General features: G+C 36.9%; 8 protein-coding genes across 14 annotated transcripts; 2 read left to right on the top strand and 6 right to left on the bottom strand.

The window, feature by feature from the left end:
- Positions 1-11198: 11198 nt before the first annotated feature.
- OTP51 (endonuclease) lies at positions 11199-15181 on the bottom strand. The gene is made up of 2 exons (XM_086662878.1): positions 14235-15181; positions 11199-13461 (listed from the first exon to the last, which is right to left on the bottom strand). Exons 1-2 carry the CDS (start codon positions 14958-14960, stop codon positions 11569-11571), a joined length of 2619 nt encoding a protein of 872 aa, XP_086519004.1. The 5' UTR covers positions 14961-15181; the 3' UTR covers positions 11199-11568.
- A 2626-nt stretch (positions 15182-17807) lies between these two features.
- On the top strand, positions 17808-33209 carry ATRX (P-loop containing nucleoside triphosphate hydrolases superfamily protein). Of its 5 annotated transcripts, none has more exons than XM_086662870.1 (26): positions 17808-18447; positions 19659-19820; positions 20071-20133; positions 20213-20308; positions 20410-20502; positions 21478-21668; positions 21759-22008; positions 22693-22806; positions 23379-23462; positions 23743-24375; positions 24771-25060; positions 26129-26219; positions 26322-26537; positions 26988-27107; positions 27293-27459; positions 27673-27814; positions 28386-28535; positions 28647-28702; positions 28811-29117; positions 29233-29365; positions 29903-29964; positions 30149-30375; positions 31261-31464; positions 31547-31625; positions 31751-31986; positions 32412-33209. In XM_086662870.1, exons 2-26 carry the CDS (start codon positions 19674-19676, stop codon positions 32887-32889), a joined length of 4629 nt encoding a protein of 1542 aa, XP_086518996.1. In that variant the 5' UTR covers positions 17808-18447; positions 19659-19673; the 3' UTR covers positions 32890-33209. The 5 variants fall into 5 exon arrangements, with proteins under 5 accessions (XP_086518996.1, XP_086518993.1, XP_086518995.1 ...); XM_086662867.1 differs by having other exon boundaries at positions 23740-24375; XM_086662869.1 differs by having other exon boundaries at positions 18014-18443; positions 23740-24375.
- Positions 33210-34329: 1120 nt separating this feature from the next.
- LOC147555351 (cytochrome oxidase complex assembly protein) lies at positions 34330-36978 on the bottom strand. The gene is made up of 4 exons (XM_086662866.1): positions 36749-36978; positions 36157-36294; positions 35104-35291; positions 34330-34819 (listed from the first exon to the last, which is right to left on the bottom strand). The coding sequence occupies exons 1-4, from the start codon at positions 36811-36813 to the stop codon at positions 34623-34625; spliced, it is 588 nt and encodes a 195-aa protein (XP_086518992.1). The 5' UTR covers positions 36814-36978; the 3' UTR covers positions 34330-34622.
- A 1891-nt stretch (positions 36979-38869) lies between these two features.
- LOC147555350 (hypothetical protein At1g04090-like) lies at positions 38870-41661 on the bottom strand. 2 transcript variants are annotated; one of them, XM_086662864.1, is made up of 2 exons: positions 41129-41661; positions 38870-40747 (listed from the first exon to the last, which is right to left on the bottom strand). In XM_086662864.1, exons 1-2 carry the CDS (start codon positions 41229-41231, stop codon positions 39159-39161), a joined length of 1692 nt encoding a protein of 563 aa, XP_086518990.1. In that variant the 5' UTR covers positions 41232-41661; the 3' UTR covers positions 38870-39158. The 2 variants fall into 2 exon arrangements, with proteins under 2 accessions (XP_086518990.1, XP_086518991.1); XM_086662865.1 differs by having other exon boundaries at positions 38870-40729; positions 41129-41531.
- A 2841-nt stretch (positions 41662-44502) lies between these two features.
- On the bottom strand, positions 44503-47301 carry LOC147555349 (uncharacterized). Its single transcript, XM_086662859.1, has 3 exons — positions 46180-47301; positions 44978-45150; positions 44503-44882 (listed from the first exon to the last, which is right to left on the bottom strand). Exons 1-3 carry the CDS (start codon positions 47002-47004, stop codon positions 44741-44743), a joined length of 1140 nt encoding a protein of 379 aa, XP_086518985.1. The 5' UTR covers positions 47005-47301; the 3' UTR covers positions 44503-44740.
- A 910-nt stretch (positions 47302-48211) lies between these two features.
- On the top strand, positions 48212-49881 carry LOC147555348 (chlorophyll a-b binding protein CP26, chloroplastic-like). The gene is made up of 6 exons (XM_086662860.1): positions 48212-48583; positions 48692-48776; positions 48859-48909; positions 48994-49114; positions 49227-49361; positions 49454-49881. The coding sequence occupies exons 1-6, from the start codon at positions 48367-48369 to the stop codon at positions 49712-49714; spliced, it is 870 nt and encodes a 289-aa protein (XP_086518986.1). The 5' UTR covers positions 48212-48366; the 3' UTR covers positions 49715-49881.
- LOC147555347 (uncharacterized) lies at positions 49441-52162 on the bottom strand. Its single transcript, XM_086662861.1, has 6 exons — positions 52112-52162; positions 51832-51966; positions 51199-51294; positions 51009-51104; positions 50684-50782; positions 49441-49926 (listed from the first exon to the last, which is right to left on the bottom strand). Coding segments are annotated over exons 1-6 (459 nt in total). The 5' UTR covers positions 52113-52162; the 3' UTR covers positions 49441-49894.
- Positions 52163-56765: 4603 nt separating this feature from the next.
- LOC147555346 (plasmodesmata-located protein 3-like) lies at positions 56766-58652 on the bottom strand. 2 transcript variants are annotated; one of them, XM_086662858.1, is made up of 3 exons: positions 57631-58652; positions 57137-57256; positions 56766-57026 (listed from the first exon to the last, which is right to left on the bottom strand). In XM_086662858.1, the coding sequence occupies exons 1-3, from the start codon at positions 58391-58393 to the stop codon at positions 57019-57021; spliced, it is 891 nt and encodes a 296-aa protein (XP_086518984.1). In that variant the 5' UTR covers positions 58394-58652; the 3' UTR covers positions 56766-57018. The 2 variants fall into 2 exon arrangements, with proteins under 2 accessions (XP_086518984.1, XP_086518983.1); XM_086662857.1 differs by lacking the exon at positions 56766-57026 and having other exon boundaries at positions 57069-57256; positions 57631-58461.
- Between the last annotated feature and the right edge of the window lie 957 nt (positions 58653-59609).

Raw genomic sequence — 59609 nt, 5'->3', positions numbered from 1 at the left:
TGAGAAAACAAAAGAGGGCCTTTAATAAACCACTCTTCTTTGTTCTCAATCCAAATCTTCCAGTGAGGGACCCCACTTCTACAAACTCCCAGTCTCCCACCCTTGGGCGGTTGGGCCAAGGAAACTTTTAAAAGCGCCCCTTTATTTCATACTCCCCTAAAATTTGTCTTAAAGTAGACACCTTTAACAATTCCCTACAATTGTTATTGGCGGTTTTTCGTTTGAATCTTTCATTTTCTCCCTACAATTCCTCAAACCGACTCCATAATCTATCCCTGGTCTTCCATTTCTATACATCTTCTCAGTTAATATTCACTTTAAACTTCATGATTCGACAGAAATAAGTTCCAAATCGACAACTCTCCATCAAAAGTTAGATCCAGTAAAAGAGAATCGATTTTTGCATCAGTGTTAAACGAAGATGAAGATGAACTTTAGAATATTGTGGTAAATCTCTCTAATTGAGAATTGAGATTGTACTCCTAGAGAGAGAAAATAGATCTATCAAAAGAGGCACATATTGTGTATGAAAAATAACGAAGATCTGTGTTTCAAGTATAAAATCACGAGAAGAGAATCGATATCATAATCTCTGTGTCGGATGGCATTCATTCTAGTATCGTCATATTACTACTTATGTAGTATAATTTTATTATTGTTGATCTTATATGATCCTTAATTCGTGACCTTTAGGGTCCTTGATTCGTAACCTTTAGGGTTTTGTTACTTTATTGTTGCTATCTTGTAATTCTTAGAATCTCTTTTCTTTTCTATTGAACTCCAAATTTCGGTGGAGTTTGGGGTTAGATTTAAAATAGGATCAAGGAATTCAAGAGATATTTTGAAGTCTGATTCCAAAGATTTGGTATTTTCTTCCTCGGACGGCATATACAACATCCCTCGAAGATAACGGTATGAAACCAAGCGTTAAGAGAATCTAGGCCTTCAATTACCATTCAATTCACCAGAAGAGCAAGCACCACTGACGCGTTTTGACTTAGCGCATTCAACATAAGTCCAAAATATCGGCAACATGTGTTTTTGCCCCTTTCAAGTTCAATTATTATGTAATCCTTGATGTAATGTTACTAATTGTGGACATTGTTCTTTGATGAATGAAAGGTTTATTCAAAAAAAAAAAAAAAAAAATTCCCTTAACCCAACCCTTAGCTTCTTGTTGCAAGAGGACTGAATCTTTAAGCATATTTCAAGGAAAAACAAAAGGTGAAAGGATATCTCTCTCCGTCCACGGCGTTGTCCATCTTTTTCTTTTTTTTCTTCGGTCATTGACAAAAATGGGAGTTAGAGAAGGGGAATGGGTTTTTGTAAACCAAACAGGACATCTTTTTTCCACGAAACATCAAGATTCGAACCGCAATGTCCTGCATTGGAGATAAACACAAGTTACCATCCACCTATTCGAGTTTCACAGACAGGAAGAAACTTAATAGATATATTTTACTGCATTACTTAATAGATTGAGTTTCAGAGAAAATGACTCTAACTTGTCAAAATAGATTCTGGAGCATCCCCTAAAAACACAAAAGACACCCATTTACACGTAGGCCAAGTAAACCTACACTTTCATTCGTTAATATTTAGTGTGATGTCTCAAACTTAGTAGTTAACGATACTGTCTCTCTCTCCCCGACGGTGTTGTTCATGTTCTTCTCGAGTCATTGAGGAACGAAAATGGGGTTGCAAAAGTGGGTGCTTTGGTGGGTTTTTCCATCTTCCTCATTGCTAAACCAAATAGGAAATTCTTATTTCCTCATTGGAGAAACACATTAGCTACCATCCAACCATCGCGAGTTTCACACATAGGTTAATAGATTGCTTTTTACTACATTGCCAACTATTTTTTTTCGCGGCTATGAGAAATTGGATAAGAGGATGTAGGGAATGACAATGAAAAAAGGTTTTCATTTTCTAGCTTGTCAAAATAGAGATTTCCAAACTTCCCTTAGAATACTGTTTGAGAGAGATTTTCAGAAGATATTCCAAATATCTTGGATATCTTAAGATTTAGTAATTTTAGTAATATAATATTTTTGTTAGTAGAAAATTATTATTTTTACCAGTTTTATATTTTTAGGGAACTTTATAAGTATTAGATTCTGGTATTTTGTTTATTTAGAAATTCTTAATTAGAGTTTGATTTGGTTTAAGAAACTAGTATTTTATTTATTTAGAAGTAAAGAGATCTAGTAGTTGTTTAATTCATCAAGTTTGATCAACAAAATTAAGTATTTAGTTTAATCTTTATTAGTTTCGGTTCTACAAGTCTTAAGACGGTGGTGATCTAAATACTATTTATAAGTTTTAGACGAAAATCTAATTCTTTTTCGGAATTTTCCACTGCGTCAAACACACCATACAGCCACATAGTTATTTCTTTGTTTTCATCTTTAATGGTTCCCCACAATCTCAAGAACAATTTCCTGAGTTTTTTCCCCATCTTCCCTCTATTCATCATCACATTCACCTCCATGGCAAAAACACCACAATCTCAAGAACAATTTCGATGCATTGTTGTTAACGATGGGGGTTTCAAATACTGGACAAACCTTGTCAATCAAAATCTCTCATTCTCTTCTGAAAATATTACCATCCCTACTAATAATTCTCTCTTCAATATTTCCCAACTTGAATTATCAGATGCGACTTATGGGTCGATCCCACAAATACTCTGTTTTCCTAAACTCGAAACCTTCGAAGATGATTCAATATCGAATCTCTTGCCTACTACCAACAGAACTTTTGTCAGTAATGAATCAATATCGAATTCCACAATCGAATATACTATGATCACTCGTCCTCGTTTGTACATGGACTTGGCTGTCTTCTTCATGTTTAATGTAATGGTGGTAATTAATGTGTATTTCTCGATTCGCTTGATTTGGGAGTTCTTGGTTTTTCTGTGGAAACACTTGTGGTAGAATGAGTTAGTTCATCACAAGAATCCAGAATTGGGTATTCATTGTTTGAATCGATCACGAAATAAAACAGAAGCCTAATCGATATGAATCTTCTCTGTTCTCATATATTATAATCTTGAAACTATATTTTTGTGTTCTGTAACTTCTGCTTTGGAGATGAAGATAGCAGACAGAAGATGAACTGTTAATGTCTTTTGGTTATAATTGTTGATTCTGTGTAGTAGTCAATCTTGTTCATTTCTGTTGTTGATTGTAAGGGAAAGAGGTAAGTGAATTTCTGTCTATTTTTTAAGACATGGTTTAGTTGGGCTATAGGCCCGTTCTTTCTAAGAGTTTGAATTCGGCCGTTGTCGTGCTCATCACATCTTTGATGTATCAATGTCATTATAATGACTATTGTTGATTGTAGTCAATTTCCAAAAAAAAAAAAAACTTAAGACTCAATCTTAAAGTATACTTCAAGGAAAAACAAAGGTGATGGGGGGAGAGAAAAGAGAAAGGATCTTTCTCTCTCTCTCTTTCTCTCTACTACGGTCGATGGCGTTGTCCATCTTTTTCTTTCTTTTCTCCGGTCATTGACAAAAATGGGAGTCAGAGAAGGGGGAATGGGTTTTTGTAAACCAAATAGGACATCCTTTTTTACACGAAACATCAAGATTCGAACCCCAATGTCCTGCATTGTAGAAAAACACAAGTTACCATCCACCCATTCGAGTTTCACAAACAGGAAACACTTTAATTGATTTTACTACATTACTAACAATTTTTCCTCCCCTATGAGAAATTGGCTAAGAGGGGATGGAAAACATGAAAATGAGAAAATGACTTCATTTTCTAACTAGTCAAAATAGATTCCGGAGCATCCCCGAAAACAAACAGGACACCCATTTACACCTACGCCTAAGTAAACCTTACACTTTCATTCGTTAATATTTAGTGTAATGTCCCAAACTTTAGCAGTTAACGATATTATCTCCATTTTTCGCACCTCACAAGTAGTATCAGAGCCGAGGACGACTCTTCATTGAGGGTGTGAGTATTGTGATAGTTCACATCGCTCATGAGATTGTCTAGAGCTTGGGCTATGTTGTACGTAAAAACTTAGTAAGTCGCGAGGCCTTTTGGGGAGTCGTGGAGCCTTCGCCAATAACAAAATCTCGTACTTGTGTGAGGTGGTGCGTAAAGCGGGGTCAATATCGATAACTGTCATGGCTTGGAGAGTCACACTTAGCCATCGTAAAGAAGGTGATGCAAACTTCTAGGAAGTTTGGGGGTGTGCATGACCTTCATTATATGAGTTAGTTAGTTGTTTCAGTTAGTTATTTTAGTTGTAAAGTTGTTACTGGCTCTATATATACTCTTCTCCTCTGTTTCCTTCTCTCTCTCTACTCTCACACACACTCTCATCTCCCTCATTCCACAAGAAAGAAAAGATTTCAAGAAATAAAGAAGATTTCTCTCTCTTCTTCTTCTCTGGTTCTCTGTTTTCATCTTTAATGTCTTCCCACAATTTCCTGGTTTTTTCCCTCATCTTCCCTCTCTTCATCATCACATTCTCCTCCATGGCAAAAACACCACAATCTCAAGAACAATTTCAATGCATTGTTGTTAACAATAAGGGTTTCAAAAACTGGGTCAATCAAACTACACCATTCTCTTATGCAACTCTTTCGATGCCAGCTAATGATTCTCACTTCAATATACTCTGTTTCCCCATACATGAAACCTTCCCAGTTGATTCAGGAATCTCAACTAATCTCTTGCGTGCCGAAAGAACTCTTCTCAGTAATAAATCAATATCGAATTCCACAATCGAAGATACTGCAATCCTAGGGTTCTTCTTAATTACTCTGTTTATGGTGGTGGTGTTATTGATTTTCTTGATTCAAATGATGATGGTCAAGATTATAAGGTTCCTGGTTATCCTCACTGAATCATTTCATGAATATGAGTTCTTCATAGGAATCCAGAATTGGGTATTCATTGTTTAAATCGATCACGAAATAAAACAGAACCCTAGTCGATATGATTTTTCTCTGTTCTCATATATTAGTAGTACATTTTGTTCTGTTTTGGAGATGAAGATGATAGAGAAGATGAAATGTTGATGTCTTTTGGTTATAATTTTTTTTTGAACTAGGATACAATGTAATGGATTTGAGTCTTGTTATTCAGACTTAGTGATTAATAAAATGTGTCGATAAATTGCTCTCGTGTGCTTGGTTTTTTCCTTGTTATCATGTCTTTTAGAGAGAATTTTTGGGCAACGAAATTTCGGTGAAATTTTGGGGAAAAAGGTGTGTATAACATCGCAGTGTGCATGGCAAGTCTGCATTTTGGGTGTGGGGTGTATAACATGCAATTTTAGGGGTGGTGCGTATAATATGCCGTATGAATAACAAAAAACTATGACATATATGACAAATTGGAATCAACTTCGAAAATAAAGTTCATCTAGAGACAGGAAGAGAGTTGACTCAATATGAAAGATTAAATGTGAACACTTAGTCGCAGAGAGAGGCAGGAAGAAGGAGAGAGAAAAACATGAAGAGATAGAAATTCAAAGAGGTATACAGGGAAAACGAAAGCGATATATTGACTCACTATATCTCCCTCTCTATTTCGCCTCTAGCTAACAGTTGGTTGGAATATTTTGTGTCGGACTTGTTCATCTTCTTTGTGTTGCCATATTCACTAAATGACTTAAGAACTAGGGTGCAACAATATATACTCGAGGGTGACTCTATTTCCTCTGTCGGATTTCTAACGGATGGTTCCAGGATAATCCCATGGCGCTTAACTAACGGTGTGTTAGCACTATGTGGTAGACTCTAAGACTCATGTGTTGCCACGCGACCATACCCCCAAATTTGAAATTTAAGGACCCAAGATCTCGCAGCTTCCGATTGAGTCCATGTTTCTAGCTCCCTTGTGGCTGAGATCCAATTTCAGTTAACTTTTATAATTTCAACCCATCCTGCAACGGAATTGTTATATTTTATAACAGACCCATCGTGATGTTTTGATATTTGAAATGAATTGAACTTCAAAAAAAAAAGGTGACGGGGGGTGGGGGGAGGTGGGGGGGGGGAGAGAAAAGATTTCTCTCTCTCTCTCTCCGATGGTGTTGTCCATGTTCTTCTTGGGTCATTGAAAAAATGGGAGTTGCAGAAGGAAAATGGGTTTGCAAAAGTGAGTACTTTGGTGGGTTGTCCCATCTTATTTCCGCTAAACATCAAGATTCGAACCCCCACTCTCGTGCATTGCAGAAACACACAAGCTACATCCAACCATGGCGATTTCACAGATAGGTTAATAGATTGATTTTACTACATTGCTAACTATTTTTCTTCGCCTACGAGAATTTGGATAAGAGGACAGAGGGAATGACAATGAATAAAGATTTTCATTTTCTAGCTTGTCAAAATACATCCCCAAACTTCCCTTTAGAACACATCGGACACCCATTTACAACGTAGGTCAAGTAAACCAACGCCCTCACTCGTTAAAACTTAGACGTCGTAAAGAAGGTAACGCAAAGTTCCAGCACTCATGAGGGTGTACATGACCTTCATTATATAAGTTAGTTAAGTGGTTAGTTATTTCAGTTAGTTAGGTGGTTAGTTATTTCAGTTAGTTAAGTGGTTAGTTATTTCAGTTTGTGAAGTTGTTACTGGCTCTATATATACTCATCTCCTCTGTTTCTATCTTGACTCTCACTCACACTGAAAAATCCTCTCAAAAGAAAGAAAAGATTTCAAGAAGATTTCTCTCTCTTCTTCTCTGGTTCTTTTTTTTCATCTTTAATGGCTCCCCACAATCTCAAGAACAATTTCCTGGTTTTTTTCCTCATCTTCCCTCTATTCATCATCACATTCACCTCCATGGCAAAAAAACCACAATCTCGAGAACAAATTCAATGCATTGATGTTAACAATATGGGTTTCAATTACTGGACAAATCTTATCGATCGAAGTTCCCCATTCTCTTCTGAAACTATTCCCATCCCTACTAATGATTCTCTTTCCCAACTTCAATTATCAGATGCGACTTATGGGTCGATCCCACAAATAATCTGTTTTTATCATCTCGAAACCTTCCAAAATAATTCAAGAATCTCAACTAATGAATCGATATTATCGAATTCCAACAACACAAATCTTGTAAAGAATGAATCAATATTATCGAATTCCAACAACACAAATCTTGTCAGTAATGAGTCGATATTATTGAATTCCAACAACACAACTCTTGTCAGTAATGAATCAATATTATCAAATTCCACGATCGAAGATACTGTAATCACTCCTCCTCTATCGAACATGGAGTTGGTGGTTTACTATTTGTTCAATCTATCGATAATATTTAATGCGTATATCGCGATTCTCTTGATTTGCAAGTTCTTGATTTTTCTATGGAATCACTTCAGTTAGAATGAGTTGAGTTCATTATAAGAATCCAAAACTGGGTATTCATTGTTTAAATCGATCATAAGATAAACCAGAAGCCTACTCGATATCATTCTTCTCTGTTCTCATATACATATATGAATCTTGAAACTATATTAGTTCTGTTTTGAAGATGAAGATAAGAGAGAACATAAACTGTTAATGTCTTTTGGTTATAATTGGTAGTTTTGTTGATCCTGTGAAGTGTAAATCTTGCTCATTTTTTTGTTGATTGTAATGAATTTGAGTCCTGTTATTGAGTGGTTAATGAAATGTGTCAATAAATTGCTCTCCTGTGCTTTGCCTGCCTATTTCCTTGTTATTGTGTCTTCATATAGAGAGAGGGAGAGAGAGAGAGAATAGTTGATGGTGGTGGTTTGGACAGTAGAGATGGTGGTGTGAGTGAGAGAGGGAGAGAGGGAATTTCTGGCAACGATTTCCCGGTGAAGTTTTGGGGAAGAAGGTGAGGAGTGTATAAACATCTCAGTTTGCATAGTAATTCTACCTTTTAGTGTGGTGTGTCTAACATGCGGTTTGAATAACAAAAAAAGATCGCAGGGTATATGACGAAACCCTACAACTCGATGCGACCCATTGTGATCCCACTGCAACCCTAACGCAATCCGACCACAAGAAGTTGAAGAGAAAGTTTGGATCACGAGACCTCGACCAAATTTCTCCTTTTCCCACCCCTCTATAGTATCTTCGGATATTTTTGTATAGTTGGGAAGCATTGTTGTTTTTACATACGGAGAATATGCTATATTACACGGGTGGCCCAGGATGCAAAGCCCCTTAAGTCATTTGTTTACAGGGGTAACTACTAAATCAAGGGATGTGTATCCCTTCTTGATGTAGTCGGTCGGGCTGCATAGGTTTGTATAATATGTGGTACGAAATATGAATAGAAAAAAACCATATGCGGTATGAATAACAAAAAGACACGGTGCATATGACAACCCTACGTACAACTCGATGTTACTCATCGCGGCCCCACTGCATCCTTAACAAGATCTCCACAAAGAGCTCAAGAGGAAAGAAAGCGATGGATCTCCTTTTTACCAAAGAAAGTTTGGATCGCTAAACTTTGAACAAACCCCTTATCCAGGGCTTCTGTGACCTGCCCTTACATAGTATCTTTGGACTTTTCGTATAGTTAAAAAGTCGTTGTTGTTGACATATAACGAAAATTTGCTACATTACTCAAGTGGGACCGGATGTGATGTCCCTTTGGTCATTTGTTTATGAAAAAAAATGATAGAAGAGACCTACCATAGACTTAAACAGGAATTATCTATCCATCAAGAATGAAAATGTGCATCTAGAGGGAGAGTGAGAGTTGACTCGAAAATGAAAACACACAAGTTACCATCCAGCCATGACGAGTTTCACAGATAAGAATACTTAATATATTGATTTTACTACATTATTAACGATTTTTCATCGCCTATGAGAAATTAGGTAAGAAGGAATGGAGGGAATGACAATGAGAAAAGGTTTTCGTTTTCTAGCTTGTCAAAATAGAACCCAAACATCTCCACAGAACAAACCGAACGCCCGATTACAATGTAGGTCAAGTAAACCAACCCTCTCACTCGTTTATACGTAGGCGTCATAAAGAAGGTGATGCAAACTTCTAGCAAGTTTTGGGGGTGTACATGACCTTCATTACATAAGTTAGTTACTTAGTTAGTTAGTTATTTCAGTTATGAAATTGTTACTGGCTCTATATATACGTGGGAGATTTTATAGGGACCCCTCATTTTTGTTAATAGGCCTCCCCTCAGTGATAATTTAGCAAGTAAAATGGTTCATGGGAGGCCTTTTAACAAAATTGTGGAGGCCTTATAAAACTTCCCTATATACTTTTCCCCTCTGTTCACTTCTTCTCCCTCTCTCTCTCTCTCTCTCTCTCTCTACTCTCTCACACACTCTCATCTCCCACAATTTCAAGAACAATTTCCTGGTTTTTCAAGAAGATTTCTCTCTCTTCTCCTCTGGTTCTTTGTTTTCATCTTTAATGGCTTCCGACAATCTCAAGAACAATTTCCTGGTTTTTCTCCTCATCTTCCCTCTCTTCATCACCACATTCACCTCCATGGCAAAAACACTACAATCTCAAGAACAATTTCAATGCATTGTGACTAATGGAAAGATCCCACAAATACTCTGTTTCCCTAAACCCCAAACCTTCCAAGATGATTCAAGAATCTCAACTAATCTCTTCCCTACCAAAAACAAAACTCAAGAACAATTTCCATGCATTGTTATCAACAATTGGGGTTTCAAATCCTTGAAAAAATTTGTCTATCAAAATTCCATATTCTCTTCTTCAACTTTTTCCATCCCAACTAATGATTCTCTCTTCAATATATCCCAACTTCATTCATCAGACGGAATTTACGGAACGACGATCCCACAAATACTCTGTTTTCCTCCACCCGACGACACCTTCCAAGTCTATTCAAGAAACTCAAAGAATATCAACCCTTCTTGTCAGTAATAAATCAATATTGTATTCAGAGATCAAAGATTTAATAATGAGAAGTCTACATCGTCCTGGTTTCTTCATGGATGTCGGGTTCTTCTTTATTGGTTTGTTTATGGTGGTGTCAATATTGGTGTCGGTATTGAGATTCTTGATTCTTTCTTTTCGTAATTTCATGGTTTTTCTGTGGAATCACTTGTGGTAGAATAGAAGCCTAATCGATATGATTCTTATCTGTTCTCATATATATGAATCTTGAAAGTATATTAGTAGTACATTTTGTTCTGTTTTGGAGATGAAGATAATAGAGAAGATGAAGATAAGAGAGAAGATGAACTGTTAATGTCTTTGGTTATAAAATTGTAGTTCTGTTTCTGTTGATTCTGTGAAGAGTAAATCTTTGTTCAGTTTTTGTTGATACAATCTAATGAATTTGAGTCCTGTTATTCAGATTCAGTGATTAATAAAATGTGTCAATAAATTGCCCTCCTGTGTTGCTTATTTCCTTGTTATAGTGTAAGTGGGTGGTGGTGGTTTGGCCAGTAGTGGTGGTGTTGTGAGTGAAAGAGGGAGGGAGGGAATTTCCGGCAATGATATTCCGGCGAGATTTGGGGAAGAAAGTGAGGTGTGTACAGTATAACACGTCGGTTTGCATGGTAATTCTACATTTTGGTGTGGTGTGTCTAACATGCCAAAACGCGCGTATATGATTAACCCTACAACTCGATGCGACCCATTGCAATCCCACTAAAACCACAACAAGGAGCAGAAGAGAAAAAGATGATAGATCTTTTTTTACCAAAGTAAATTTGGATCATGAGACCTCAATCAAATTTCTCCTCCCCTTTCTTAGGGTTTTGGTGATCAACTCCTCTATAGTACATTCGGATTTTTGGTATACTTAGCTTCATAACCTCACTGCAAACCTAATGCATTCCCCCTGAAACCCCCTCAAGGAGTTGACTCGAAGATTATAACCGTTTATTTCGTGTAAATTTGAAGTAGACTTTGACTTGTTAGCCTTGACTTGTAGCCTTCAAATGAACTTTAGAGGAAAGGGCCATTTATACGCGATAATTTGTCAAATTATGAAGAAAAAAAACGTACAACAATTGAAGAGCAAATTGGATTATAAATTAGAAGTCTGGTGCCTATGTTGTAAAATAATATCTAATAAAAAGGTGCTACTGCAACCAAAAGTTATTAAATTGGACACCCCTTTATGGACATATTCAATCAAAATATGGTTTTCGATAGATTGAAAAACCAGAACTTTTGCGGAAGCAGGTAAACTATGTCATATTGTAGATGTGAATGAACAAATTTTGGAACTTAATAAACAAAATTGAATATCATAATGTATTTATACTAGAAACAGCATCATACAACTGACTCATTCCGTCATTCGACAAATCTCAGGTCATATAGATACAATTCATCACCAGCGGCTAATTTAACACAGATAACAACTATGTTTGCATCATCTATGATATGATAATCTTTTGAGGTTCAGTCGACATGAAGTTTGTAGATAACTAGTCTAGTTCAGTATGTTAAATCACTTAACTAGGACTACTAGTATTAGATTTGTCAACACTAAGGTCTTTTCGGGTTTATTTTATTCGAGCGAGAGCAACGAATACAAACAGACTAAACAGTACAAAGTATACACACCCGTTTTAGCATCAAATGCTCAGGTACTGTCGTTCCGTGTTGTTTCATCATTGCTGTAGTCTGAAAACTTCTCTTCAGAATCTGTTTCACTGTCAAAGTTTATATGTTGGTTTTCTGCAACTTCAAAGGATTGAGCATCTGGTCTTAGAAGATCTTTCAAGTCATCTAGAACGAAAGGCTCAATTAATTTCCAAAACCACAACGAGTTGCTTCCAAGGAAACCAATCCAAGAAACCCTCCCTTTTCTCTTAACTGAGCAGTTCAAAGATTTTGAATTTAATGACTTGCAAATCCTCTCGACGTCTGCCTCATTTCCGCCTTTTAACTTGAGCAGAATATTTCCAGAGGCTGTTCTATATCCTCCATACATGTACCAATATGCAAGTACACGTGGTGATAACCATCGATGGACCAGCTTTGGAACTAAAGGACGTCCCTTTGGCCAGAATTGATCTGCGTAGAAACCAAAATAAGAGTGCGAAATCGTCGAGAATTTACAGGGTACATCTTCATTTTCATCACTTCTTCTACTCGGATTATTTAACCATTCATGGTATTCATCATGGAAATATCTCTTCAGAACAAAATGAACACTTGAGGTTTGGTCGAACTCGAAGTGGATTCTGTGGTTCTTCCTTTCCTCATCGGATTCTATAATCAAACCACCCAATAACAGACCAACCAAGACCTCTCTTTGTTCTTTAGTTAGCTTCAGGCTTATTGGCTTCTTCACAACTTTCCTTTTCAAGCTCAAAATATACTCGAGTTTGTCCATCAAGGGAGGTTCGATGTCATACTTCTTCTGGCACATCAAATCGTACAACTTCTCTGCTTCTATGTGATCTCCAGACGAGAGGAACCCACCTAACATGGTGTTGCATGATCGGGTATTAATACCAATAGTCGCATTGCTTTGCATTTCACTGAAAACCTCAGAAGCCTTAACAATATTACCAGTTTTCACCAGAGATTCCAAGTAAATAGTATAAATAGTTCGATTCGGGTGGCATTTTTCGAGGCATTGAGAGAAAGTTGCTTCCAACTTCTCGTGCAAGTCCAATTTGAAGTACATGTTCATAAGATTGACAAAAGCCGGCATAAGGGGTTTCATACCACTCACTATGAACTCATTCACAATGGTTTCAACAATTTCAACTTCCTCTGCTTTAGACATAACCTCGATAATTTTATTATACGCCACAAAGCTTGTTGACCCAATCTGCTCCTGCATCTGCCTGAATATTTCCAGTGATTTCATAGGTTGTCCAACCCTGGAATAGACTTCCATTCGGCAAACAAAAGCTTGATATGGAGGACTACTGTCGGAACCAAGGAGTTCAAGCCAAGTTCTTTCTGTCTGTTCTACATCTCCTTCCTTAGAATAAGCCCTTAACAATGACAAAATCACCTCCTTTCCCTCGTTGAATCCCGCTTGTTGCATTTGTGCTCTCAGTGTCGTAATTCTCTCTCTATCAATTTCATCTTGGTAGCTATGTAACCAAATCAAGCCAACATAAATATCCTTTTGGATTTCGAGCCCAAATGTCTCCAGGTTATGGAAAATGAACTCTGCTTGTTTGAGGTGATGCTTCGAGGCGCCTCCTGGTTTACTTACAAGAGCTCTGAAGAGAGAATTGTGTAAGCTAAGACGAGGCTGGTACCCGCCTAACTGAATCATACGGTTATAAATTCCACAAGCCTCTTCCAAGCAACCTTGAACGGATGAGCTCAGATAAGCAACAGTCAAGATATGAAAAGTTGACTCACTTGGCACTTGACCATGATCAATTATGTCGTTGAATATCTCACGACATCTTGAAAATTTTCTCTCCTTCCCCATGTAATCTGCTAGTTTGGTAGCAAGATCAAAATCAAATTGAAACCATCGTTGCTGGGTCATCCATTTGTACACCTGAAAATGGAACAAAGATTAGTCTGCAATCGCGAAAAACTGTAGGTGAAACATTCCAATGTTGCGGTAACTTTCATAAAGAATGAGATAATTGACAAGAGTATCAATAAGTTTTCACTTGATCACTGGCAGCAATTTGCCTATAACTTATGTGGCAACAATTATTACAATTTCAAGTTACAAATGGATTATCTTTTTTTTTCTGAAGTTACAGGATTACGTGAATACAATAACCATTCCATACATTAAATTGCTTGGATACATCATAAGGATGCAATATGCTCATAACTGCCATGAAACTATCCTAAAGACACTCATAAACCCTAAAAGGCCATTGAAACTACCCTAACGGTCATCCTAGACTAATCTACTTTTATTTATACCTTTACGAAGACGTATCAATAAATGATGGATCCACCAAGTATCCATCTTGTCACCTCCAGGTTTTCAAAGTGGGTGCACTACAAATGGACTATTTTGAACCCTATAATGTACTGGTAATCAAATGTCCTTATCGTTTCAAGTCTGCACTTCCATCACGATTACCTACCCAATCTCAATCTTTAAAAAATACAAAACTCCCAATTCTTCCCAATGTTCTTACTCCCCATTTCTTCTAATTTACTACCTCAATATTGCTATATTACTATATATACATCTATATAGCAAGAACCGACGAAAAAACGATAAGATTAAGTCGAATAAAAAGCAACAATTTTCAGGAAAAACACAAACTTAAGCTACCCAATAATCTTAAACCAAATTCAACATACCCGAAAAGCAGTTTCATTTTCTCGAATCCTCATTGTATGAACAGCAATATACATAGCGTCTTCTTGGGTAAGCCATTTCCTTTGAGCATTAAGAAGTCTAATCAAAGTACCTGGTTTATGTGCAGGCAATTCCTTACATAACCATGCTAACTTTGATCTTCTCCATTGTTCAGGAAGCTCTTCCAACTCTTTTACTTCAATCTTAGGTGAAGAAGGTGAGTTCTTCAAATCATTATCAACTTCAAACACAAAATCTTCATTCCCATTCTGCCCATAAAAATCCCACCTTTCTTCAACCCTTTCCTCCCCTTCTTCCTCCTCCGCCTTGGGAACTAACTGCTCAACTGAAGGAGTCAAAGCAGCTGCCGACGAATAAGAAGAAGAAGATGAACAGGGAGTATGGGCAGAATGAAAACGAGATGATTTAGGGTTTCTTAAGCTATTCGGAAAGAAGACTAGATAAGAAAGAGATGGTTTTGATTTGTGAGATGAAAAATGACAGAGATGGCGGCGGGAGTGGTTGTTGAAGTTATTAGAGCGAGAAAGAGAGAGAGTAAGAAAACGTAAAACCCTAAAAGAAGAAGAGATAGAAGGGGGCATTGGAGAAGTGAGACAGAAAGAAGTTAGGGTTTGGTTATGATGGTGTAAGGAGAAGGAAAAAGTAGAACCAGGAGAGGAAGAAGAAGATGAATAGAAGAGCTCCTGAGCTCCGCTCCGGAGGAGCATTCTCTTACTTGAATTATCTTTGTATATATTTACTACTAGTATTTCTTCTTAGCTTCCTTATCGTGAAAATGGCGGCAAATTTGGGGTTTAGCCCTTTGGGGGAGAGGTTGAGTGAGTCTTGGAACAAAATAGAAAATTTTAGGTTTTTCTTGTGTCCCAAATGCAATAATTGATGGATAAAATCCTATATAACTTAAAAATTTAACATACCCAAAGTTGTGGCAAAAAATTTATTTGGGTTGTTGTGATTTGTGATTCGTAGATCAGAATCGTATAAAATACAGATTATGACAAGTCACATAAGATTGTTATCTAAAATTGGTTTTTCTTTTTGAGAAATCGACTACAATCTACATTAGTCATTAACGAAATTTGGTTTCTTTTGTAAACGGTTGGGAACTATTTTCTTATAAGGTGGTACACGATTCTGAATTTCAAGACTGATCAAGCGAATAATACTATTAGCAATACAAAAGACTTGTTTGTACAATCTTATAAACAAGGTAATAAGATTACCATGGTGATATTCTAACAACTTCCTTTCATCAAAAAAAAAAAAATAGTACTACATCTTCTATCAAAGAAAATATAGTACTATTAAAACGTTTGTTTGATTAATTTTTTACTATAGATACGTCTAAGACACATTTAAATTCAATTATATAAAATTAAGAGTTAATTCCGTTTTGAGTCTTCAAGATGACCAACTCACTGAAATGATTCTCAAAGATGATCAACTTCTAAAATGATTATTTTGACTCCTATTTTTTCAAAGTCTAGATCACATTTATTTTGAATTTAAAATTTGCCCAAGACAAACTAAAATTCAGAGGCAGAGCTAAAAATTAGTTAAGAGACGGGTTGAAAACTAGAAGTAATAAAGAAATAATCTCAAAAAATGGTGTGGCCGGGATCAAACTCGTCACCACCACGGTTTGAAGCTAAATATTTCACAGCTTTTACCACTCAACTAAAGATCTTCATGTGAATATATGTACCACTTACCTTTATTATCATATTCTCACCCGGACTGCAGCCCAGTGGAGCCCACTAGTGGCTCCGCCTCTGCTAAAATTATCACCCTAACGATTCGTAGTGTGGTTTTTGTCGCAAATGACTAAGGTTCAAGACCCCATGGTATGTTAAGGGCTCCAAATTTAATTGGCTTTGGGCCTTGTGAAAGGTAAGGTTGGTCACAGTTCGGAGGACCATATCTAGTTTGAGAAAACCCTCAAATCCCATTCTAATTGTGTTTCAAAGGCATGAACAAAAAAGGTGAATTCATCTCCCAGAATACATGTGATCGGAAATCGGGGGGGGGGGGGGGGGGGCAAAATAAAATAAACTCGTTCAAATGAGTTAATTCTATTTTAGCCCCATATAGTGACCAAGTCACGAAAATGACTCTCATATTCTAACCAACTAACATCTCTCTAAAATCTCTTTTTGTCTCATTTTCGAATGGCATGTACATTGAATTCCAAATGTGCCCTTCTAGTTTGTTTGTAGGATACTAGGATTAGATGTTATGGCTGTAAAGGAGATAAATTTAGAGAAAGAAAAATAAAGAAACTACCCGTAATTTTGTTTTGTGAAGTGAGAAGGGCAATAGCCCACAACATTTTCATCTTCACTTCATTCTTGCAACACTATCTCTTAATCTTTTCATCTTCATCTCTAACACCAACTCTCTGTCTTTCCACTTTATTTTAATTGGAATCAAGTATGGGAAATTCCTAAACTAAGGTTTGAAGTTTTTTTCCTAAACCATAATGGCAAATTCTAATTAAAAAGGAGGGAGGGATAAAAAGATAGGCAGAAGTGAATGCAGACATGAATATGAGAATTTATGTATAGAAAAGTTGGCGGTGGGCGGTCGTGAAAAATCTTGGAGACGTTTTGGTAACCCTTTCTTTTTTCTATCTTTAATATTTGTCTGTTACGGAGTACATGACATTAGAAAACGTGACAGAATGGAAATTCAGAGAATCATGTGGAAATCAGTCAAAATAAAAGAGTCATTTTGGTGGGTTGTTTGCATGTGAGGCTCAAAATGGATTTAATAGTATTTTTTTCATAATATATAGCATGAGAGATACTATGCCCAACTATGTCACCTGGTCCGGATTTCACCAGGAAGACAGGTCGAGCGTAACGTCATTTTTCATGTAACAATAGTGGCCTTCATACTGAAGGGGGTAAACTCAATTACTAATTAGTATCGAGGGGGTAAGCTCAAAAAACCCTTGATTTTATCGTCACATTTTAAAAATTATGATTTGCTGATAAAATGTGATTATATTTTGGTAACCGGTCAAAACTACTTTTAAGCAGTAAATATTCACTAAACAAGTAGAATAATCTATATATGGTAGCATAAATTTATTAGACGTGTCATGTATGCACATATTCTTCAATTAATTCATTGAGAATCCTTCTTTTTATTTCATTAACAGATTTGTTCTTATGCACGGAAGTTGTAAATTTAAGTTCGATTTATTTCCACAAATATACATCTTTTTTATTAACAAAGATTCAAACGTTAAACATTAATAAGAGACATCCGGTCTTGATTAGTGTAAATCTCAAATGAACTAAAATATCTAACATAAATAGTTACTTTACGGACAACAAAACATATAAATACACAACGATGAATAGATGCCTAAAGAAGAAAATTGAGATCCAACTAAAACTCGACGTGAACAATTAGATTTCACTCTAACCATCGATAAAGGAAAAAGTTGAACGATATCCAAACGTCCACATCTAACTTCAACCAGATTGTGACTTTCTCTGTTGAGACAACAAAACGTATAAATACACAACGATGACTAGATGCCTAAAGAGAGAAAGTTGGAAATCCAATTAAATCTCACCGTGAGCAATTAGATTCACCCTAACCATCAATAAAGGAAAAAAGTTGAACGATATCTAAACGTCCACGTCGAATTTCAACCAGATTGTGACTTGCTCTTTTGAGGCATAGTTTCCAAAAACAAAAAAATTTGGACTAGGTTTGGATTAAACCCTACTAAACCAAATCTTAGGTTAACCTAGACATGTTAAAGTTCCTAGCTCCCATTCTATGCTGTCCCAAATCCTAGGTTAGTAGTACACACAATTCCGGCGCTTTCACATATTCCGCGAAATAAATACCCGCGTCCGCCAGTTCTTCCGATGTCACTAAATTTTAAAAATTATTAAACCCTTTCAACTTCTCTCTCTCTCTCACTAACATCTCTTCGCTCCCCAAAAAAAACCCTAGAAATTTTGAAGTTTTAGTCCCGCGCTCAACAGTCAACTCCATTCATTCGAATCGTTTTAAACCTCTTCGCCCGATTTCATCTGCCCTATCCCTCCAATCTTTCTCTTCAGTATTTAACTTCATTTTACCTGTTTAAATGAACTGAGTTGAGGATTATTTCATTTGCCTTGACGGAAGTGGTTCCAGTAATTGAATTGTGTTAGTTGAAGGTTTCAGTAAGTGAGTTTTCTGAACTTGATTTTGACTTTCGTTATTTTGATTATAAAGGGTTAAATGCGTTCTGGGTTTTTGATTTCTTAGGTTAGAAAGTGTTGAAAAGTTCTGATTTTCTCTATTCAGATCAGTTTATGTCATGCTAAAACTGTAGAGATGGGCAGATACTAAATATTTCAAATATTCGAATTCATTTAGCATTTAGATTTAATTTGCTCAGTTGGGTACTTGGGTGGCTATGATTTTTTTCGCCTGGGCAGATATTTGATTTTAGGTTACCTACATTTTTGGCATTTAAGTTGTGGTTCTGTTGATACTCAATGGATTGAACTCATTGATTAAGGCTATAATTTGATGCAAAAACTCCGGTTGTTCAATTTTTTCGGTGTTTACAACTTTATTCTCTGGTTAAGTTAATACGTACTCTATTAGAAGAATCAAGTAAGATTTTTTTCTTGGCTCACATATTCTCATTTTTGGTATCTATATTTTGGCTATGTGAATTCGTATCGGTCTGGCTTCATTGAATAAGGAGGGTATAGACTATTTATTCCCGATTGGCCGAATATTTGATTTCTGTTTGTCAACGGTTTCGTTTCACATTTATTTTGTGGTTGTCAATACTTATTCCATTGGATTAATTGATCAAGGCTGTAAAATCATTTTGCTTTGCCATGTACTAGATTTTCAAAGCTATCCGCATAATTGGTATTTAGATTCTGTCTGTGCTGTTGTTTGATGCTTATTAAAGTGTATTCATGGGGTAGCGGCATAAATACTTCCCCACCTGGCGAGATACTAGATTTTCAGCTGTTCGCATTTTTTGCTATTTACATAATTTAGTATGGCTATATTTTTTGTTACATTGACGGTACTTTTACAGTTTTACTCTCCTACTGTTTCGCTTGTTTTATGCAATATTTATATGTTAATGATGCCGACTTACGATGAAAGAGGCAATGCATCATTTGCCTTCAGTTATGTAATTTCTTTTAACATTCAATTCAACAAAGTTAACAACATGTGTGGGATATATGGAAATTTTTGTTATTATGGCTGTGATACTAGAATTGATCTGAACAATTAGAAAATTTTATATATGACTTTTTTCATTTCTGTAATCCAACCCAACACAGTCATGATATTTAGTGGTCAGTCTTTAAATTAGCATTGTCAGTTTACTGAAATAATTTTTCTTGTTTTTGTGGCAATATCAGGTAGGGATTGTTGACATGGCTGAGTCCTCAGATGTGAATAATATGGAGGAACATCAAGAGGAAATTGAAGATGCCTCTAGTGCTTCCGGGGATTCATTTATTGATGATTCAGATGATGGTGACCCATCAGTGTCTGAACATGATGTTGAATCACATGCGGAGGTAGGTTCTTTTAGTTGCTCGTCTTTCATTGCGTCCCTCATCTAGCCGCCTACTCGAGGCTTAGTCTGGTATTGCTGAATTTGATGATTTTCACTTAGATGGTTCTATGTCATTGAGACCAATTTCGTATTGGTAGTTAGTAATATAGAAGCCTTATTGGTTAAGATAGGTAATCACCCCTCACCATGAATATTAAATAATGAAGTGTTTTCTTTTCTCTTCTTATTATCGCATAATTATTTTTGTTCAGGCACCCTTGACCGATGAAGAAATTGAAGAGCTAATTGGTGAGCTTGTGGAAGTTGAGAGTAAGGTAGTATTCTTCACACTAGATTTTGCCTTCAGTTTTCATCTTTTCCTATGTTGTTATTTTTCTCATTCTAAATGTTTAGGCGGCAGAGGCTCAAGAATCACTTGAAAAGGAGTCTCTTGCTAAAGTTGAGAGTGAAGTAAGAGCTGAGTTGGCCGCGAATCTAAACGGGAAAGATGTTAGTGTCTATTCTACATTTTTCGTTTTCTCAGCTATTAGCCTTCTATAGCGGATTGTGCTTATGTGTTCTCACTGGTGTTTGTTTTGTTCTTTTTATAGTTGGAGGAAACTGTTGCAGCTGAAATGGAAACTTATGTTGAAGAATGGGAGACTCTGCTCGATGAGTTGGAGACTGAGAGTGCTCAGTTATTGGTGAGTTTATCTTCTCATTTTGAATAAAATCTTTGATTCTTGAATCTTGATGCACATTATGCGAGCTTTGACAAACCTTCTTTTTCATGATTTAAATATTGATTTTCCGTCTTGCGGGCATTTTCAAGTGACGATGAATCTCCTCATTTCACTTATTGTTTATTAATTGCTAAAGGGCATCAGCTGTCATAATTATATCTCACTACAAAACTTTCCAGTTTCTTTAATATTCCTGTTTCCTACTTTCTTTAAGAGAAGGAATGTGTGTGGCTTTCGTTAACATAGCTGAGTTCAGGGGAACTGAACTGTTAAGATCTGATGCAATGATAAAATATTAGGCAAGTTCTATCTGTCTTCGTTATGAAACATTATGTCCTCTTCAATTACTGTAGTGGTCACTGGTCACACGTTGCATATTCATTTTCTTCCCCCCAAGAGCTGGTGTTGCTTGTTCTTTTGGGGGCTAGCTTTGTTTGGTAATGTTGATGCTCATTTTTCTTCAATTGTACAGTTGTTACATTATTAATGCAAATTCTTTTCTCCCTTGACAAAAGAAATAAGGCACAATTTTCTCCTATGTTTTGCTTGAAATGTTCCACTCAAATTTTATTATATTTTCAATCAGGTTGTAGCTTCGAGTTCTACTTTGCAATTTTCATTGTGTTGATGAATAATTTGGCTTGTACCACTCACCTACTCTATCTTATTAGAAAGAAACTGTGATGAAAAATCCTCTCTCTTGCTTTTGCCCGGGAACTCTTACCAGACCTAAATTATAATGATTAGATGGTTAAATAGTTGTAACGTTTAATATCTTTTTGGAAACAGTAGTTTGTGTATTTTAGTGTAAGATCTATACCCTTAGAAACTTTCCTTTCTTCTGAGGGAGTAGTTGCGATAATCTTGCAAGCACTAATTTTATTAATTCATCATGATTTACTCGGTATGCAATGTGGTACATGGCTTCTACTACAGGAACAACTTGATGGATCTGGTGTTGATTTACCAAGCATCTATAAATGGATTGAAAGTCAAGCCCCTGATGGTTGTTCTACAGAAGCTTGGAAGAAAAGGACACACTGGATGGGGTCTCAGGTAACTAATGAAGTAACTGAATCCATTACAGATGCAGAGAAGTTTCTGCAATCTCAACGACCTGTCAGGAAGTATGTTGCTCCTGTCTCGCCATGTTCATCTAATTATTCTTGCACCAAGAAAGGTCGGAATTTAATGTTTGTATACTCGTTGTGGACCAGGAAACACGGTAGACTCATGGAGGAAGGTGCAAGTGGTTTTATTGGAAAGAAACTTGCTGAGGAAAGCAACAAAGAGATTATCTCAGAAAATGCAGAGAAAGATTGGAATTCTTTCAATGAAATTATTCAATCCCATCGTTCATCTGAGAATGATGTATCATTTGGCGGGAAGCATTGGGCTTCTGTATATTTGGCCAGTACACCACAGCAAGCCGCAAATTTGGGTCTAAAGTTGCCTGGAGTTGATGAAGTGAGTAAACTATGTCTGAAATCCATCTACTCTGTTGTTTTTTCGTTCCCATATGGCAGTACCAAGCATTTTGAATAAGCAAAGGTAAAGTATAGTTCAATGTTCCACAAGGAAAAGCAGGAAGTGATAATAGTAAAAAGCTATTCACCGCTATAGACCAGAGGCAGACCAAAGGGGCTGTTGTTGCTTTCTTATTTTAAAAGCTTTTTTTTTTTTGAAACTTTGAATGAATATAGTTGAGGAGATTATTTGCAACACCCCTATTTTCAGAGGGATTTGGATCAGGGCCATGCCACCTAGAATCTCAGATGCTTTACAGCCCACCACTCTACTTTACAAGTTTTCTAGTACTTGTCCTAATAGTGTAGCATCAATAAATGGCACCATGTAAGCGGTTGTAATAAGTGCAAGTTGATCCTAATTTTCTAGGATCAATAAATGGTACCCTGGAGGCAGTTGTAATAAGCACAATTTGACCGATATATGCTTAGAATTCAGTTGACTAACGATCCTCTGTTTCTGTTTAAGTAAAAAATTGTAGCAAAGACAGACAGTACTCTGTATCATTTATATCGTCTGGTGCATTTTGCTACTTTTAAATATTTTATATTTTGTTAGATTTGGTGATACTTTTGCGCCTATTTGAACTTTGAATGCGATTTTGAGCAACAAATGTTTACTCAGGTAGAGGAAATAAATGATGTCGAAGGAGATTCCAGCGATCCATTCTACGCAGACGCTGTAGCTAACGAGAAGGAGTTAGATCTTTCTGAAGAACAAAAGAAGAACTTTAGGAAGGTTCGTAAATTTTGTTGTACTTCAGCTGTCACCTCACTTGTGCATATCTATTTTCTAGTTTGTTATTTGAAGTACCCATTTTTAGTTTCATGTCTTTGATTCTTAGCAAGCTACTTTAATATCATTAAAATTTCAGGTTTTACAGATAATCTATTGTAAGAATTATAATTCTTCTTGGATTACATTTATAATTATTGCCTCGTACTGCGATATTTTTTTTCGTATGAAAGCGTGACATTGTGTGATTGCTATGGATGTATTATCTGTTTTTGGATTGAGTGGAAGTTGGCAATATTAATAAATGCAGTGCCTGTGAACGACTTAAAACTTAAACTGTAACCTATGTGATGATGGTGATGTAGCATTTGGAACTTACAATATTAGGCCTAATATGCCTAGTTGTTTATACAGACTTCAATGATATAATCTATTTATGTGTTTCAAAAAAAAAAAAAAAAAATCTATTTATGCTTCTTAATTAGTGTAAAACCTGTAGCTTCTGATTCTCAGCTAGTTTGGAAGTTCCCAGTGAGATATTGACTTCTCTACTTCATTATCTCCTATTTGTACAGGTTAAAGAAGAAGATGATGCAAATATCACAAGGAAGCTTCATCTTCACCTGAAACGAAGAAGACATCGGTTCCGAAGTAAACAGGTTGAGTTTTTTTGTTACCCTATAGCCCTTGCAGCCTTGCTTTTTGACTAAGAAGCTTCTATGTGGCTTTTTTTTTTTTCTTGTTTTACTTTATGGGTTGCTCTCATTGGTTGCATTGGATAACTAGCTTGGCTAAAGGCAGGAACATAGATATAGTGTGACTTAAGTTATTGAAATGCAGCTTCTGAAAGACTATTGTAGTGATTTCGTTTTTAATATTTGCAAAAGAACTTCTATCAATTGTAATATGCTTTATATGAGCCTTTTTTGCATGCAGGAGGCCTCTCGGCAAGAGGTTGACTCAACTGATCAGGGCACTGGGAGCAAGTTAAGTGACTCCATCCCTTCGAATGATTATTCTGAAGCTCTTGACGGCGAGAAAACTGTGGGTGTAGGTTTACCAAAAGCTGCCAATGGTGACGATTCTCAAAATGTGAACCTAGAGGTGCCTGAAACCACTGAAACTTCTAGTAAGTTTGATGAAGGAAGGCCAACCGCTAATGGTACTTCCCTGGCGGCTACTGAATCAGGGGCTTCTGATTTAATTGAATCAAGAAAAGAGAAGCGTAGACGTGATGATGAGGACCCAGATTATAACACCAAAAGGAGTCGGACGGTAGTCATAGATAGTGATGATGAAGAGCACCTAGTGTCTGATAAATCTGTTTCTCATGTTTCCGGTGAGGTTAATAAGGATCTAAGTTCCTCACTGCAAGTTAAGGAAGAAGTTGACGGTGTAGATGCTGAGAAACTTCCTCCACTGAGCCCAAATGCTACTGAAGCCTCTGCAACTTTTCGTTGCACTGCATGCAGTAAAGTTGTGGGGTCTCCAGAAGTGCGTCAGCATCCACTTCTGAAAGTCATCATTTGTGAAAGTTGCAAATGCGTGGTTGAAGAAAAAATGAAGGAAAAGGTATGCATCACTGTGCTAGAACCTTTTAATTCCAACCTTTTACCACAGTAGGATCAGTAAGTGGTACCGTACCAGGAACTCAATTTTACCATAGTGAAGTGGTGAATTGGTGATAGCTAAGTCATAGCTAATTAGCTATCACATTAATGTGTTCCCAAATAAGATGATTGTATACTTGTAGATGTCATCCTGAAGTTTAAGTAACTTAACTTTGCAAGTTAAATAAATGGTTAGTTATTACATACTACAATGTGCAGAATCAAATAGCTGCAACTCTGGTGCTTGAGGTAACACAATTAAGAGAAAATATAGGGCCATTCATGTGGTAATTAAAATTTTTTTTTTTCATGAAATGGAACGGCTAATCTTATGACTGATACAATGTGCGGTTGCAGGATCCTGATTGTTGCGAGTGTTATTGTGGATGGTGTGGAAGGTGCAATGACCTGATAAGTTGTAAATCATGTAAACTTCTATTCTGTACAACATGTATAAAGGGGAATTTTGGTGAGCAGATTTTATCAGAATATCAAGCCTCTGTTTGGCATTGTTGCTGTTGTTCTCCAAATCTCCTGCAACGCTTAACTTCAGAGTGCGAGAAAGCCCTTTTAGCTGAGGATCAATCAGTTTCTAGTTCTGATAGTGATTCCGGGCAATCAGACAACGGCACCAATGCTATGAACGGGTATTATGTTGGTCTCTTGTTATGTTTTATTTGCTTTTCAGCTTTCCCTTTAGATATTTCTGTTCCATATTTGGATGTTATAACTTGCAACTGTGAACCATTTCCTCTCCTTTAAAATGTTCCTTATATTGGATTGGATGTTCTGTATTTGAGACAACGATACAAGACATCCTAAATCACGACTCAGTAAGCTGTCGGAATTCTCAGACCAAATAACAAGGATTTCTTCTGAGTGATAGACGATTGGTTCTGCTTCACCTGTCATAAATAGTTACTGTTTTGCAGCGAAGGCGAAGGACTGGGTTTTGTTGGATCTTCAAATACTGTACCAAGAAGGGAAATTCATTGGCATAGTAATCTTTTTCATGTCATAAACTACAAATCTTTTCCCAGTGATGAGAGGAGTAATTCTTTTTGCTTGCAAGTTGCATCATTTATGGAAAGGAAATAGGATCGTGATACACCTATCTCAATAGTCAATACTAGTCCGATTACTTTTAATTTAGGCACCACCCAGGCTTATTAATCTGGCTCCGTACTTCCATGGTGCTGCGCCTTTCCTTGGCATGGGTCTGCCACTGACCATCCATGCTCTCCACCTTACCAATTTACGGCCAACCCACCCAAAATGCCTAGGTAATATGTACCATGGTTTTGAAGGTCTTCTTAAACAACGAGAGAGCAAATGCTTTGTGCATGAAATTTCTATTTGACATCATCCACCTCCACTTAAGGAATTAGGTGAGTCTTCCTAGGTTCTGTTACAATTTGATGTATCATCCATCTTAATACCATCCACGTCCTCCATTAGCCTAGTTCCAGATGGTACAATGTTTTTCCTTGTTTTCATTGTGATGGAAGTTAGAATGGTGTATTTTTATTTGGTCCATATAATAGTTCTCTATCTTGATAACTCATTATTAGCTAACAGTGGAAAAAGAAATCAGCAGTGGGTGTATACTGAGGTCCAATATGGGCACTTGTTCCCCTTGACATAGTAATGAACCTTGATGTGCCAAAATGTTGCTGTCTCATTCAAATTGTAACTATCTTCCTCACTGGTTTCAGAGCAAGGAAAAGGCGCAAAAAGAGGATTAGAAGAATCCTTGATGATGCTGAACTGGGAGAAGAAACCAAGAGAAAAATTGCAATTGAAAAGGTTTCGTTTTCCTGATATTTATATAAATGTTTTCTGATAGGAAGTTTTGTCTTTCCTAATTCCTTTTATAAATGTCTTAATTTTTGTACTCTTTGGATCTAGGCCCGCCAAGAACATCTCAAATCACTGAAAGTACAGTTTACTGGCAACTCATGGCTTAAGGAAACTAAAAGCTGTGTTAGCATTACAGCAGAAGGTGCCACTGTTGACGTGCTTGGTGATGCGGCAAAAGGATATATAGTAAATGTGGTGAGAGAAGAAGGAGAGGAAGCAGTGAGGATTCCCCCAAGTATCTCAGCGAAGTTGAAACCCCATCAGGTTTGTTGGTCAATGTTTTGCCGTTTAGTGTTTTGATTTCTCTCTCTATGTTTTTGGACTATTTGTTTGGTGTGGATGTATTTCGTGTTCATGACCCAGAGATTTTCATTACGAGTAATGGTTAGGTTTAATGTGTAAGATATATTCAGAAATTTTAAGATTCTTTACAGAATTTTATATTGAAGAACATAAACGTAGGGAGAAGTGATAATTGTACTTTAGTGTAGAATTTCATCACTGAGCAACCCATTGCTGATGTGGATTACATAATGAAACCAGCTTTTTGGTCAAAGCATGATTAGGTATTTATTCGGGCTGCGGGCAAGATGATGCTCAAGTTCTAAATATGAAACTGATGGGGGATGAATTTTATGTGGCTGTTTGGTAGGAATATATGCATGTAACTGATTTCTTGGTGTAATTCTTTTTAAAATCATGTTTCTCGTTCAGATTGCAGGCATAAGATTCATGTGGGAAAATATCGTACAATCTGTCAAAAAGGTGAAGTCTGGTGATAAAGGTCTTGGTTGCATTCTAGCTCATACAATGGGCCTTGGTAAAACGTTTCAGGTATTTTTTTCTATTTACATCATGTCACATTTTCTAGTTAATGTTAACTGACGAACTTATGAGGCATCTTCTTGCAACTATAAATTCCTTTTGGAGCTAGAAAGAAGTAATATATCTAACTGAACTCATAGTTATTTATCATGCTAGTTATGTAGTTGAATTTCATTGCTGATTTGTATGTGCAGGTGATAGCTTTTCTTTATACTGCTTTGAGAAACGTTGATCTAGGTTTAAAATCAGCACTTATTGTCACACCTGTAAATGTGCTACACAATTGGAGGCATGAGTTTATGAAGTGGAAACCTGATGAATTAAAGGCTCTTCGTGTTTATATGCTGGAAGACGTTTCAAGGTTCACCCTCCTTCCTTTTGAGGCAATGGATTAGATGTTAATAACTTAAATTTTTATTTTTATCCAAGTACATATTCTCTTTGTAATCAAATCCGAGGTATCCCTTGTGTTTTTTGTAATTACTAATTGTCATTCGGATTCTTCTTCAAAATGACCACATCTTGATTAACCAAACCGAGGTGCTTAATGCCGATTTTGTTATTTTTGTCCCAGAGAGAGAAGATTAGACTTGCTATTAAAATGGAGAGCCAAAGGAGGAGTCTTTTTGATTGGTTATTCTGCTTTTCGGAACTTGTCACTTGGAAAGCATGTGAAGGACAAGAATATGGCAATGGATATATGTAAGGCATTGCAGGTATCATTTCGCTGAATCTTAATGATATACCGTCCTTCACTTTTGTATTGATATGGTAGTGTTCACTTCACCGGCTATTTCGTAATGCCCATCTTTATTAAATCTACCTGAAAACTGTTTCCTGTGCCGGTAATGGAATAAATCATTTTCGAATAGATATAAGCTTTAAAAGTTAAATGTTAAAGGGTTGGTTAGTTTTAAATGTTTATTGCGAAATTAACATTGTAGGGATTACGTAAACTCTCTGCTTCCGCCCAATGGCACTACTTTAACTCCATAACGAAACCTTTTAAGTTCTGAATTATGTGTAAGAAATCATGTGCTACTCGTTTTTGGGGTCCTTGAAAAAGGAACGTGCGATCAAATTTTCCTTACGATATAAGGATGTCAAATTTCTCACGTGGTCTTATTGTTGGCACACAACAATCTTCTCTTTTTGGGCCCTTAAAAGATGTTGCCCATTTTTCATATCGTTGTCACATCAGTTGTCTTTTTCTTGTTAATAGTTACCCTTTTCTCGTGCGGAACAAAAGATTGTGGTCATTTAATAACGATATGATTGCTTTGGCAGGATGGGCCTGATATATTAGTTTGTGATGAAGCCCATATAATCAAAAACACAATGGCTGATGTCACTCTAGCATTGAAGCAAGTGAAGTGTCAGAGAAGGATTGCTTTAACTGGATCACCTCTGCAAAACAATCTAATGGAATACTATTGTGTAATTGACTTTAAACCTTCTTTTTCTTTTGGTCGATTTAACTCTACTAATAGTTTGTTTAGCTAATTTCGGAACCTTACAATGTTTATCTTTTCATTTTATGTGGACTAGATGGTGGATTTTGTAAGAGAGGGATTTCTTGGCAGTAGTCATGAGTTTAGAAATCGGCAAGGCTTCTTCACATCTTATGTCCTTGTGTCTATTTCCTTCTAATGATATTGAAGTGTTTCTTGCACTTTTCATTGTATTCTGATCACATGTAGGTCCCTGTGCAGGTTTCAGAATCCCATCGAAAATGGTCAACATACTAATTCCACATCAAATGATGTTAAAGTTATGAATCAGAGATCACATATCCTCCATGAACAACTAAAAGGTTTTGTTCAAAGAATGGACATGAGTGTGGTGAAGAAAGATCTTCCCCCAAAGACTGTATATGTAATCGCTGTAAAGCTTTCACAATTACAGAGGAAGTTATACAAAAGATTTCTTGATGTACATGGGTTCACAAATGTTCAAATATCTGGTGAAAAAAGTATAAGAAGGCGATGTTTTTTTTCAGGATATCAAGCATTAGCTCAGGTACAATCTTTATACTCTTGTAGGAAGATAACTTCTCATCTAATTTTCCAAATTCTGAGTTTATTGGAAAACTGTTATTGCTACTGTTTTGACGCATGTGCATCTTGGTAAGTAGGTATGGAACCACCCGGGGCTCTTGCGGATGGCCAGAGAACATAAAAACCACCAAACACATGAAGAAACTGTGGAGACTTTCATGGTTGATGGCAGCTCTAGTGATGAAATAGAGCATGATCTTTTAAGTGGAGGTACCAATTTTTTTTAGCTTGCTTCTGTTTTCTAGCATAACTGCACAAGTGATGGTGCATTATTTATGTTTGTTGAGGTTTCTTTCTATGTCAGGTAGCAACACTAATTTTAAAGCTGTAGAATGGTTGTGTAGTTGCCCAAGTGATTACCACTACTATACAGTTGTTGACTCGTTATCTACTCATCAGCTGATCAGGTTCCCTTCACCTGACGGCCTGGGCACTGTTGAGAAATGGTAAAAGAGAAAAATAGCGTTTAAACAGTTGACCGAACAAAAAAAATGGTCTCTTTGGGTCTATGGACATTATTTAAAAAAATAACATTTAAAAAATATTGTTGTGGACAAAGCAAAGGAGACACTATAATGGCCACATCAGATATGATCTCCCACAGAACTGCTAATCTTCTATACTATATATCTTTTTGTTTATGCTTGTATTGAGTATGACTAATCACCTATTTTACCAATGAGTACTTATTGATGCAAGTTATTCCAGTATGCATTACCTAACACCCTTTATTTTGCTGTTAAACAGTGAAGCAGAGGATGAAGAATGATTTCATGGGCAAAAAGAGCGATAATAGCTTTATTCACGAGGTTCTGTTATTTTCACCATATTGTTTTGTAAATAGACAAAGTTCCAGAAAAAAGTTGTAATTAGATTGTGCAATGTGTCCATGAAGCGAGTTGGCTGTTTTAGTTGCTTCTCATCGTTAAGTTAATGTGACATCTGTTTCAACAAAAAAAAGTTAATGTGACATCTTGCTAGTTCTCTTTCCAGGGGTGGTGGATGAATCTTTTTAATGAAACAAACTATAAAGAAGTTGAGTACAGTGGTAAAATGGTTCTGCTACTTGATATTCTATCCATGAGTTCTGCAGTTGGAGACAAAGTACTGGTCTTTAGCCAGAGCTTAACAACTCTAGATCTCATAGAGTTTTATCTTTCAAAATTACAACGAGAAGGAAGAGAAGGGAAATTCTGGAAACAGGGAAAAGACTGGTACAGGTATGTACATAGCACCACTTTATCTTACCTTGGCATTACTTATACGCCATGGATGGAAGTTTAGCATCCAGTGGTATAGTTTAGGCAGAAATGATGCGTGACAAATATGTCGGTTAAAAATATCTAATGCAGTGCCTTTATACCTTACTAATTGCTTTGGATGGCATCCATAAGTTCTTTTTAGCTTATAATCACGTGATTAGTTTTGGTAGTTTGCAGCATGAAGGTAAGCACCATATGGTTTTAGAGGAAACAGTAGTTTCCTAGTTGTTGGACTAGCGACTCAGGAAAAATGGACAATCTGTCAAGGTGAAACATGATATTCCAAATTAATTTGTAGGTTTATGAAGGATTGGCTATTGAGGGTTTAGATAGCTTATTGGGTTACCGTGGTTGAGACGGTTGAGGAAAACTGTAATCACCCTTTTGATAGAAAAAGGCGATACAATAACTGACCTCCATGCAGGTGTTTAATAGAACTCTTAATTGTCAAATGATTCATTTCCTTACATTAGAATGTCTTAGTCTCCTTGCTAGGCGACCTAGTGTTTCATCTGTTACCTTGGGCGCATAGGCGAGGTCAGGCGAACCTCACGACATAGATACACGAACAACTTCCTTTTATGAAAGGACTTTAGGTTTTGGAGTTCAAGATCATTTAGCAGCTACCATGATATTAACAGTAAGGTTGCAGAGTTCAAGATCATTTAGCAGCTACCATGATATTAACAGTAAGGTTGCAGTTAGAAAAGGATTTACGTGCCTAAATACTCAAGTTTTTCTTATAATTGACATATGGTGGATGTGCCCTTAAAAGAGCATCAAATAACTGCATTTGGAGCTGCCTAGACTAACATCAGTTTACTTGATTAATGTACTAAACAGATTGGATGGAAGTACAGCTGCTTCAGAGAGACAAAAGTTAGTAGAGAAGTTTAATGAGCCGATGAATAAAAGAGTGAAATGCACACTGATCTCAACAAGAGCTGGGTCTTTGGGAATCAACCTTCATGCTGCTAATCGCGTGGTTATTGTTGATGGTTCCTGGAATCCAACTTATGATCTCCAGGCTATATATCGGGTTTGGAGGTACGGTTTACCTCGTGTTTCATTTGCAGAGAAAGAAGTATGCTTTGTTTGTTCTTTTCTCTCAAGCCTTTTTCTCTTTCAGGTATGGCCAGAAGAAGCCTGTTTATGCTTATCGGTTGATGGCTTATGGTACAATGGAAGAAAAGATATATAAACGTCAGGTAATAGAACTTATATAATTACCATTCAATAATGCCCCAAATCAGAGGTTTGGGAGGCAAGTGATTACAAGTCAATGAAAGCAAGGTATGTAGAGAGTTATTTTGGCTTCTTGCTGAATGAACAGGTGACGAAGGAGGGTCTAGCAGCACGGGTTGTGGATAAGCAGCAAATTCATAGAACTATGTCTAAAGAGGAGATGTTACATCTCTTTGATTTTGGTGAGGATGATTGCCCTGATGCAGTTTTAGAGCAAGGACAAGAGTCTCGACTAGCGGCTACTAAAGTGAACCAGAAGCCTCCTAATGGAAGTGGTTCTTCTGATAAGTTCATGGAAAGCTTGCTTAGCAAACATCATCCACGGTAAAATTTCTACCTTTTCTGACCCCTCTCATTTTGGCTAATTTCATATTTACGCGCCTTTTTTTGGCGAACTGTATGAGAAACTTCTCATGAATATACCAACAGCATGACCAAGTTGCTCAGATGTTGTTTGGGTCTGAGTTATTATTGGACCCCATTAACTTAAATTCCATCTTTTGTCTAATTTTACGGCCTGACCATTTCATGAAGTACATGAACAAGAAAACGTTATCCGCAGGGATTTCTAGCCATCTGATGAAAGCATTTCGATGACTGAATTTTGGTCATTACAGAGGTCAGCTGTTTTCACGCCACATCATAGACTTGGCGGATGTTATTCACCTAAGTTATTTGAAGTTAATCCAAGACCTCGGATTTAATTATTTCAATCAAATTAATTCTAAATTCCGGATGCTACTCAACAGGTGGATTGCTAATTTTCATGAGCATGAGACTCTGTTGCAAGAGAACGAAGAAGAAAAACTCTCGAAAGAGGAGCAGGATATGGCGTGGGAGACATTCCGGCGATCTCAGTGGGAAGAAGTACAGAGAGTTTCAGTTGATGAGTCAACATTCGACCGGCGGCCACCCATACCTCCTCCTTCAGCAGCAGCTGCTGTTGCTGCTGCTGCTTCTGCCGCCGCCGCTGCTGCTTCTGTTGCCGCCTCTGCTGCTGCTTCTGTTGCCGCTGCTGCTGCTTCTAAGCCAGAGAAAAAAGTCATTGATGAACTGTTCAAGGGAAGTTCCAGGAATCGAGAATTCCGACGAAAATGCACGAATCTTTCGCACTTGCTAACCCTAAGAAGTCAGGGTACAAAATCAGGATGTTCGACTGTTTGTGGAGAATGTGCTCAGGAGATCAGCTGGGAAACCCTAAACAGGGATGGAAAATCAGGAAAATGAGGTTGTGGCCATAAATATACACATGCAACTTCATAAATATATCTTATATATTTAGTCCATGACTGTAAATTCCATATCCTGCAAAATATAGCAATACTCTCAAATGTCAAATGATAATGTTAGGTTTTTGTAGTTAGGCTATCCTGTTGCCTGCTTCATTTTTTTTGAAAAACTCGAATGGAATGTAATCGTATAAACTCGATTAATATATACATCAAGGTAGCTTTTGAATCTTATTTTGTATATGATTTTCAACAGAAAAAAGAATCTTGTATATGAAGTCTAATCATCTATAAATCATTCATTTTTTCTTCTCGAAAGTTGTTTGATGATATTGTTATCGTCTGTTGTCGGATAATTACTTATCTCTCTGTCGTGTTTCATCTTTGAGTTCCATTATCAGGCTTGCTTGAAGAAAGGTGGAAGTCAATATTTTAGCTTAGGTGAAGCTTGAACTAGGTGGTGTTTATTCGGGCTGTTTGCCCCGGACAGGCCCGTTTTAGGAGAGCCTGGCCCATACTGTGGACGGTCTGGTCTGGGTTTGATTTTGAGCACGAATGGCAAGTATGGTCTATCCCGGTAATGAGCTCTGATTGGACGCCTGCCAGGCCATCCTGTAATCCTGTCCCAATGTTTTTCCAGTCTGGTCTGACCCGGTAGTGAGCTCTGCTTGGACAACCGCCAGGCCAACCTGTCCCAATGTTTTTTTTTCCAGACGGTTTGAAAGCAGTAATAATGATTCATGCGCTTATAAACTATCTGGCTCTTTGTTTTCCCTAACTTTGGATAAAATATCTCAAAGAAGTTTTAATGATTTCTTCAAACAAATTTCTCGTGACTAATAATACTCTTTTAAGCAAAGAGCTTTCCGATAATTTCTCCTCTTATAACAAAATTTAAAGCTTTAAAGAAAAAATTATAAATGATAATATTTTAAATTTACTAACAGAACAACCCAGTGCCCCAGCACGATCTGGCCCAACCCGATTAGCAGGCCTGTTCTGGGAAAGGACTGGGATATATGGCTCAATGGGCTCGCCTAGCCCGACATTTTCAACCCTAACGCCAGGCCGGGTTGATGCCCAGCCAGCTGGCCCGGCCTGATAAGCACCAAACAAGCACACTGCACAAAATTAATGTTTCAAGACAGTGCTACTGTCAACAGTCAAGTGGTCCAAGGTGTTGACATAAACTCTAGAAAGCCCTGGAGGTCCCAGGTTCGAATTGGGATTATTAGGGTATAAATAATGTAATTGGGCTTTAGGCCATTGTCTAGTTGGGCTACAGGCCTGGTCTTGTTTGAGTGGGCGGTTATCGAGCTTATCACATCTATATGATGTATTAATGACAAATGTAACGACTAACGTAAGATCGTAACTTCCAAACAAAAAAAAGACAGTGCTACTTGATTTTCCATCATAGAGAGCAAAACAGTAAAAATAGGTTAAATACTTTCTCATAGATCATCATAACTATCATACTGAACTTGTTTCAACTTTATTTGGTATTTAACTGAACTGACATATTACTTGAATCAAACCCTGGACAGGATGGAGTTTTTCATCATCAAAATAATTAAAAGATTCTTGTTCTAGACAAGTATGTCCAAAATTGTTTTTGGCACAAATGATTTGCCTAAGAAGGCTCCGAACTCATACTAATATTCTCATGAAAAGATAAAAATCAAGCAGAAAGATGAATCTAAACGAAAATTTATGAAAACATCTTCATTTTCACCTATCTGTGCTGCTACCTATTTCTGGAGCTCTAGGGCAACTTGTACATTCCTTAGAGGCAGTGGGCGAAGAAACATCTGTTGTGAGACTTATTCGCATTGTCTGGGTTTTCTCATCATTTGATGGAGTATGAACGAGCGCTTCCATAATCAGGATTTCCCAATTTTGTGGCCGCAAAATTGAAAGCCACGATTCTACAAAAAAGAAAAAACGATCAAAATGAATTAGACAATAAAATTGGGAGCTATTGTTTAATCCAACGGTTCCAACATGAAGCATTTACTGCATTTGGAGAGAAGCTTAAGATCGATACTTTGAAAGTTCACTCGGGATGCAACTAGGAAACCCCGTCGCATAATAGGAAGTTTAGAAGGTAAAGATAATTGAACTTGAAACGTGTGTATATATATATATATATATATATATATATATATATATATATATATATATATACACGACATGATGGTTAAGTACGAACCTCCGTGACGAACAGCTTTCAACTGAAAAATACCACTTCCGTGTGGTCCAGAAACAGGAAATGTGCAAGAGACGGAGTTTCTCTTATGAGCTACGGCTAAGGTAGCATTGTACCAAGCACCCCTTTCAATTGGCTCGCCTAAAGCCTCTACAACTGCCTTGTTCTGACTTGCTTTTTCAATAGCTTTACTGGAACAATATTCAAACAAATAACAGAGAATAGTTAGCTTTTTCTTTTGTGTTCCCCTATCGAGAGTTCATAACATGCAAACTGTTGTTTACATCACACAAACCACATCTCATTCAACTTAAAATCTAGAAGCCCAACTAAGAAATATTCTTTGAACATGTTCATTATTTGTCTTAAATCATTGACCATGTCCACTATTGGATTTGCAGTAACAGTGATAACATTAGGAATATATTTATATATAACCAAAAAAAGACAAACGCGTTTTCCTTTTTGTTTAAATTCATGTTATCATGGATGTGATGAAAGACCTAAAGTTTCATCTAGTTGAGTTTTCACTTTATTTGATCCCTAAACTGATCAACATTACACAACGGTGAAATTTCCAAAGAACGGAAGGTTCATAGAATACGTAGATCACTTCAGTACAGGTATGGGTATGCGATACATTACCACGTGAGTATCGGGTACACTGGAGGTATACCTCTTTTGTAGAGTCCGGTACGTTTTAACTATTTTTACTAGACAATAAATACTAACGATGATGCATATGGATTAGTTACACCTACTCTCAGCTATTTTATCTCTGTTAAACTTAATATCTTCACTAGTTAAACAAGAAGTCTATTACTTAACTTAACTAGTTTAACTGATAGACTTTTAAAATGAAATGGGGTTAAGTAAGAGTGGAGGTTTTGGTACGCCAAATTTGGGGTACCGGATCACAAACCCACCCCAAAAGGGTATGAGGAATCCGATACATGGTACACAAGAACATGTGATTTTCCACATAATACAAAAATAAATTTTTCTCCAACTTACGGAAAAAAACATGCATTTTCAACTAAAGTGTAACTCACTCACCTGCTACAACTGCTATAAATTGCAAGATCATCAATAGCACTCAGACCAACACCACCAGTAAGACTGATTAATATAATCGGAACGATCTTCCGAGTCAACGACTTCTTGCTCTTCCCTTTCCCAGTAGAAGTACAAAAACTACAAACAATCAATGATATTATCAATAAGAGTTAACAGAACTCAACTTCATAATCAATTATAACCATAAGGGTAATCGAAATTCTAATCTTTCATATTCATTTTGTATTTGGCATTTTGGCTTGGGAAAATGGGTAAGAGGGGATTTCATAACTTCCCCAAATTATTATTGGTTATCAATTTTATCACTAGAGTTTACCCAAAACTCAATTTTCCCTAAGAAAAAAAATTCTCATATAGAGATTACAAGAGATGGGTAAGCTGAAAGATTGTTAATTTCTACTTGTTCATAACTAAAAAGGAAATGGGCAGTCCTAATTATCACTTTTTGATTGGTAATCTTAATTTCTTGAACAAGAGACAATATTTCGTGATACAAACTTAAAGGGTAACTGAAATTACAGACAATTTTGGATGATAATTAGCAAGAGATTAGAAAGATAGAATCTTTTACCTAGCTAGCTGATTCGTTTGAGGATTCTTGGATAGAGCTGCTGCTATCAGTTTTCTCCCTAACATATTTTGCTACTCTGTCAATTTTGAAACTAGGGTTTTGAAGAGAGATAGAGAGAGAGAGGGGGTTTTTTTGTTTCCAAGTTGTGGTTTTTGGATGGAAAATGAAAAGAGAAGTCCAAACTCCATAGCAGTGCTTCTACGGGTATCATTACTACTAACCTACCAGCCAGAACCCAGTCACCAGATTAGAACCGGATTTAATTTTCGGTTCTGTTTGGTAGGATATCCGTCCCGACCGTTCGCGTGTAACTTTTAGCGACGGATCCGTGACATTCGTCGGCGGCGGCGACCTTCAAACATTAAAAAAAAAAAAAAAAAATTCCTCTAAGTTCTCTCTCATTTTCTCTCTCTCTCTCAATACTGGCTGGCGAAAGGCCCCCCTTCGCCAACCAGGATAAAGAGAGAGAGAGTGAGAAGATAGATGAATTCTTTTTTTTTAATGTGGAAAGTTGGTCGGCGACCTCCGTTGGTGAAGACGCAGCCCTTCGCCAGCCAGTAATCCAGTATAGAGAGAGAGAGAGTGAGAAGGTAGATGAATTTTTTTTTTTCATGTTTAAAGGCCGCCGACCAGAAAGTTGGCTGGCAACCTTCGTCGGTAAAGATGCTGAGGTGGCGAGAGGATAAGGTGGTAGAAAGAGGTGATGAGATGGAGGAGAGAAAGGTGATGACTACTTAACGAACATTTAACGGTAACTGAAAAAGGGGACCTTCTGGGTATTTTCAATAAAGTAGGGGGCTGCGCGGGAAGTTGGTCATAAAATATGGGGCTTTTCGCGGAATACCTCCATTTTTAATGATAGTTTGGTCGTCATTTTAGGGACGCTAAATATGACATTTTAGCACTGTTTGTTTGATCTTTTAGCGACTGTAAGCGTGACATTTTAGCGCCTGTTGGTGTGACAGTTTGATGAATGTTGCTGTGAGAGTTTGACGACAGCTATCGTGACCTTTAGTGTCAGTTAGTGTGATATTTTAGCATAGATTAGCTTGACATTTTAGCAATGGTTAGTTTGACATATAGCAACTGTTAGCTTCACATTTTACGGTCTATCAAGTATCAACATTACATTTTAGCGTTGTTTGTGTGAGATTTTAACATGGGTTGGCATAAAATTTTAGCGCTGGTTAGCGTGCCATTTTAGCTACGGCTTTCTTGTCACGTTTGTGATGGTTTACACAACATTTTTGGCGATGGATTGCGTTGCCCTAAGCACAACTGTGGAGTAAAGTATATATGGGGTTACACTCAAATAATGCTTTGTATAGACAGTTTTACAAACATCTGAACCAATTTCTTCTCTGCTTGAAAGACAAGAAGAAGAAAAGCACCTGTCGATCGATACCATGACTTCCTTTCAAAGCCGGTGAGCACCTATGGTAGAAGAAGAAAGTGAATGTCAGTCGGAACATAAACTAATAACGGAAATGTAATGCCTTTTAACCATCTCGATAGTATACGGAAAGGTTTCAACAGAAATCTTAATCACTTCCTAGAGTACAGATATTTCTACCCATAAAGAAATTGATCAGTTGAGAAATCAAAAATATTGTACTCGAACCACATGGCACAAACAGAAACTAAGATCAGCTCATAAATGATAAAACTTCAATATCACCAAATACAGACGTCTTTCGGGAGACTGAGGTAGTGTTTTCTATGTCAGAGGTTGGAATTGACTCGAGTCAGATGTCTGATTGTTTGTTTTTGTCTGACTCGGCCAGATTTGGGTCCATTTGAGTCGCATACAATTCAGACTGAGACGATTCAGATTCAAACAATGAGAGGAAAAAACCATCACCTAAAGTTGAGAAGAATATACCTGCAACGATTCCTTGATTCCCTTCACGGTCGAGTTATTTTATTGATGACATCAATATATATATGTCGAATGACTCCATCTCTCCCATTAGCACCAATTCCGCGACTGTTATCTTTCTTCTTTCTGACACAGAGATGATCATGAAGAATCTGATAACAAACATGTATTTGCTTCTGAAACTATCAAATCAGGATAAAGATCTCTAGAAAGTTCGATTTTCATAATACAACAAGCTATAGTTACAACAAGCAACAGAAAACTTAATTATATTACTTTCAATCACGATACATGAGTGAAATTTTGAAAGTGATCGACTTTCAAAACCGAGCAAAATCACATTCTAAATGGAAAAATATCTAATAGTACAAACACCTATTTTCTCTAACAAACCTCACTAAAAAACAACACAGTAACTGCTTTTGGGTTCTGCCTAATATACTTACAATAATAACCCATAAATTTTCTCATAAATGGTCGAGGTTGAATGCCAAAACCATGTCTATATGTGTGCGTATGTCCAAATCGATGTTAACCTCGTTCATCTCCAACCCAATTGTTCTTCTCTTTTGGTCCAGTGGGCCCTTCCTCCCCATACAGCTCCAATGGAAGTTTACTAAAGATATTCTCCATCGGAAACCTAATGAACAGGGGTAAACGCGTCATTATCTTTTCTAGTTCAGATGTTCCATCGTATACAATTTTTGGTCCCCACTCCCTCATATACTGCAACCAACATGGTTCTATAACAATCCCATCTCCAAGATACTCAGCTGCAACTATTTGATACTTAGTGCTTGAATCCACGGAAAAATTGCTCTTAGCAGCGTCGTTTCTCACTCCTATACCAAGCAATCCTTGGAGATAGTTGCCCGGGTGAGGGAAACTTGCATGACCACTTTTGGACGAATAAACAATTGGCTTGTTCCCTTCGATAAACTCCAATTTACTAGAATCCACCCATTCCCCACCACTGTGCTGTGAAAAGTATATATTCCAGAGCTCTCCGGTGAAGTTGCTAATTCGGAGTGTATAATGCTCCCAATCACCTACATGTTCCCCAATCTTACTTAGAGCGAGATTCAACGCTCCGATCTTGAGGGTACCCGGTCCATTGAAGGGACAAAAGACCCACATTACAATGTCGGTGAAGGTTCCTCCAAGAGCAGGTTTCACGTGGACATAAAGCTCAGAACTCTCTAAATTCCCGTACTTGACAAAGCTCTTATCATCTTCTTTTGGCAAATCAATCCAATATTCTCTGTCATTTGATCCGCCAATAGGAAGGTTCGAACCGTTAGAATCAATGGGTGAACCTACCGAGTCCCCCTTCTTGTATAACATAGCCCCATTCTTGAAAAACCATGTCACGGATGAAGGTAAATAAATTTCGTCGGGATGAAAGAAAACAGTCGGTCCATAATGTTTTATGAGAGCATGGATCTGGCCCATAGTCGGCATTGCATGTAAAGTAGGATCAAGGTTCTTCAAACACGCAATATCTATTTCATCTCCGGGGGTCCAGTGACTACTGCAAAAGAAGGTCCCAACAGACACACCTTTTTCAAGCATACCTCGACGGCGAGGTCTCGTATTCCAAACCCGAAACGAGAACTTGGAAGATTCGGTTTCAAGAATCATAGTATGGTTCTGACAGGAAACTGTTAAATCAGCTCGAACACATCTCACTTCTTCAACCGAAGGTTTTCCTGGAGTATTAGTCACTAAATATCCCATAGATCTATAACCCTCGGGTGGTTTCGGAAGCCAAAAATAACCATACCCGTCATGGTTTTCGTCTCTCCAATCATTTGTACTATAAACTAATGTATAGTCAAGTGGTTTATCAAGAGCTGGTGATTCAATCACGGGCTGGGAACTTCGATCAGTTTGTACTCTCACTTCTCTAGCAACCAGGACAAATCCATGTAAAGGTTGATCATGTGCTTGTCCATAGTGACCAAGGCAGAAGAACTCGTTTGGTATTCCGACGGGTTTATAGAATGTGACACAATTTTTCTTATTCTTCGAAGAATTACAACTCCAAATACTCTCGAACTTGGTGATTTGAAGAACTTCAAGTTCTCCTAAACAGATTTTACCTGTACCAAACCCTTGGCCTGAGAAGGTAACAATTTAATCACTTAGAATAGCCAACCCACAACAAGAAACTAACATTAGAAATGAATTAAACACAAAGAAAACCTTGAGAGCTAGGGTTTGAGTATTTGAAACTCAAGAATGGTAGCCAATGATGTCCATTCATCAATATAATAAAGGATACCTACCAGCTAAAAAGAGCAAAATGTATAAAAGGGAAAAAAACCTAATTACCATAAATTATACAAACCAAAATCTTCAAAAAAATTCTAAGAGACCAAAAACAGATAAAACCCATAATGGAGAAATTAAAATCAACCAACAAAAAGAAGCAATACCCACAAAATAAAAACCTAAAAAAGTCAAGAAAGTTTGGAACTTTATCATAAAACATGACATACCTTGAGGCCATTCTGGAAGTGGTGATGGCAATGCAAATGGTTCTAATTGAGGGTTACATACATCATAACCATTACCCCAATATAAACACTTGCATCCATTCATCTTCTCTCTCTTTCTCTAGGGTTTTGGAGAAGATGCTTGGAAGGGGGAGAAGAAATTATGAGGGAAGGGATTGGTTAAGTTGGTTTGCTTTAATAGGCTCCCATTGAAATAATTCATCTTCCACCCACCTAACTAAAACTGAAAAGAATCAAGCAGAAGTCATTAAATTTGTGAATTTGATTTTCAAACTCATTTCCTAATAATTTGTTTGGACAGTGGTCCTTGTATCTCTCATTTCCTAATTATTTGATTGGACCAAATCTCCATTTTTCCACATTTTTTTCCTAGACTTTTCTGTTCATTAATATGGTTGATTAATATCTAATTGATAAGGGTTAATTCCAATTTGATCCCCATTATGTGACAAATTAGAAAATTTAGCTCTCATATTTGTCTAGCATTTCAATTTGGACACCAACAAAATATTTTCATCACTCAAACTTAATGGTGAACATTTGTTTCCCATTGTTACCATTATTTTTTTTTTTAAATCCTTCTTAGTTTGACGATTAGGGGCGGGCAACAGTCGAATTTTTTCGGTTTTAGTTTGAGTCGAAGTCAAACCAATAAGCGGCGGTTTGACTAAATCGTCGGCCGAAACCGAGTCGATTATTCGATCAACCGACATGATTCGGGCCAGTTTGGTTCGACTCGGTTGAGTTTCGGCTGATCAGTTTAACCGGACACAATTTCATTTGGTTTTATTGCATAAAAAATAAATTTCTTATTCTCGATTAGGGTTCTTTTAATTTTTTTTTTTGAGTTTAACACTTTTAAACAATTATTATTAACTTAGGATAATAACGCTAATTCGAAATTTATTATTTAAGTTTGGTATTTCTTGCTCTCTACTTCTATATATAATATTTTAGTATGATAAATACTTGAGGGTTCGGTCGGTTCGGCTTGGGAGGTTTCTAGAAATCCAAGCTGAACTGATATAAGTTGCTCGGTTTTTCGGGCGAACCGAGTCGAACAGTGATCAGCTCGGCTAAAAAGTCTATCGGTCCGACTCGACTCGTGTAGTTCGGCCGGTTGGTTCGGTTTTTTGATCACCCCTAATCACGATCACCTCTACCACTACCACTACCACAATTTTTTTTTTCTTTAGAAACCTCATGTCGGGGTTCTAGGAAAAATCCATATCGTGATTTCAAGTGACTGGAATCTCATGATTTCAATCGAAAATCTCAACTGAGATCCCACGTCGTCATGGGGTCTCTGTTCAAATAAATGACTAAATCCCACATGGTTTATGTCGCAATATTCGAGTGGAATCGCATTGTTTTAATTGAGACTTCTGATTGAAAACCATGGGATTTCAGTCGGGGATGAATCGACTGGAACCCTAATATGGGGTTTTAGAGTGAAAGAGGGAGGGTGAGAGAGAGAAGATAATGATAGTGGTCAACGAGAGACGAAAGTTGGCCATCTGCGCGTGACCCATTTCGACGAATCCAAGAGAGAAAGGATAAAGAAAAGAATGTTTTTGAAATTAAAGTAAAAAAAATGAGAAAATGATAATGGTTAAGTTTGACTAACGAAAATGTAATCTTTGGGCCGAATTCAGACAAACATAGATGCAAAATTTTGTAGTTGGCCATAAACATGAGTCAAATTGGAATTAATAATTGATAGTAATACTTTTAAGAAAATGGAGATACTCATTTGGAAATTTTCAAGTTACATTTCCTCGTGTAACAGTAAAAATTATATAATTTCACACGAGAATATAAAACTCGAGAATGAGTATTTCAGCCATCTACTTACCTACCCCGTCGAAGCAACGTAATAAATTCATGAAATCATGAAAAGAAGAATACAATTAAATATTGCAAACCCCACATAATTAGCAAGAAATGAAAATCATTAAGTTGAAACTCATCTAAAATAAGTAATGAACTTTCTCCAAAGAATTTTAAGAAAGTTAATCTTATAATCTTTTACTTTTTCTTTTTATCAAACTAAGATTATTTATAATCATCCATTGAACTTTTTCTTGTACTTAGTTGGACCTTATACATAAAATGCTTAGGAACAAAAAGTAAAAGAGAAAAGGTTTAAATTAGATAATTGAATTAGGAATTGTTAATTAAACCTCTAACATGAGATTTTGTGCAAAAGCAAAATATCTAGAGAATAGAGACAGACTTGGAACTTTCTACAAAGAAACATGAATGTCACTGTGGATGAGGAGATATCAAACCTTTTTTTTTTATTGAAGGAAAAATCAGACCTTAGCAATATCAACTAACTTTCAGACAAGCTTTTAGGTCTTCCTTTGACGATTAGGTAGGTTACATCTTATAGTTTTGGTCTAGTTTAACACTTGTTGTACTCCCTGGCCCCTGCTTGGCAATGACATTTTATTTGGGTGTAATTTCAAGATTTTCGGATAAAAAGAATGAAAAGAAGTCATGAATTATTATAAAAACGTGCTTACTCAATCGCGCGAGAACTTTTATAAACCGAGAAAAATATGATGCCACACATGTAATTCGAGTAGGAGAATCAAAATTACATCCTTCTAAAACTTAACCTTTGGAGACAGTTTTTTTTATTGGAACATTAGTCTTTTGTTGGAAGTTTTTTAAGTGCATTCTTGTACATTTGCATTTACTAGGTTTTAACTTTTAAGCTTGGAATTGTGTTTTTGAGGCTGAACGAATAGGTGAAGGGGCTCACAAGTGCTGCACACCCCTTTTGCCCCAATCAGACGTTCATGATACTGGACTTGAGACGTTCATGATACTGGACTCTAGTCTTTGTTAAAAGTGTCTTGAATATGAATTGATATCTAATCTAGTTTGTCACCTGCCAACCTGTTTATCAGTCTCGACACGAAATTTTTAGACCTGTTAGCAGAGCTGATCTCTGAGGCAGGGTTAGTATGCAAAGCAGGGCTAATGTTAAAGCGGTTACCAATACCAAAGGTACCAATGTAATTTTGGGAAGTAGAAGGAGATAGTCGGTGAGTCGGTGGGACTAGGGTTTCAGAAGCTATATAAACTGAAACCTAAAGAATATCTTATTCATTCTCCCACGAATCCCTTGTGTAACTTGTCATTCTGAACATAGTGAAAATTATCGCGCCATTATCGTTGTGGAGTATGTCTCACCAACCGAACCACATAAATCTCTTGTGTTCTGTGTAATTGTTTACTTTTCGATAACTTTTCTTGGTTTGTTTGATTCCGTCACAACAATCTTGGTCAAAAAAAGTTAAGCCAAGAAGCAAACTGGAAAAGAAAATGCGAAAGACTACTCGATAAAACACTAGAACTACGAAGTTCTTTTATTAGTTCATCGTTAACATAAACAAGTAACAAGCAAATGAGTTTGTTGTTAACTACAATTGAAGTATATCAACTAACAAATTGAATGCTAATAAAGAACCAATTCTTATTGCGGCCGTACTATATATATAATGTGTATTCAGTAATGTAAGTTGTAGTAGCTGATAATGTATCATGCCATTAAGAGATATTGATGTATGTCCTGTTAAATACTCAAGCAGTTGCAGAAGCCATAGCTCCTTCATGGAAGGTTGCAATGCCTAGAAGACTTTGAGGTAAAAGACTATCTTGTTCTTCTTCTTTTTCTTCTTCCTCTGTTTCCCAGAGGAAACTTGCATATGCCGCATGAACATGGCTGTGAAACACAAAAGTACGAGTAAAGTTTTCGACCATATAAAGTGAGAGTGATAGAGAGAGAACTACACAAGAATTCAAGAACATTGAGTGTACCTGTCTTGAGGAGACGCTTGAACTGAACGTTCGTAGTAGCTCGAAGCTAATTCATGGTCACGGTGGAGTTCCCATACCAACTTGGCATATTGTGACAAGATTTCACCGTCTTGAGGATCTGCTAGAATAGCACGAGCATAGTACTCCTCTGCTCCTCGGAGATCTCCCTTGGTCTTAAACATGTAAAAAGTATATTTAAGCAAGCAATGAACTAACATAAATCTCATTCCCATGACTTAGCTGATTCAAGATTACGAAGGACCAATTGGATGCATCACGATTAAGGCAGTTTCTCATATGTTGCAGAAAATCGCTCAATTATGTACACTTTATGTTGTTCAGAAAATGGATGTTTTAAAGCTTGCTTTGAGGCGTGAAACTCTTAACCGCCATGTAAGACCAAAAAATTAGTTTTTGTTCTAATATGAGAAGGCAAAGTCGTCTAAATCTAGATCGAAGTTCTCCGTAACATACGTAGCAAGATGACGTTTGGTTGCATAAAAATTTCAAATTCTTTCGATATAATCACTAAATAGTTACCACCCTATCATATAGTAGCTATACAAGATACTACTACTGCGGTGATCTCAGAAGATCGAAAGATGCCAAATTCGGTTACTTCCAATGAATCGAGATTTTTTTTGATGACCGAAAAGGCATGGATCTTATCCCATTTGTTGACCAATTTGAAGAAGAATAGTTAACATTTGAAGATAGCAACTGGTTCATCAATACGGTAACCATAGTCGCCATTACCCTAAAGAGTGAAGACCATTAACATGAAGATCTTGGTGATTTTCTCTGTGTTACTATCGATTTGAGATAACAATTCACTTCTTTGATGGATTTATAACAAGTCTACCCATTAGAAAATCGACTTAACTAATCAAAGTACTAAACAATTCATAGTCAATGAGGTTTTCTAGTTTCTATCCTATTGAATTATGTTACGAATGACACGACAAACTAAACGAAATGACTCAATCACATATAACTATTTGTAGTCATCTATCTTACGCAATAGTCCTCTAGTAGTATAATAAAAAAAATTGTGCATATCGATCACGAAGCTATGAAGACATTAAACATAGATGATATATCGAACATTTGTGCATATAAACGAGGTAGCAATAGGCGATATAAATGGTATATAGCTTAAAAATAGTCCAAACTATCAATCAATTCAATGAGAAAATTTATACCTTATAGAGAAATTGAGCATAATTCCTTAGAACCAAAGGACTACAAGGATTTTCCTCAACCATCTTCTTATAGTACTCTCCTGAATTCGCCTCGTCTTGGACGCCTTCTCCCAGCTTCATCGGATTAAAATCACCACCACCACCACCTCCACCACCAAAGTCCATTCCAAGTCCCCTTGCAAGAAACATTGGAGGACTCATTGGTTGACCATCTTCATCAACACCCAAATACTGAAAATTGTTCATTCTTTCATCTTCTTCAATCAAACCCATTTTGCTTTCCCCAAAACTAAATCCATCATTTCCAATTGCCATAATATTATCCCCAATTGTAATAGACCTTCCTAAACCTAAAACCCCATCTTTTTCATTAAACCCACTCTCTCTTTCTTCTTCTTCTTCTTCTTCTTCTTCATCTTCTTCAAACCCACTTATTGAATTAAAAATAGCAAAAGAAGGTACTGTTTGCAACATTGAACTACTAGATCTTCTTAAAGATCTTAAAGGTGGTAACTTTGAATTTTTAAATTCTTCAATATCATCACAAGATTTAACAACAAGCCCTTCTAGGTTTCCATCAGACTGAACTCTTCTAAAAACACCTCTACTACTAAAATCTTGATCTGAATCAGAAAACCCACTTATAGAATTAGATGAATTACAAGAAAATGAAGTGAAATTGAGATTTGAACCATGAGAAAATGAGATTTTCTTGGTGTGGTGATGATGATCAGAGTTTGGGTTTTTGATGTTTTCAAAATCTTTTTCTGAGTAAGAAGAAAGAAGGGATCCAAGAATTGGAGTTGATGAACTTCTAAGTAACATTTTGGAAGCTTTAATGGCTTAAATTAATCACCCCCTCTCTTTCTCTCTCTCTTTAGAAGTGAAAAAAAGTGAAGTGTTTTATAAGAACCACACACATTTATAGACCAATGATATCTTTGGTGGGGGCTGTTAAAAGAGTAAAAGTACCTAACCTTTTGTGCTTTTAGGTTGATTATAATTAATGAAAGTATGGGGACTTTATCTTCCAAAATTTGGAAAATTATTACTTGATTTCTTCCTTGTAGATTTTGGATGGAAGAAACATTCTAATGAGGTATATAAAAATTTCTTAATCCCTTATCAGATGTTTGAATATGTCATGTATAAAGAATCAACGGGTACTGATTAGAAGATCCCAGTGTTTATAAATCTTTAAAAAAATAGGTCGGGTTCGCATTACATGACCAAGATAGATGACTTTCTTTTGCATGCGTTGAGTGTTATGGGATGGTTGTGAAGCTTGTGATGTCCCAATTTGAGTTTTTTTTTTTTTTTTTGATGAGATATGTCCCAATTTGAGTTAAGTAGTAGTCTATGAGAGATTAAAAGGCTTTTGTTGGTTGTTGTTGTTAAGTAGATGAAAATGGTTTAAAAAAAAGTAGATAAAATGTCACATGTGACCTTTCTTGTTTTTGAAAGTCACATGTGATCATTCATGGAGGACTTGCTCCATGTACACATATGACAATCCGTGGATCTTCCCACGTGAGAGGTGTAAGAATAAAGATAGATTGACACCTACACATATTTCGCGTTAAATCGTCATTAGTACCGAGTTAGAGACCGAATCAATGCAAAATCATAATGTAGTTCGAATATATCAACGTGTAGTCGTGTAATCGTGTTGATTAAGCGGATCCTCAGGCTGATTCTCTGGCTAAATGGGCTCGGACTAATAATTGTAATAATAATTAGGAGTTTGTTCCCATTTTATTAGACATAGATGTTGTAATGATTGGTTTGTTTTCTAATCTAGCTTACTTGCAACAACAAAAATGTCGTCCACAAATTTTTAAGAGAAAAATGTCGAGTCACAGTTGCATTCATGTGGTGCAAAGTGCTACAACAGACATTTTTCCATGTCCAAAATGTCATATCAGAAGAATTAAAAATCAAGTGAAAGAGAAGTGTACACGTCAGCACCACATAACCATCCATGTCAGCAGAATCACCCTATCATATTTGAAAATCACATTACCCTATCTTCAAAACCAACCAACCAATCAGAGCTTTAAACTCACTCTCAGCCACTATTATATCAACCATTTAGCTTCCTCATTCATCCTCACATGTCATACTTGACAGTCTAAACCAAAGTAAAACCCTAAAAAGAAAGGGAAGTAAGAAAACAGGTATAGCTCCATGGCTTCTGTTGCAGCCACTTCGAAGGCTTTAACATCGGAAATTCTAGGGAACCGTCTCGGTTTCACCGGTTCAGCTAGGTCGACTCCATCTGCATCAAGTCCGGTTACATTCAAAACCGTTGCGCTTTTCGGTTTCGGTAAGAAACAAGCTGCACCACCACCCAAATCAAAGGCAGTAGCTGCACCAGCGAACGATGAGCTCGCCAAGTGGTACGGTGAGTACCGCTAAGTCGCTAACACCCGGCCCCGATACACAAACACACATATATATAGTACTTCGCTTTTGCTCTTCTAATCATGTGTGAACCGACGCTATTGTTTAGGCCCAGACAGGAGGATTTTCTTGCCAGATGGGCTTTTGGATCGATCAGAAGTTCCGGAGTACCTAAACGGAGAAGTTCCCGGAGAGTAAGACTTCACTGAATCTTTAAAAAAGACCTACATTGTGCTACTTTAATTTACTAATTCTCTCTACTATTTGTTCTTATAGTTATGGTTATGATCCTTTCGGCTTGGGAAAGAAACCAGAAGACTTCAGCAAGTAAGCAAAAAACAGATAATGTGAATGTTAATACTTCTAGATTATGTCAATGATTACTAAAACTAGGGTTTTTATGGGTTGGAGATACCAAGCATTTGAGCTAATTCATGCACGATGGGCCATGCTCGGTGCTGCTGGATTCATCATCCCTGAGGCCTTCAATAAATTCGGTGCTAACTGTGGCCCTGAAGCTGTTTGGTTCAAGGTACGGGTCTTGGCTAAAGAGAATATATAACCTTTGAAAAATTAATCATGAGGTTTTTTCTGTAAGTATTATAGAAGTTCATGTGATCGATGTCTTATACCTTTTTCGGCAGACAGGAGCTCTTCTTCTCGACGGAAACACTTTGAACTACTTCGGAAAGAACATCCCCATCAATCTTGTCCTTGCTGTTGTTGCTGAGGTTGTTCTTCTAGGTGGTGCTGAATACTACAGAATCACAAACGGCCTAGTAAGCAAATTGCTTCCTCATTAGTCGTAGCTGCTAATCAAGAATAAGACCAAGACCGAGAGTTAAATCATTTTCTTCATTTGTTTATGTAGGATTTCGAGGACAAACTTCACCCTGGTGGTCCATTTGATCCATTGGGCCTCGCTGATGATCCAGACCAAGCAGCATTGTTGAAAGTGAAAGAGATCAAGAACGGAAGACTTGCAATGTTTGCCATGCTTGGTTTCTTCATTCAAGCTTATGTTACAGGTGAAGGGCCCGTTGAGAACCTCTCGGCCCATCTTAGCGATCCTTTTGGTAACAACTTGCTCACTGTGATTTCTGGATCGGTTGAACGGGTTCCTACTCTATAACTTTTTTGTCTTCCACTCGGATCTCAATATAATGTAAATTTAGAGAGATGGTTTCAAGGCTTTCAATCACTTGAGCACTCAAAGTGACATTTCAATCACTTAGTCTGGTTATGAGTTACTATGTGAACTTGATTATCAGTAAAAAATATTACCTTTGTTTCTCAAAATCTCAACTTCAATTCAAGATTCAAGGGTGACGCAGTGCAGTCTAACTGAAATGGACAATCATTCATGAAAGACAGAAAAAGGAATCCGATATCATTCGAGATGGTGAAAACCTGAGATTTTGCATATTTTTATTGAGATATAAGCAAGGTTTTAAAATACGTTTCTATGCCTCAAGGCGGTTTGCTCTCACAAGGCGAGGCGGTGCCTCGAGGCGCGCCTCGATGCTTAAAATACGACAAAAAATTGCTAAAGACAATGACATCAATTATGTTAAAACATAGCAAAATAAGTTTTTCTACTTCACTACCATGGTATAAAGTTTGAAGTGTTGTGAAACAACTAAAAGATAAGAGTGAAAAGTTTATTACCATAGCATAACGAGTCCCCTTAGCCTAAAATACGTCAGTTTTTTTTTTCATGGACTACAATACGTACGCCTCGATGCGCCTCGAGACCGCCTCACCCGTTTTTTCAAACATTGGATATAAGACTACTTAACTTTATTTACAAAAGCATCCATGTCATAACAAAACAAGGCATGTTCGGTTAAAAACCAAAAACAAATACTCAATGAATCTAACTCTAACACATGTTACTATTTGGAAGAAGAAACTCGAGAAATAGTCAAGGGTCCGTTCAAGTTAGAACTTGGCTTTGCTTTTCTAAAACAAGTTTTTGGTTTTGAATCAGTTAGCTCTGGATTCGGCATTACTTGGTTGGTCTTGCTATTAGTGATCTCCTTAGACTCTTGTCTACTGTTTATGGAATTTCTAACTTTAACACAACCCGGATTCACTTTACCTTGAGGAGGCGTATTTTGTCCCAAACTGTTCTTTCTTAGAAGTGAAGTTCTTCTCTCTCTGGTTAACTGGTTAATTTGTCCAATCTTTCCGTCGTTATCTAAATCCAAAACAAGCAAGGGGAGAAACAATGTCAACATAGATATGGAATAAGAACACCCAAGCAACTAAAAGAACAGATTGATGTGTCATGAAATTAAGATGCAATCTTCGGTATCTATATCTCGGATTGCGTCTTTTAAGGGTTTTGTCCACTACATTTGCCATCAAGTATGGGGTTTTTTTCCTTTGTATTTGGATTACTGAAGTATACCAAAGAATAGTACCTGGACTAGATAAAACTGCACGAGGAGGTGGAATTGAACTAGCTCTAATGTTACATCTGTTATCCTCCTCTATTTGTTTATCGTTTTTCGGTTCCCCTGCATCAAGATGTTTCAATATAAAAAATATGACATACACCACTCTTAGCTCATAAATTGTAATGGCCAAACTCTAGATCAAAATGGAAGATACCTTTTGACGAAGGCATTGGTGGTGTAGCCAAGTTCGGGATATAGATCTTCGGGATCTTCGCGATTGATAGAGAGGGAGAATATTTGTGCTCCTTTCCTGTGAACAAGACAAAATATCTGACCACTGAGAATAATCTCCATTGTATATATAGTGAAAACTCACCAAAGTTAATCGGCTTGGATTTGTGGGGATTAGGAACCAGCCACGTCCAATCCCACGCGGATCCTATCCCCGTCTGCTTAGCTTACTAGATAAACATTTATAGATGGGCTATATTTGATGTTATAAATCAAAATTCAAAATGTTGGACTTTCATCCTTCAACCATTGAAAAAAACATCTATGTCCCACTAGTAGTCCAAGAAGTGATGGTTCTTCAATTCTACATGAATTGATCTAACTTGCTCTGTAAAGAGCACATAAATGAACTTGAGAGAAAACCCTAATAACAGGAAGTACACAAATTTGTAACATATATATAAATCCATCATTTGATAATTCTACTTATAACACTTAACTCTTATATTAACTAATGGAAATTAAGAGTTACCCAAATGATCAAATCTTCATAAAAGCAAATATCCCACTCTAAAACCCAAAATTTTCACAATGTAGAGTAATGAAAAACAAATACCTATGATACTTGGTGAAGGATGAGATTTCAGTGGGAGATATTCAAAACCCTTTGAAAAGATTGAAGAATTTTTCTCTTCTTGGACATCAAAATCATCATTATCTTCTTGTTCTTTCACTCTCACCTTTGGGTACACTTCAAATCCACCAAAAACACAAAAAATAACAAAACCCAAATCAGGAAAAACAGATTTCTATCCAAAGTTGGTATCTTGATAAATCAATAAGTTCAATACATATCAAGGAAAGCCAAAGAAAATGAACACTTTGTGAAAACTTACTTGTAATCAAGGATTTGAAGTGGAAAGAGATCCAAACCACAGAGAGAGACAGGTTAGAAAAAGGAGCCGCTAAAGTTTTTTTTTGAATGGACCTTTTAAGTTGGAAGACTTACCTCTTACCACTTGAGCCAAGGGTTGTTGGCAGGAGCCGCTAAAGTTATCCTGCCGAATTGCTATGGGTCGAGTGCTTACCTTATTTTTCTTTTCTTTTTGAGTTAATTGGAAGGGTAGTTATGACATTTCCATGAAAATAGGGGGCCATATTTGAATTTACAGAAATTTGGGGGCCATAAAGGAAGCTGGTCACAAAGTAAGGGGCTATATAGGAATTAACTCTTTCTTTTTTTGAGAAATCGACAACGATCTACGTTAGTCGGTACAAGACATTAATACATCACGAATATGTGATGAGTACGATAACTATCTAATTTAAATTATAATGAAAAAGGTTTATTATCATGACACCAAAAAGTGGTGGACGGGTCGAGTGCTTATTACCACCCAATATGATTGGTACCTACTTGGGGAGGTACCTGACATCTCCTTCACTTAGCCTAATATTTTGTTTCTTATTCTTTTGTCTCTTCTTCTCCTTTATCTTTGTTTCTTCTTCTCCTTCTCTGTCTTTTCTTTTTCTCCTTTTTCTTTCTATTATCATCATCACGCTGTGGTGGAAGCAACCTTATTTTCAAATTTAACATCATCGACATACAATGAGAAGTTAGAAAGAGAAAAAATCTTGTTTTAAGAAAAAAATAGTAAAACCATTATAAAAAGAACATTGCTTCACACCAAGTTCGATCCATGATGAAGAGATAAAGAGAGAGAAAACCTTAATTCAAAACAACTAAAACCACAAGGACTGGTTAACCTGAGACCTTCCCTAAGATTTTGTAGAGTCAAAGATATTCGGTGTCGAAGAAAGATGATTGAGGTCACCTATACCCACATTGGTAGGGATAACCCACAAAAACTCCATACTTATTGGTTGGGGCCAAGAAAAGGTGGGTCAAACCAGTCGAGTCGAACTGGACCCAACAAACTGCATTGTTTTAGGTCGAACCAAACAGAGATGAAATGCTAAACCAAATCTAAATGATCAAAGCGATAACTGGTTTGGCTTAAATTAACCGAAATGATCGCATATACTCCCTTTATTTCTTGTAAGTTTTGGGAATTCTTACGTATCGAGATTTTTACCTCTGGAGCAAAAACTCACACTATGATAGATAATGACTAAGTGAAGACAAGACCAAGCAAGAGTAAAATCCATAGTGTTCCATGATATTCTGTTGGATAAGGTGAATTGTTCATCTTTGTCAATGTTGAAGATTTTTAGCTGGATTTGTAAATCTATCGCCAAAAACAATATTATGTACTCATCAAACTTGAGTTTCAACATAAAAAACACAGACAATATCGACAATGGTTAAGATCCGTAAGACCAAGAATGTAATATATAAATTAGTCAAATTTCGTAAATCAATGTCTATAGTGAGTATACAATACTCTACCATGTAATTGGTCATAAGTTAAATTAAACGTCTTTAATGAGAATCCAGAAGTAAGTTTTAACCCATACAATAAGGCCTAATTACCTCATCTAGGGTTTCTATTTCCTACCCTTTATCCCTCGACCTCTCTCTCTCTATTCTTCTTGGGAAAAGAACAGGAGGAAGAAGAAGAAATGGCATCTGAAAGCAGAAACAACGAAGGAATCTTATCTAGGGTTTCAAGCAGCGTATCTCAATCACCAGTTGTTTACCAAGGCAAAAGAGTGGCTTCTGATGCAGTTCATGTCGGCAAAAGACTCATGAAAAGTACCGGAAAAGCAGCTTGGATCGTCGGAACTACATTCTTGATTCTCATCGTTCCTCTCATTATCGAGATGGATCGAGAACAACAAATGAACGAACTTGAATTGCAACAAGCTAGCTTACTTGGAACCCCACCCGTTGCTCCTCACACCAAGTAAAATTGATTGAATTCATCGTCTTAATCAGGTCAGAGAAAGAACTGTTTTTCATTCCTCTCTCTCTAGGGTTTTGCTTATTGAGATTAGGGTTCTACGGAATTTGGGGATTTTGTTGATATAATACATATTATCATGAATTATTATGGGTTAATTAAACTATTTTGAAGTTCATGCTTATTTCTTGATGAAATTATTTTATGCTGAATTAGTAATAAAGTTCTTAATTTGTAAGGCCATGTTTGGCACGTGGCAAACGAATGCGATTACTAAGAGTAGAAATCCCAAATGTGATTATTTAAGTGACGATTCGAAAGGAAAGGGAATCACAAACCCACCTACCCCTAGGTTAGGGATTCCCCCTTCGAAAATGTGATTCGTGATGCATTCCCCGAGCACTAAACACCATCATAGAATGTGCGCCGTCGGACATGGCGTAATTGTATTCAAGTTGCATTAGAATAAGAGTTGAAGGATATATAACGGATAAAGAAGTAAGCATGAGTAGTGAAAGATAAGTTAAACACTTGAATTGTGCTTAAAACCCTCAATTTCATAATCTAAGAGCCAATGTAGATTCAAATTTGCTTAGAGTTCAGTTTCGATTCAAACCCACACTCTAAATGGAAGGCGAGGCTTTGAATAATCCAAGTCGTAATTCATTGTCTGCACAGTCACAGACTGTCACGTACTAACAATGTCATCATTTAAGAAGGTATGTTTGGATTAACGAATCATCTCCTCAAGGGGCGTAAGAGAATAGTCCCACATAGACTAAATTGAAGTCGTCTAAGTAAGTTCTAGCTAAGTAGATTGGGTGTTCTGGACTCGTTGCTCAGTGGCCTATCGGGTTGAGTTTGATACCCGCAAACTTAATACTTGTTTGAGACAATTGATATTGTGATTTGTCCCACATTATCGTGATTGACTGTCGGCACTTAACTCTATAATACCCTTCAAGGAACGCTGTAGTGATCACGGGACTGTAAAACCTCAATTCTGTATCTTATGGCAAGTTCACATCGCGGGTAAATTTTATTACCTTGAAACTTTAGCAGAAGTTCTGTCAAGTCACAATAAGTTTTTAGCTAGTTTTGCTTAGATGTTAAGTCGTGTTATTTCCATTATGGGACATATTCTTCCTGCTTTTGATTCCTTTTCTCCTGGTGCCATCGGACAATGTTATTCATAATTTTATTGGTTGGTTCCGGTAATCCTTAAGGAAAGCAGAACCTTGGGAAACAGCTTCAATTTCTTCTAGCCTTCTTTAGAAGCTTGCTCTCATTTGTATATTTAGCTTCTAACCTAAACTAAGTCCAGGATTAGCTTTTTGCTGATTGCCAGTATTTTGAGCATTGCTTATATCGTTCTGCCAGACTCTTTTCCTTGTTAATATGTGCATATAACTCTATTTCATAAGAATGATAAAGAGGGAAGAAATGGGGAGGACCATGGTTAGGTTTAGGTACCCATGGTTATGAGTAAATAGCTCTGGGCATGGCTGTCTTGGGTTTCATGGTTTAGTGTGGATTCTAGTTCATGGTCTCTGTCGGCTATGTGATTCATCCGAGGAGAGATTGGGCCTCAAGTAGTAGCGAACGATCTTAGCAATACACAAATGTATAGTTCCCCGCGAATTTCCCTGACCTCTTCTCATCAATGGACTCCTGACGATACGAAATGTGTGCTGCGTTAGATAAATTTTACCCTATATCTATTTTTGAGATAGAAACTCCTTGGACATGTAGAAAAGAAATGGCATCCCCACTCCCACCAAGACTTAACTTTTACCAAAAGTTCATGGGTAAAATCCGTTTATGGTATCCCACTCCGACCACGACCGACCACTGTGTAACTTTTATCAATAGTAAGCCATGAAGGGAACATATTTTCCATCATTAAACATAGGTTCAATAAAAAAAGACTAATTTGAAAACAAAAGAATCAATTGGGAACATAATAATCCTTATTGCAAGAGAGATGGAAAATCCTCACCCTCTCTCTTAATATGGCTTGACGTGCTGGATTGGTTGCTCATGAAATATCCTATATCAGTCTATTCATTGAAATTTGGGGTAGCTTAAATGATACTCCATATTGTATAGGTACAACCAAAAGTAGTACCACTAAATTTGGTTTTGATTCCAAATTAATATGGCAGGTGAAAAGAAAATAGTTAAAACCAACATAAGTGGAAAAAATATTTCAACAAAAAAAAAACATAAGTGGAAAAAAAGTTCAAAAAAGAAACATAAGTGGGAAAAAGGTGGAGATCAGATACACAAGTCAAATAAAAATGATACGTCAAACGCCATTTGATGCATCATGACACTACCATACACACTGGTGGACTTTGGGGATCCTGTAACCTAGAATATGTTATTATTTGTACTTTTAATAGCACAAACTCGGGTAATTTCTACTATAATTCAGATTTAAGAGAAATTGGTGTGTGTGTCCAATCACTCCTTTAAGACAAGGATGGGTGAGCCTTTAGAAAGAGCGATGATGCTATTCCCGGCCAAGTACCTTGGCCGGTGCAGATCTAGTGAGAGAAAGTGTTAGGCTTTCTCTCACTAGATCTTGCCCGTCTTTCTCCGGTCGAGGTTCGGGTGAGATATTGGTCGGGCATAGGATCATTAATCCTTTAGAAATGGTAGTGAAAGAAGCAAAATATGCAACTTTGAGCAATATTTGTGTATTGAAAAAGAAATTGACAAAAAAGTTTAAAATGGAGAATAAAAAGCCAGACTTGCTCTCTCTCTCTCTCTCTCTCTCTCTCTCTCTCTCTCTCTCTCTCTCTCTCTCTCAAACAAACATACATTCTTGTTACATCCTAATGGTTTCTCTTCCCATTTTTGCACCAAAGGGAGCCTATCTCAGTCCTTCTCTAGCTTTCTTTCTCTTCTAAGTCAAAGAACCATTCTCCTCTCTATCAGTATTCTGCACCACAATTTAATAACATGAGTGAGTAAGAAGAGAGAAGAAAAACAATAATCTTAAAAGCCCATCTTAATCTTATTCACTAATTTTTTCAAATAATCAATACTTACTATCATCATGTTTCTTCACCAAAGATCTAATGAACATCAAACAAATAACTACCAAACCAACTCCTACTATCCCTCCCACCACTATTGCTATTGTCTTCTCTGTATTTTGTGATGCCCCAACTGTCAATCAAAAACAAAATCGCCCCATATTTAGATTTAAAAGAGATTCAGAGCGTAACATCCTAAGTCTCAGCAGTTGCTGATATTGTCCCCCTCTTTATCCACCTCACACAGTTACGAGGTTTTGTTCTTAGGCGAAGACACCATGAGTCCACCCAAAAAATCTCGATACTTACTAAGCTTGAACGTACACCTATAGCTCAGTCTCCGGACACTCTCGCGAGCGATGTGGGACTATTACAGAGAGAGACTCATCACTCCGCTCAAAAAAACTAATGTCTAGAGAGAGAGAAAGAGATTCATCAAAAACAGAGTTAAAACCAGAACTAAACTAAACCAAAACCCAAAATCTAAAATTTTGAACTCAAAATTACCTGAAGAAGATTTTGTTGAAACTTCACTAGGAGAATAAGAATAATAACTCAAATAACATTTATTCAAATAAATTTGACCATTTATAGAATTCCCACATTCAACTTGAGCTTTTTGAACTACTTCTCTCACACATTCCACACAATCTTCCATACTCAAATCTCCTTCACACTGAGCCATTCCATTAACAGATTCATAACTTGTAAAATAAAACCCATTTCCACTCAAAATCCCACTCTCAATTTTTGATAGAACAGTATCTCTAATCATCTCAAATCCACTCTTTTCAGATTTTGAATTCCCACAAACTTTATAAATCATTTGAACTCCTGAAATCTGAGAAAACCCATAAATTTGATATAACATATAACATCCATATAATTGAATTCTCATAGCTATTGTTTTCCCACATAGTCTATCTGAAATTTCTTGAATTTTTCTCACACAGTTATAACAATCTGTGTTAGTTAAATCTCCTCTACATTGATATAAACCAGTAAAAGAAATTTGTCCTCCTCCTCCTTCACCTGTATTTGTTTGATAAAAACTTGATCTTGAAGATTGGGTAATCAATGAGTCAAACAGAGATTTTAGGGTTTGTGAATAAACCCCATTTTGATCTGGAAATGTTTGGTTTGAACAACCTTTGTAAACTAAAGTAGTGTAATCTGGTTCAGATATGGAAGAAGGTAATAAACCAAATGTAGTTATAAAAAGTAGAGTTAGGGAGAGAAAGTTGATGGGTTTTATGAAGAAAAAACCCATTTCCAGAGTATGAAGTTTTCTTCACTAATCTTCTTTTTTATGATTCAAATGTTCATGAGTGGTTTAATTTGAAGAGATGGGTAATGATTCAAAAGCTCAAAATGATGGTAAAGATTAATGGGTAGGGTTTAATTTTTTGAATTTTGATTCTCAAAACATTTTACTGTGATTTTTCAAGACTAGCACTCTCACTCTCTGTTTACTTCCTCATGTGAAAGAGAACAGAGAGATGTAAAATACTGATTTTACCTGCACAGGCAGAAGAGATGATGAATTTTTACTGTCAAGTACTTTATTCCAGCTGGCTAAAAATTAGCCACGTGGTTATCTACTTGGCAGAAATGCATGGTTGGACAATTGCACTTGCTGATATTGCAAACTGAACCAGAGATTAAACTGAACCAGAGATTAAACTGAACCAGAACTGCTCCTTTTCAGTTCATTCTTTCAGTGCCGTAGTAAAAGTGTAAAACCATTTTGTCCAATTTAACCATTTTGGTATGAAACTGGTTTAATCTCATTTTGGCCCTTAAAAATGACCAACTCAAATGACCCCTAAAGATGACCAACTTAAAAAATGACCCCTAAAGACTTGCCAACAGATCGCCGACCCTTCATCTTCTGACGAGTCACTCTCTTTCTCTCCTTTTTTTGTTCTTCCTCGTCTCTCACCCTTCCCCTCTCTCTTCGCCCGAAGAAGAGTGGATTTCTCTCCCTTCACGGCCCGACGAAGAACAGGTTTCTTGCACCCTTTTTCTTTTTCTTTCTTCTTCGTCTCTCTCCTTTTGTTTCTTACCATCCCTTCTCTTGCTCTCTTAGCAAGGGAAAAGGGTGAGGGTTTCTTGTACCCTTAGAGCATCTCCAATGCAACACTCAAACTCTAAAACTTAGAGCGCCACAAGGGATATTTTAGAGTTTCTCTGTCAAGATTTATAATAGAGATCCCTGATAGAACACTCTATATTTAGAGTGTCCTTTTGAGTTTCTCTAAGTGCCACATAAACGAATCGACTAATTTTATGGTTAAAATAAGGGTTATTTCCCTAATGGCCCCAAACTTTGTGACCAGCTTCCCGCCTGACCCCCTACTTTATGAGAAATACCCATATGGCCCCCCTTCCGTTATAACACCGTCACTCTCTCTCCTCCATCATGTTTTCTCTCTCTGCCAACTCACGCCACATCATCTGTTACGCCACCTCATCACCTTCCCCGA

Source organism: Eschscholzia californica, unplaced genomic scaffold, assembly GCF_041429995.1.
Source record: "Eschscholzia californica isolate CP2 unplaced genomic scaffold, dmEscCali1.0.p SCAF_2, whole genome shotgun sequence".
Taxonomy (NCBI): Eukaryota; Viridiplantae; Streptophyta; class Magnoliopsida; order Ranunculales; family Papaveraceae; genus Eschscholzia; species Eschscholzia californica.
This window is presented reverse-complemented; position numbering and strand designations above follow the sequence as displayed.

What these genes read in the sequence shown, in the direction of transcription:
- OTP51 (XM_086662878.1), bottom strand. Translation starts at nt 14,960, where the DNA reads ATGCTCCTCCGGAGCGGAGCTCAGGAGCTCTTCTATTCATCTTCTTCT. An exon ending in AAAATGAAACTGCTTTTCGG is followed by an intron (nt 13,462 to 14,234) that starts GTATGTTGAATT and finishes TTCCATTTTCAG; the next exon opens with GTGTACAAATGGATGACCCA.
- ATRX (XM_086662867.1), top strand. Translation starts at nt 19,674, where the DNA reads ATGGCTGAGTCCTCAGATGTGAATAATATGGAGGAACATCAAGAGGAA. An exon ending in GATATCAAGCATTAGCTCAG is followed by an intron (nt 29,118 to 29,232) that starts GTACAATCTTTA and finishes CTTGGTAAGTAG; the next exon opens with GTATGGAACCACCCGGGGCT. An exon ending in ATAATAGCTTTATTCACGAG is followed by an intron (nt 29,965 to 30,148) that starts GTTCTGTTATTT and finishes TTCTCTTTCCAG; the next exon opens with GGGTGGTGGATGAATCTTTT.
- LOC147555351 (XM_086662866.1), bottom strand. Translation starts at nt 36,813, where the DNA reads ATGTTAGGGAGAAAACTGATAGCAGCAGCTCTATCCAAGAATCCTCAA. An exon ending in ATTTATAGCAGTTGTAGCAG is followed by an intron (nt 35,292 to 36,156) that starts GTGAGTGAGTTA and finishes ATATTGTTCCAG; the next exon opens with TAAAGCTATTGAAAAAGCAA. An exon ending in GAAAGCTGTTCGTCACGGAG is followed by an intron (nt 34,820 to 35,103) that starts GTTCGTACTTAA and finishes TCTTTTTTGTAG; the next exon opens with AATCGTGGCTTTCAATTTTG.
- LOC147555350 (XM_086662864.1), bottom strand. Translation starts at nt 41,231, where the DNA reads ATGAATGGATGCAAGTGTTTATATTGGGGTAATGGTTATGATGTATGT. An exon ending in ACTTCCAGAATGGCCTCAAG is followed by an intron (nt 40,748 to 41,128) that starts GTATGTCATGTT and finishes TTACCTTCTCAG; the next exon opens with GCCAAGGGTTTGGTACAGGT.
- LOC147555349 (XM_086662859.1), bottom strand. Translation starts at nt 47,004, where the DNA reads ATGTTACTTAGAAGTTCATCAACTCCAATTCTTGGATCCCTTCTTTCT. An exon ending in ATGCTCAATTTCTCTATAAG is followed by an intron (nt 45,151 to 46,179) that starts GTATAAATTTTC and finishes TACATGTTTAAG; the next exon opens with ACCAAGGGAGATCTCCGAGG. An exon ending in CAAGCGTCTCCTCAAGACAG is followed by an intron (nt 44,883 to 44,977) that starts GTACACTCAATG and finishes TGTGTTTCACAG; the next exon opens with CCATGTTCATGCGGCATATG.
- LOC147555348 (XM_086662860.1), top strand. Translation starts at nt 48,367, where the DNA reads ATGGCTTCTGTTGCAGCCACTTCGAAGGCTTTAACATCGGAAATTCTA. An exon ending in CTGAAGCTGTTTGGTTCAAG is followed by an intron (nt 49,115 to 49,226) that starts GTACGGGTCTTG and finishes CTTTTTCGGCAG; the next exon opens with ACAGGAGCTCTTCTTCTCGA. An exon ending in ACAGAATCACAAACGGCCTA is followed by an intron (nt 49,362 to 49,453) that starts GTAAGCAAATTG and finishes TTGTTTATGTAG; the next exon opens with GATTTCGAGGACAAACTTCA.
- LOC147555347 (XM_086662861.1), bottom strand. An exon ending in ACCAATGCCTTCGTCAAAAG is followed by an intron (nt 51,105 to 51,198) that starts GTATCTTCCATT and finishes ATCTTGATGCAG; the next exon opens with GGGAACCGAAAAACGATAAA. An exon ending in ACAAAATACGCCTCCTCAAG is followed by an intron (nt 49,927 to 50,683) that starts GTAAAGTGAATC and finishes TGTCCATTTCAG; the next exon opens with TTAGACTGCACTGCGTCACC.
- LOC147555346 (XM_086662857.1), bottom strand. Translation starts at nt 58,393, where the DNA reads ATGGGTTTTTTCTTCATAAAACCCATCAACTTTCTCTCCCTAACTCTA. An exon ending in TTCAACAAAATCTTCTTCAG is followed by an intron (nt 57,257 to 57,630) that starts GTAATTTTGAGT and finishes TTTGATTGACAG; the next exon opens with TTGGGGCATCACAAAATACA.